Source organism: Mya arenaria, chromosome 1, assembly GCF_026914265.1.
Source record: "Mya arenaria isolate MELC-2E11 chromosome 1, ASM2691426v1".
Lineage (NCBI taxonomy): Eukaryota > Metazoa > Mollusca > Bivalvia > Myida > Myidae > Mya > Mya arenaria.
Window position 1 is genome coordinate 57,535,322 of NC_069122.1, and position 60,948 is coordinate 57,596,269.

Consider the following 60,948-nt stretch of genomic DNA (forward strand, 5'->3'; position numbering starts at 1 on the left):
AAATATCCTATATATTTTACCTCAAGTGCACCAAGAACTATCTTGCAAGCTTACACTGAAAAGAATGATTTTTCTAAATTAAAGATGTCAATGGCAACACGATATTTATATGAAAAACTACAGAAACAAGTTCAGTAGCCGAAAGTTTAAACATAAACCCCGTACAATGGCACAGGGTAAACGCCATAGACATAGAACACAAAAACAAACAATCACAAACCAGAAACATGGAACAGCACAAAAATCCACAAACAACACAGAACATCAAACGAAATATGTCTTCATAAAGTCTCTGCCAACTAGAAAATAGATGACAGACTTACGAAAGTCAGACGACATCGACGCAATCAGTTCCAGTTTATACTTTCTCATTGATAAGCTTTTGTCCCAATCGAGCTAAAAGAAATTATAATAAATAAATGGTATTTCGTGCCCACGTGAACAGTTAACAAACTAACATACGCTCAATTGAAGAGTAACAATGAATAAAAAAGCATCATAAAACAATAGCATTTACAATAAATATAAAGTACTGAAAATACAAGACCTTGTTTGTGGTATTTTCTGGGCAAATCAATTAAGCCGGACGTTCAGATTTATTATAAAAATGGTTTTATACAGTAACACGAAAATAGATGTATCACCATATCCTTAATACAGCAAAGAGAAATAAGCACATCTTGTCAGGCAAAAACACTTCAAACAACAGTTAACCATGATTTAAATTGGAAAGAAATTTGATTTGCTTTATGTACTTATATGATTAAGATTTACACAACGATGATTGATGAGCGCACCTGCACATTACATTTATCAACATCTAAGTTTACAATATCCAAACCCTTTGAAATTCAATGACCACAATCTACATAAAATCTCACTTTTCATTTAAAACCAACAGAAACTAATGGATTGTGATAATTTCGTTACCCAATATACAATCAAGATTATATTCTTGTAGACCGAAAGTGACCTGCAATATTGTGTTAGATTCGTTTCATTTTCAGCTTTTGTCTTTTCATCCAATAAGCTATGTTTATGCCACTACAATCAGAAAACAGCAATGAATGTCATGCAGATATACGATACTGTCATTCGCTCTTTGGTATTTAGTAAGTTTTCGAACTTTGGGGTACGTGTAAAAAGCCCATATTTCAAAGTGATGATGTTGATTAACCGAACGAAGATTACAGGGGACGAGGAATATAGGAAGGTGGTTTTCTTCAATTATGAATACGGAACAGACTTTTACCTGAATTGGGTTTGATAATCGGCATATATTTTGGGGTCTCGTAAGAAAAGTTGCCAGTTATTAACGATGGTCATTGGAAGATAACGTGTCAGAAAATCTGCCTGTATCCAGAAAAGTTATGTCACGTTATATGCATTGCAGAAGTCGTATTAATTTTAACCATTGTCTCAACACCGTTCAGATGGAAAACCGATGACATACAAGTAAACAGCAGGGATTACGGTATGAGAGTGGACAAGTGGTGTTTGTGTCCGTCTCTAACCCAGAATGTTTCGAGCCCTGTCCGGGTCACGTTCGTTTGTTCTTTCTGAAAGGTTCGACACTACTGGTAAACATCAAGGAACTAGCTTCATTATCAAAACAAACTTAGAAATTACAGACTTAGAACATAGAGGATATCAAATGAGTGATTATTTTGTATCGATTCATTAAATGAGTTCATTAAAAACGATAAAAACGAGGCGCTCTCGAGTTTTTTATCGTTTTGAAATGACGAGTTTCTGTAGCTTTTTGCATATATATTGATACAAAATAAACACGAATTTAAGATAGATAGATAGATAATTCATGCACAAGGACAATACCTCCGTGAATTGGAGCTACATACAGAAAAAGTGGAATCAGTGACTGTGACAATGTGTGAACTTGAGCATTGCTGGTGAACTGCCTATAATGAACATTTTGCAAGGAAGTAGACAGGCAATTTTGACTCAAGTACAGGATGCTGTACATTTCCTTGTGTTGATTTGGATTTAGTAGGCTATAGTTGTTTATAGATGCGTTCTTGTGAACCGATTTTTGCATAATCTGGTTCGCGCAAACATGTTGTCATTCAATTTCTAGACGAGGTATTTTCTGACGCTGTGATCAGGGAGGTGTTTGTTATGATTAAGCCCAGCATTCTTCACTATTCGTTTCATCAGTAATTGAGTTTGCTGACACCGACATAATTTCTATTGAAAATGTTTGTTTACATATTTGACAGCGCGTTTGAATACATTTTTCTGTGATGCGGTTACCTAATCTGCATAATTATTACACCAGTTATATATGAAAATAATTGCATGGGGTTATATCACTCCTGCGCTGTAAGTTATGTTATAAACAAATGATATATATCAGTGATATAATTGAATTGAATTTCTTGATCAGTTTCGTCAGGCTTACTTTGAGGGTAAATATCAAGGTTTTGGGTATCCTACTCATGAATAAGCTAGTTAATTGATAGCTCAATTAACAATAATGACACGTTTTGATGCCTAGTGACCCTTAGGAGTTTGATATCATGTAAAAGGTGTTTGCTTGCTGATTTTTATTATGCAAAAATGACCGTTAGAACGTTATACATAATGTTATTACAGTTCTTACATGTGTTCTTTATTTTCAAATGAAATCGAACATAGGCGGCATATTTCCTAATCTTTTAAAGCCTAAAAAGACACTGACTGTTATTTTTGCTCGGGAATTTCTTTTCCATTTTTTTGTTTCTGCAAACAAAAACATTTCCAATGATACAAAAATAATATGGGTTCTGCGGGCAACGAAACATGCACATATTTGTTGGGCGGATTCTTTAAACTAAAATAGGGTTAAAACGCGCTGTGTGTTTATAATACTTGAAAGTCGTTGGCATTTTACATTAATACTTTATTCGATTAACTAATGTAACACAGTACTTTAAAGTGATAATGTAGTTTTCACACAAGGAATTATTATGCTTTGTTCTTGTCAGTTCAAATGAATGCATTATGATAATAAATGAGCAATCACTATAAAAACAAATGTATTATATGGTTCACACATGCAAACTTATGCAGACATAAGATGCGAAATATCATAATATTTGCGAGGTTTTGAAATCTTGGAAAGTTTTGTACAACACACAATAAAACACAATCATTGATCAGTCTCATGGCCATAGCCGTAATGAGCGGAATGATATCTGATGAAATCGTCTCTTGGTAGCAACGTGTTGTTAAAGTGCACGTATCCAGCAATTTCCTTAAACCTGATTTTGCCGAAGTGCGGTAAAATATGTCCTCTCGCACTGTACGAGTATTTCGCGTACAACACGTATCCTGCAGTGACGAATACGTATGAAAGAATGACCAGAATTCCAAAGAGTTCCGGTTCCGGGGCGATAATAACTAGCGCAAATTTGAGCATGTCCATAAGCTGGTTTAGCGCAGTTTGTACACCAAACACAATCCCTCTCTCCGATTCAACAACGGTTTCTAGAAATAGCTGGGTAATTGTCAAGTCCGCTATCCATAATCCTATAACACAAAAATATTAACACATAAATTACACATTAAGGAAAAATACAATCGTTCTGTCAAATATGATATTAAAAAAATCATACGGTGTTAAAGTATTATAGCAAAAATGCCGAGCGCACATCGTTTAAAAGGTTTGCGTTAATATTGTATTTACCGCATCGAGCAGCAATGATTCCAAACATAAGCATCCCGACTGAAATATAATCCTCCCAAGTCTTTTCAGTTGTGTCTGTCACATTGTACATGGAGGTCGTAGACAGATTGAACAAAGGCGGTAGCGTTGTAGCATTTATTTCTGTTTCGTTTGTTATGATACCGGAGTCTTCCTGCTGTTTCGACTTGAAGTTTACATCAAAAGGCGACCCTGGCATCCAGACAGACACGACGCACAAAGTCAAGAATACATTTTGCATGAATAATGCAAATAAACCAGTTCTCTGCAACCCAATACATTTTCTCATATAGGGGTATATGATAGTACCCAAAATTCCAACCAAAGCCCCGGCTGCCATTAGTCCGCCCATTATTGACTCATTCACGCCTTGTGTGTATGCAAATCCTTGATGAAAAAACCCATACATATTAGTTAATGTAGCACATATTAACAAACAGGATGTCAAATGTAAACGCTTTGAAAAATATGTTAAGCACCCGGATAGATGGACGAAAACTGAGAGAAGCAATGTCTACTACCAAGTAAAGGTTACAAATACAATATATATCTTTTTCATCATGAGATTTATTGGTTTGTATTGCTTCTTTAGCTTTGCGAAGTTTGTTATTGACATATCATTTTAGGTCTATATATTTTGTAGCAAAAATCATTTTATTTTCTGCAATACGGCCACCGATTTTTTACGAAACAATTTATGATGAAAAACTTCTTACCAACAGTTACGTTATCAAATCCCAGCACAGTCATATACAACGTGGCCAGACCTAAGCCAGCGAAAGCCACATCGTACTTCATAAATGTTTTCCATCCTCGGCCAAGAATTAAAACACCCTCTAGCATTCCAGATGCACACCTGCTACATTTGTTCTCTTTGACTTCCTCTGAAGAGGTAACACAAGAAGACGTCCTTCTTATCAACAACCTTCACCTTGAGAATTGTTGTTTAAACTATGTTTAGAATTTCAAGTATTACGACGATTACCCGCCATATAATCTGATATACTTCGCGGAAAGGTTTTACAACATATATGAATATATAAAACAATAATAAACCTTTTTCCACAGCTTTGTCGCAGAAGTCTTTCTGTGCCCTTAACGCCGGAACAACACTATACACCTTCCAAAGAAGCCAATATTCCACAACCACAGAAACAAGATTCCAGCCACCGATGAACAAGGCACCAATTTCGGTCGATGCAAACGTCATAATCTGTGTTATTGAAGCACAATAACTATGTTCATATTGATTCATCTTGCAAATGGTATTTTAATATTGACTGGATTAAGTGTATTTTTATTCCAAATCGTTTACGTTATTACTCGATATTCTGAAGTTAGTTCTATCACAAAATAATAATGGCGTTAATTTGTGTTTAATTTGACATACCTGGCCGGTTGCAATAGGGGCAACGATATTGGTTATCAGATCGATGCTTTTCATAATTGCACTCGTTTCTGAAATGAAAAAGACATGGAAAATATTGGTATTCGAGTTATATTATGTAATTCAGCCATAGCAATGCCTTCAAATGCAGCATGTTAAAACATGAATTAAAATACAACCTACATTTTAAGCCAATAAGATGCAGAAAGGTAATCATCAAGTACAATGCTTAATCATTAAGAATTTCAACTTTCATAGGTGTTAAAAGGTCCGCCTATTGCCACTCATCCGATACACACTCCCTGCTTCAGAGTTTGCGTTGACAATGTGTCGGCCAAGAAGGTAGTATGCTAAGACATGTTAGCCATTTCATTCTTAACCATTAAAATGTTACTTAATGTCGTTTAACTATTACCCAATTTTAAACATTTACAAAGACTTACTGGCAAGAAGGTCAGTGTTAGTGCCGCATATTTCAACAATCCAGTCCTTCTCCACCGCAATCGTGTTACCAGTACTTGCAAGCTGAGCAATTACGGCAATGAAAATGATGACAGCATAACAAAGCGTCTCTAGCCCCCTGTCTGGCCATTCTGTCTCTATTTCTTCTTTATACACGATGACAAAGTAAACGACCACTGCGCACAAAGTAATGCTCAGATTCTGGATCACCAGACTGATCCGTGCAGCTGTAAAATGCAGATAAAGACAACAGACAACAAGGGCAAAATTCAGAGAAATAAACACACGTCAACAGCGCCATCAGTATTGATACACAAGAATCAATTACAGAAATACAATGGAAAATACAGGGACAAGCGCGGAACATGCGAAGAAATGGTTATCGAACTTATCAGAACTATTTTTTTTACTTTTCACTTTTAATAAGGATCGAGAGCGGAAGAGGACAATGTGGAATATATTTAGAAATTATGTTGAGGAGGTACGGATTTTCTCCATCGGTCAGGCCGGTTATCGATTTTGCTCGAGAAATTACGCGCTTAATCAAATCCACAGTTTGGTATAAATCAAATAAAACTGGTCATGTTAAAACGCAGACTATTTAGGTGGACGCCTTACATCATAGATGTTTCAATTAGATCTTCCCGATATTGTTTTCTAAACAGTGGTATACAATATGTGCGTTTGTATACACTTTTAAGGAAGTAAATGCTCTTCCATATAACTTACGTAGATTTAGTTTACTAGTATTCAATTGAATCGGTTTAATGTACATGTACATGTGTAATGTACATGTCATATAGAACATTTATCATTTATCATCAGTTTTGCCTTCACTTGTTTCCCAATCTTGTTAATTTCAGATCCCCAATACTCGCTTCACAATGCTACGCTACGTGCATCTTGGACATGGCGTTAGTGGTCACCTCGGATTTATCTTTGCATTAACCAATAGAATCGCTCGTTACAGGAAACGTCAGAGCGTAATAAAAAGAAGTCACGCCATGATATGTTTTTAATGAAAATGCGCGTTCCCACATGTTTAGTTTGTTATTGCTCGGTACAAATTCAATTTCATTTTACCCGAAAGTCGAGAAGTTTTATCCACCCAGTCACCGACAATCGGGCCAAGCAACAAAATGGCTGCGCCCATTGCAAATCCATAAATGGCGGTCAGAAGAAGCGAGTCAGGAGCTATAATGACCAGAAATAGACCAACTCCAAACTGCCACATGCGATCCCCCTAACAGGTAACATAAATTTGCGTTTAAATAATCATTATTGTTTATAATTTAAAGTGTTTAGGTTAAATGTTAAACGTTCTTAAATACGTATTGGTCATTTAGTTTTGCAAACAATTATATATTAGAATGGCAATAAAGAGGGGTTTTTATCATTTAAAGAGTAGTCACTTTAGTATAATAATATATTTGATTTCACTTTTTACTGTGATTTAAGAATTTGAAATATGTTCTGAACTAAACAAACTCGAAACATAAGACTAATCTTACCCATGCTGACAAGAAGTGACTGATGTACACATACCAAACAGCGACTGACTGCTCAGATGTGTCAAGAGCTTCTGGAAATGAATAATGTTTAGTAAATGGGACGTTTAGTATTCGTATAAGTTTAATAATACACATCTCAATTTTATTTTAAAAGGTCAATGTTTTACAAAAGGTGTATTACTTTAATCATTCATATTTTGCAAATTTATAAATAAGAATGCTGACTTTAATATATGATAAGAAACACATAACAAACGTATAATTAAGAAAGGCACATATATTTTAAGAAACGAGAACAGGATAACTTTCTTATAAACAACAAAGCAGATAATGCAAATAAGACAATAATGTCTGTTTGGACGCCCTTCCTCACCATGCTGGTCACTGTCAGACAGAAGGGGCTTCTTTTCGGGATCAGGATCATACTGCCTTTTCTTCTCGTCCACTGACAGTTCAAGTGATAGTGTCCTATGAGGTAGACAGGTTAATCATATGTATGTGATACCATAATACATCAAATTGAAGCTTTTCATATTTACGTTCCAGAATTGATGCTTTAAGACTTAAAACGTTACTAATTCTTAAAGAAAATGGAATTTTCGACAGCTTCCCAAACGAGTGCGATCTGTTCTATAGTGAGTAATCTTATATGAATGAATGAAGGCATTGATACTCAAATCAACTGAATTTGAGTCTAAGACTAAAAAACTTGTCAAAACTGTCAATCAGTTAGAGTGCAGCTTTTCTATACATCAAACTTATAACAGCCATGAATATCAAACATAAACGTTCATCATATGCCTTTTAATTCTGGCGGTTACTTTGATATTTTAAAATGACATGATTCTTTGAGAAATTCACCAAGTAAATCGAAATATTGCTACATGTTTATTAAAAACGTATTAATATTCCATCGTTAAATTGAAGGATTGTTTTTCATTTGGTTGACTTACTTTTAATACGTTATACGTTTGGTTCATACAGAATTTAGTAATGTGTTTAATTTGTGTGCATTCATGCTTCGTTCAAATGATACAGCATATAACTAGTAACATATAAGAATTCATTAACTGAACTAGCCACTACATGTATGTGTATACATACTCCATGCTTATTTTATGATTCTTTATTTGTCATACAGACAAAAATGTTGCTTGGCATTGTCATTCGTCACATAAACTGAATGAGAGTACATGTAGCTATATACTTCAATTAAGAGAGAAAATTAAACTATACTAGCTTATACAGAAGCAATATATACTCACGACATTATCACGAGTTGAGCTCTACTTTGAAATATATATCTATAGTCTTATATTTTATGTTTTCCAACCAGAATCACTTCTCCATTTTGCGCATTATTCAACACATCAACATCACTATCAAATACATTTGTCACGCGCAATTTTAATCACTTAATAGCCGCTCGATACGGGTACATTCTTAAGTGGTTTGAACTATAACGATAACGATATACATGATGTATGTCAACGATAAACAAACTTCTCTGTCCTAATAACTGTTTCTTAACTGGTTTCACCCGGAAAAAAAGGTCCGCTACATAATTATTCGTTTAACTATCTACACACATACGAATTTAATCACAGTACCTTGTTCAGCCATTTTCCACATAAACTTGTTTCATATAACGATTCTTTATTTTTATCTTAACATATTTTAAATGGTAGGGGCTAAATACTTGTCACTGGAGTTTCCTCTTATTATATTTACTTAAGATAAACGTACAACACACATGTAAACAAGCCAATGTTAAAGTTTACGTCATGTTTTTGTAATGTACGAGTAGTTAATGCCAAATTAATTCATAAAACATTCGGGTCATAGGTCACTGCTTATGCTGGTTACTTTCAAAACGAGTGAACCAGGCTAAATACAAAACGACAACGCCAGTTCGATAAATGCCACTACAGCTCTATTGAATGCAAATTATACTTAAGAGGGGGGCCGAGGTTGTATGTTTTATGCTGTAAGGACAGCACGCGGAAGATACAGAGGTGTTCTGAGTACACCACTATTCTAAGCACTACCCTGTTAATGTCAAGGGCCAGGCAAGGGAGCTACTTGTACCAATAGTATATTAAAGTATTTCGGTATGAGGCGGCCAGTGATTATATCCACGACCTCCGCTCTAAAGGCGAACTTCTAAACCACACATTTTTAAGTATTTGTTTATGATAATCACGATATACTGACATTTTGTTGAAAAACTGGGGCCATTGGTTTTAATGCAAATAAGTCTCGTTTGAGAAACTGGGGCCAGACGTTTGCATGCAAATAACTCACGTTTGAACATGCACCTGCATCAGTTGTTTGCCAGTGTTTTTAAATGCAAATGAATCACGAAAATGAAACGGAAGAAATAACAATAGTTTACACAAGGTGCGAACAGATGTCGATTCCTCAGGACGGCTCTAGATGCTTAAACTAGTGTCTGAACAATAGTTTACACAAGGTGCGAACAGATGTCGATTCCTCAGGACGGCTCTAGATGCTTAAACTAGTGTCTCAACAAGATGAAAAAGAAAATCAGGGACCTTGAACGACCGTAATCTTTATTGTTACCGATGTCCACTAATCGCTGGTATATCGGTCGGTTACGAAACATCGCGCTGAAGTACTGTTATCATTACAACCAATCGTCGAACAACGTTTGAACGGTTTCTGGATTTCGTTGAAAGGTTGATTTTCGGCAACTGGTTGCTCGAGCATTCGCTCATGCATTTGATACCTTTTTGCCGGTTTAACTAATCGTGAGCAGGAATTTTATGCCAGCTAGCGTTTGTCCAGAATGGCAGAGGTTCCTGGACTGGTGTTTAGTTGCTGCCGAGCAGTTTTTTGTCGATTTCTCTGCGACCTAGGTACAGATTATATAATGGTTGCCTGCCAGACGTTTAACATTGAATGAACATTAAAATACAAAAACTATAGTTTACCTACTAATCTCATAATTATCTTTTCATTCATTTTCCTTAAAAGAGAATCACTATCTAGAGCAGTTGGACCACAGCTAGAGATGAACTCGTTTTAAAGTGACAGTGGTTACACATTATAACGCCCCTTCCAAATTGAGTGTTTATATACAAATAACGATAATAAAATACAACTCATTTATGCATAACTGCGATATATTTCAGAAACGTTTCGAGCAGCTGCCATTTATTAACATAAGCGACCGATCAACATACGTAAAAGTCCCTAGAAGGCGTGGTATGCCAGTATTAAACCATATTCTATCACGGCGTACATTCGTGATGGGAATGATTGTGTAACTTGTGTATCCCTTTAAATTGATTTACGGTTATATCTAAATTAGCACGTATGTATTTTTCGTTAAAAGCACTGTTTTTAATGTTTACAGCGACTTAATATAAATATAATTTTCAGGGCAATATATATACAGTACTGTATCTTCAGCGTTGTTTGATGACATGCCAAAAAATAAACACTGATGGTATCTTAGGTATTCTGTTTTATTCTACAAATGAAGAGGGTTTACAAATTTGGGAGCGCATGACTTATTACATATACCGACATTTGTTAAGGCAAAGAAATGTATATTATTTAATAGTTGTATTTGTAAAGACTTTTTTTCTTGAAATTTCCATTGAAAGCAGTTAAGTCTGCAATGTGATTTTTGATTTTAAACTGAGGTAAATTAACAAAACTAATTCGGCCATCATTAAGTCGCCTATAAATGAAAATGAAGTACACCCGAACTTTAATTCATGTATTGCGCTTAGTTTGACTGTTATAAAACATTTATTGGGAACACATTCATTTTTTAAGAGACGGTAACCGAGTGCATCACAACGGGCCACAATATTTAAAATTTCTTTTTAAATTTCTTACAAATTACCATTGATTGCATATGTTTATGATGAATAGATGTTTACATTTGTAAAGACGCATGTACTTGAATAACACCATTCACTATAAAGTAGATAAGTGGAGGGTATTTATTCAGAACACTTTCGGATACATAAATAAGAGCATTTGCTATCTTAAGGTCAAGTACCTTAATCGTGCATTGGGTAAATGTATGTACATTTCGATGAATAGGTAGTGAACTATACTTAATCGTATTTATACCCGCTACTGATTGCAAAGGTAGTACATGTAAATGAGTGTTATCCCTCCAAGTAATTTAAAGAAACACGTAGGGTTGTAATCAATATATAGTCACGTTCGATGTTTAATTTCTATGAACCAAGTTGTCTTAATATGTTTAGCACTTTAAATTATCAGAAACATATATGTATTGCACGATTAAATGCAAGATTTTCATTCCCGCCAGCTCCCCTTTATCCACCGCCCTTAAATTTTATTGACTCAACGAAAAATGTTGAACTGGAGTCTGTATTTGTGTATCGGTCCGGTACTGTAGGGGAGCGGCGTTTATTGATACAAGCCGGTGTTGATGTAAACATTCACTGTTATAACGGAGAACTATAAGGCTTGTTGTGTTTGTGGTTCGTCTAGAAACACATGTACATGGGCCTTTGTACAATAAGAAAGAGCATGAATACATTTTCATGGGTCAAAACGGTCATCTAAATAAATAAAAAATGAAATGTTATCCCCCGACCCCATTAAAAAAAATCTATATATTTGGATAAATTTAGCAATTAATTTATATCGGCCTAGACTAGACGAAGTTAAACATTCTTTTTAAAGCTAAATCCTGTCTTATTTGTATCTTGTTTCTTTCTAAATATTCCGCATTCATAGGATGTTCGGGTCATCTATAGTTACAAACAGGGTTGGCCCAGTAAATTTACATTTTTCTGACCGTTCCAAGGCGGTACCTAACAATTCTTTATAAACATACCTAGTTTTTTTTATATATATAGTATGTATGCACTGTGCTGTTTGTAGAGTTTTGTGCTGTGCTTCCATGTTTCTTGTTTGTGATTTTATGTTCTATGTCTTTGGCATTTACCCAGTGCCATTAAACCGGGTTTATGTTTCAACTTTTTGCCGCTGCGCTTGTTTCTGTAGCTTTTCGGAAAAAATATTGGTCCTTGTTACTGTCATTGTTATTATTGAAATAACTGCGTAATTTATTTTGAGCACTTTAGCGCAATACCACTTTAAGTGGAGACTTATGAGATTTTAGCAATGTTGAAGTTACAGTTGCTGCCGATGATATTTGCTTACTAGAACTTCTGCTTTATGTTTTGGCTTCCAAACATTCAAAACATATCTTTGTAAGAGTTTGCTTCTAGATAATTGTATATGTATAGAACGCAGAACGCCTCCTCGACTTGCATGTGCACGTGTTAACTTCTTTATTTGTGCTACGCCATACACATGTATGCACTATGTACACGTTCTGAGCGTGTGAATGGTATCCTGAACACTTGTTATCATTGTTATCTAAGTTATGTTGTATCTGACGGCTGGTGCACTGTGGTCGGAAATGACTTGTGTACGCAATATTCGGCCAATCTACAAGTACGCGTATACTTAGGATGTCTCAATGGTTTGTTGGGCCAACTGCATCTTATACGGATATCTACGCGTACAAAAAGAGTGCACGTATTATTTCTCAACATCTCTTCCATCAGTTCTTGAACACGCCCAAGTCAAGGATAACACATCGCTAATACAAAATGCATATTATAATACTTGCAGTATAAAGTATACTTAAGCATACATCAAACAAGTCGGTGTTTATTTTTTATTAAACAATAATACATCAAAATAAATTATCCTTAAATGCACGAGTATATGACAAAGCAAAACTAGAGAAAACATCGGATAAACATAGGTCAATAGATAATGTTTTCAGATTGACGATAAAATACCTAATCTGATTTATCGTAAAACTATATTTACTTAAAAGGTGAATGAAATATATACCTTTATCGCAAGGAAACTTTCAGCAAACAAACAGTTATCGAGTGATACAGGATGATTTAAGGACAGTGCAAGTGACCGAAAAAATGGACAGGACAAAACTAAACAACAGCAAATTGAAATGCTCGACACATTGCGTGTTTAATGTCTGAAAACTTATATACAGAAGTTTATGTGTAGAACTTGACTCACTCAACTATAAAAATATTTTAAAATATTTTGACAACAATTTAAAGTTTGTATTTCCCTAAAGGCATACAAATATATAATTGTAAAACCAAACTATGGAAATAAACCAAAGGCCCAGTTGTAAAAAGTAATTTGAGTAAACTTTGTGTAGAGGCAAACGGCAAGGGGCCAAACGGCACTGAACGAGTGACACAAACGTACAAACAACACCTACATTACATGAACAAACAACACAACCACTTAACAACACAACCACGCACGCATCAAAAAAGCTTTAAACCGATGAATGATGGGATCACCGCCTTGAAATGGCGATTTAAATGGAACACGAGTCTACTGGAGATTTAAACTAGTTCATATGACCACAACCTCACAATTTTATAATGTCAAAAAGGGAAATTATGCTCGTTGTGACTTACAACTGCCATTTAGATGTATGTGCAACAATGAAACTTATAATACTATAGCAAGATATACATTTTGAAAAAAAACATAAGTTATTAGTTACGATCTTTAAAATGAAATGTACATTGACGAACAAATTGAACAAGTAAAAAGAAACAAGTAAAAACGATACGGACGGTCGAACAACTTTAATATAGGTCTTACAGTGAAATATAATATTACCATAGACTCACTAATTATGAATGAAATGTATAATATAAGTGAGTAATCTGATGGACAAATTTTTACTTTGTAAATCGACTAAAGTTCTGATATTAGTTTCTTAAACGATTCAAATAGTTCAGGTACAATAGAGGTCAACGAATTGTCAAGCCATTTAGAAGTTAAATTTTCGTAAACGCCTTCTGATGTCCATCGGAGTGGGGGGGGGGATATATCTAGTGACAATTGCAAACTCGGTTGTCTTTATTCCATTACTGGAGCAAGTATGTTTGTCGAAATCCTCGAGATCACATATTTTCGATGAATAATAAATTGAGAGATGCTCTGTCAAATAATTTGTCCATTTAAACATTGTTCTACTTGGTCGTGTTGTGGCACTCATTATGTCGGGGAACAACAATTCTTATCTAACCTCATTACCAAAGGTATGTAATTACTGAAAGAGAACAGTTCGGCCGACAAAGTGAGTTGTCTCCCTTATATGTAAATATCAGGACCATCCATTTTCTCTTGATAAGGTGGAGGTATAAGCAACTCGTTTTCATCGGCCTCGTTGCTATACTCCTCAGCAATCAACCATACTTTTTGCTCCTCTGTTGGCAGCTTCCTGTATCCACAAGAATGTGACCAACGCCAACCATACCTTATAATAAAATATAACAATTGTTAATATTGCTAATAAACGGAATAAGACATGAATACATGCAGCTAACGTATTCACACACTTAATTTATAGTAAGATGCATTAGTCACCCGATATGAATTTGTGATTTTTAGGAATCCATCGCAGTATTAGTATTCTACATATTCTAAAACCATAGCAGCTATCGTAAGAAAGTTGTCCTTTATGAAATTCCCAACAAGTACCTCTTCGTAAGCATAACTAACGTAATCAGGAAACACAGGAGAACTGCAGAGCCAAGGCAGAGCAAAATAGCCATTCGGTCTGAAAAGAACAAATAAATACATTTTAATATAATAAATGTTTAGAACCTTCGAGTTTTGTATTCAGTCATAGAAAATAAACATCATATTTGCGTATAATTAATAAAGCGGAAAAAAAAATCATTATTTCTACTAATCCGACCGACCCTTTTTCCTCCCGAAGTAATTTCCTAAATAAAATAATCTAATCTATTTCAGTGAACATGTTCGAATTTGCCCATTTCATATATATTTTTTTCTACAATAGTAATGAGTCATGATATAGGTCCTGGGGTACAGAATCCCAGTTCTCAAAACAAAAGGAAACAAAAGTTTTGCCTTTTTACTTTCCCCTTTTTGTTTTGGAGATATTAGCAGAAACAAATATTATTATTTTGCCTAATCAGTTCACTTACGGTAATGAGGAACCACTTTATCAATAGGTGTACTTCTGTCGCCTGGAAGAGAAATGCATGTCGCTGTTAAGTTCATTTAAATTTAAAACCTATATTTCCTTTACATTTATAGCAGTGAAAGAACAGTGCTTAGATGTTCAGAACGAAACAAAATGCCTGACTTATTCATAGGCGAATTAAGTGGTTTAGGGAAAGCTTGTCTAGATCCCAGCCCCCAATGGTTAACCCCGGGGAGACGAACGAAGCACTTGGTACGCTCTGGACATACACATATATGTTTCTTCTTTATGCGTTACAGACTGGAGGTTTTTAGATGGAATATAAATTCATAAGCTTACTTATGCAGGTGACATTGTCGTCCGCGAGATTCATTTGGGCTGGACAGTTACATCGAACAGTTTCGTTCACCTTGACGCAAAAGTGGGAGCATCCGCCGTTGTCGGTACTACACACGTCGGGAGTTGTAGTTGGTGGCGTTGTTGCAATTGCTAACAGAAAAAAGCGATTTTTGCTTTCAAAAAACAACAACATTGGAACAAGAATCGGCTGCACTAAGCATGAAAAAATGAGAAAATAATAGCCGGTATTCATAAAACATCTTAAGTAAATTACTAACTTGAGACATTTTCCTGATTAAACTGCCATGCATAAACTTATTACTATCTTAAATATTAGTACTTCGATTGTGTTTATTTGATTTATAGGTACCAGCTTATAAACATATCGAACCGTTTGTTATACCCTTGTGCTGAGTTCGTCCCATTGCCACTTTCGTATTTACATGTATACGTATATTCAAAAGGTTCTTGCAAAACATATGTGAATAATCTCCTAACAAGTGTCGGAAGTAATGCTGAGTAAGACATAGCATGTTGTTATAAAGGTGAATACTATTCTAATAAGAAAATATGAAAGTGCTCAGGTAACCTTACCTTTGCAAGTTAGCTGGTTCGAGTCAAGAGTAAACCCGAGAGGACAAGAGCAGTGGAAGGAGCCTATAGTGTTTCTACAAGCATGCGAGCATCCTCCATTTTTAACGGAACACTCATTTTCGTCTGTGAAATAAAAAAAAAGGTTATGATTAAAATCTGGTAAAAACTAGTGGGGAATTATCGATGGTTAACAATAAACTCGCGTTGTAGTTTTCAAATGTCAGGAAAAGCTATATTTCCTTAGAGTACAGATATTTTGTTTGAATGGTAGTCTATAAGAAAATAACAAAAACAAGTTATGTTACTTACTATCTACTTACTACTGTGTAACTATCAAAAACCAAGGCACATACCAGCACATTTTGGGCTGACATATCCACTTGGACAAATGCATTTGTCCGGGGCAACACATGATCCTCCGTTCTGGCAGAAATTTGATCCGAAACAAACGGCTGGAAAAATAAATCAGAATTTTAGCGTTTTACTGTTGTGCGCTTGTTTTTATAGGGTTTCTTCCTACGCACTCGGACTTTTAAGCATTCTGCGGATCACTTTAATTCTACGGAACCCTGCAAATGGTAACGAATACTATTCTAATAAGAAAATATGAAAGTGCTCAGGTAACCTTACCTTTGCAAGTTAGCTGGTTCGAGTCAAGAGTAAACCCGGGATGACAAGAGCAGTGGAAGGAGCCTATAGTGTTTCTACAAGCATGCGAGCATCCTCCATTTTTAACGGAACACTCATTTTCGTCTGTGAAATAAAAAAAAAAGGTTATGATTAAAATCTGGTAAAAACTAGTGGGGAATTATCGATGGTAAACAATAAACTCGCGTTGTAGTTTTCAAATGTCAGGAAAAGCTATATTTCCTTAGAGTACAGATATTTTGTTTGAATGGTAGTCTATAAGAAAATAACAAAAACAAGTTATGTTACTTACTATCTACTTACTACTGTGTAACTATCAAAAACCAAGGCACATACCAGCACATTTTGGGCTGACATATCCACTTGGACAAATGCATTTGTCCCTGGCAACACATGATCCTCCGTTCTGGCAGGAATTTGATCCGAAACAAACGGCTGGAAAAATAAATCACTTTTACTGTTGTGCGCTTGTTTTTATAGGGTTTCTTCCTACGCACTCGGACCTTTAAGCATTCTGCGGATCACTTTAATTCTACGGAACCCTGCAAATGGTAACGACCTCACAAAGGTGTATTTTCTCTTGTTTGCACAAAAACAGTCCACAAATATCCTACCTAGTGCAGAACTGTGTGGATATGAGAAAAGGGGAACAACTCAGTTTGGACTAACTTGAAAGAAACAAGCACTTGTACATTCATTTGTGTGTTTTTACTGAAAGGAATACATAAATGCAAAGTTACTAACTATAAAATAAAACACCGAACAATAAACAAACTACGTGACGATATTGAAACACATTTACCTTTACATTCATCCCATGAGTTTGAGCGCTGGTACCCCTCGCAGCACACAGTTCGGTGACATGTGCGTGACACAGTTTTTGTACCTGGGCTTTGTAAAGGAACTAGGAAGTGAGATGATTGAAATGAATTACAATGTGATAAAATGTTCTAGAAAAAAATATTGTTCAGTTATTTGTCAAATTTTAATTTTAGAAATTGACTACCATATTTCAAGAACGTCAGGAACCAGCGTTTTTTTCTGATGTAAATAAATCTGTTAACGGCTGTTCTTTTGCATTTTCATTTTCATTTAATGCTTTGGCAAAATAGTTTATATGTTGACATACTGTTCCTCTTTGCATCGGAACAACTTCGTTACATCCCAGCACCATCCCACGGTAACCTCTGTGGTGGTCTCCGTGCTAAGACAGGCGTATGGCTCGTTGTTCGTGCACGCTGTACAGCTTAAAAATGATGTGTATGTAACATTTCGAGAAATAAGCAATGCACATAGTTTTAATAAGAGTTTTATTTCATTTGCTATGATTCAGCCTTCGGAATGTTTTGATAATTGATATTTAAATTTGAAGCCTACGCAGAGGTAAGAAAGAAACATTCCGAACTGGATCACTGTGAATATATTCTGAATAGTAAAAGTAGTATGAAAAGTTCGTAATTGTGCACACACTACCGTCCTTTGACGATGTTTGGGTTTGCAGATACATAGCAAATGTCAAAATGATTAAAATGTAACATGGAACGTTCATTATTATGCTTAGCTTATATCTAATAGTGATAAGGTAGAGGTTATTAAGTGAAGTTAAATCATTCGAAGTAAAAACAAATTATTCAAAACTAAATATCTAGTTGTATTGAGAATAAATTTTGTTTTTACCTGTGCAATAAAGCCAAAGTTATAAAAATAATAAACACTGTTCCCTCCATATTGATACTTCAGATATTCCAGTATCGAATGTTAAAGAAACTGCGCAGAACGCTCAATTATAGATGCATCTTGGAATTTCCACAGAAACTTCCGACGTTAATTTCAAAATTGCATGTCTTTATAAATAGACACAAAGCAGACGTGTCCTTTACAGCAGAAATAACTCGAGCAAAGCTTATATTCATTCTCGTACTACCGTCTAACACAATGATAAGTAATGAATTACATGTCTCACCGGTTGTTATCAAAGAACAAAATAATGTATCCTGTTCATAAGCTTAGTTTATATTTCGGTATTGACAACAAAATCGTACAGTTTGATAAGGTGTGTGCTACTTCACAGTGAATCGCATTTTGAGAAGACAAATAAAAAACAGTCAGAAGTATATCTTTACAATAGGTTGTTTTCGATGGAAAATGGCCGAGGAGTTCCGACTGTAAGGGACAATGGCTAAGAACTTCGATGTTGTATATATTTCTTAATATAATCGACTAAATGCACATATTGATTGACGTATTATTTATTGTTTAACCATATGCAAGGACATGCCTCATTTTCACCTAAGCTCTATCAAACCGCGCGTCTGCATTGAAAGTTTTGTGTATAGGATTTTCGCTGGGTTCCCAGTCATGGACCGATTCCAAAAATTGAGCTGTGGTTTACCATGCTGTATACGTAATTCATGCAACGTGGCACCGAGGTTTTTTGGTACTTAATAGTGCGATACTAGAAAGCCAAAGTAATTCAAGGCCACACCGAATTAATTTAGTGTTTAACTGATTTTGGTCGGCAAAAATAAAGAAACGAGCGGGCAATCTTTCTCATTTTGATTTAAAAGAAAAACACAATTTGACGACTGATTGTTTCCTAGATTATGAATAATCTGAATAATTGATAAATGTATTGACTGGATGTACAATGTGTATTAATTATCAAAGTTTATAAAAAGAATAGTGTGACATGTGGACTTGGCTACTTAGTATATGTTTATATGCCACTTTATTTAAATGTAAACTTATGCACGTGTTTTTGTCGTCCGCAATATTCATCATGGTCGGACAGCTACATGCATTGAATCGGTTCACCCAGGTGTAATAAAGAGAGCAACCACCGTTATCACAATATTCTGGGGCTGTTACTTCCCGTGTGGTTGCTGGGTGGCATAAGAAATTGGTGATAACAGGAAAACGTTGTTACAGTAATTAAGTAAACCTCACCATTGCAAGTCAGCTGGTTTGAATCAAGAGTAAACCCGGGAGGACACGAGAATATTACAGTGTGATCGCACGTATGTGAGCACCGTGTGCTGTTATCGAAACATTCAGTTCCGTCTATAGATAGCTATATAGAGATAGGTAACAGTAGATTCCTTGCTTAGTCCGTCATATGGCTTATTCTTTGTGAAACAGTACGATGGCTATTGTTTTGGTCGCCAGTTTAAGTCAGTATTTACTCATTGATTTTCTTTTGCCTTTATTTTGGATGAATCCATATTCCGGACAATTGATGTTAAAGTAAAAATGATCATTATTTGTAGCTGTAGATTGTATAAATAGAATGGTCATTGTTTGATTTGTTGTTTAACTCTATACAAGTTTATAGGTCTGCTATAAAAAAAAATAGTTTTTTTTGTACTAAGTGCAAAAACGATTTAAAATGAAAAAGGTTTAACTAAATATGTCCTTCATAATGGTTCGTGCTGAACGTCTAAAAACAACTGCGCAAATTGTGCAATACTTTGAGATGAAGTGTCTTTAAATATAGAAGGTATTTTAATACACCGGCAGCACAAGGTGTCGTTTATACGCTTCTCGCATGTCCTTTGTATTTAACGACTGACTGACTTATCAATGAATTTAAATAATACGTTTGTATAATATGACACATATACTGTTGAGATCTAGACATGGATGAGGTACATCCAATATGAGGCATTTGAAAGCCGTCTTCGCCTTTATTTCATTGAGTTGAGGCTCAAACGGGGAGAATGGAAGAATGCCAATGACTTAGATGGCAATATTTATAGTCGTTTTATTGCACAAATAAATTGTCATTTAAAAAGAATACTGGAAATTATATTTATAGCTAAAACAGCACACTCTTGTTGTCAAAATGTGTAATGTCAAAAGCTATAATGGAATAAAATCCTAGTGTTAAGTTTTATTTTAGTCTGAACTCAGACATGATGCCGTGCGTAGCATTGATGTAGGAAGTTTGCGAAAATAGGGCAATATTCAATGAAGAATTTAAGAATCGTTGATTCTTGGTCGTAATCAGTTGTACTTTAAATCAAATAGAGTGAGCATGTAAGAAAATATTTATTTGAATTTACAATTTGAAATATTAATTCGGTTTCTGACACTTGGTCCATATGCATCCCATTCATTACAATTACCAAAGCGACGATCTACTGCAAACTAAGATACACCTTGTACATACTATAAATAATGTACATAGAATCTTAACCTAATAATTTAAAGCGTTAACACTTTCGACTGAAGGTCATGTTACCCTTTAAAAGCACAGGTGCTATAACAATATGTATAAATAGAGCATACTGCCACCTTAATTTAGACTGGGCTTCCAGAAGTTAGTTTGATCCAAACTCGTGATCAAAGATGAATGCCTTTGTTCGTTCAACGCAAAGCATGACCCCGTTACGAGATCGCGTTTTTAAATAATTATATTTTATATATCATATAAAGCTATTGGGAATGCACTTTGAGTTGGACTCAAATGATTTACATGTACCAACCTAGTCATAAGAGTGGGTTTCGGGAGATTTGGATTTCAGACGGCGCTTATCTATATCAGCAAAAGAGTTCTTTATTTGATTGTATATAAATAAGGTAAATACCAAATTAAACGTTTTGAGGTCTCAACAAGTACGTGTTTACATACCGAATACGACGTGACACAGAACGGCAGAACAGTGTCTTTACATATCGTATAATCTCACTATTACTAAACTAATTTTGTAAAACAGAACTCGCCAGACTTCAACGTAGATTGTGGTCAGTTAACCAGTATTTATTTAGACTTATACCATAACACAAAGCACATATAACATGCAAGTTAATACAAAAATACAATATAAGATCGAATCTATTTAGACATACACGTGCACGAATTAAGAAGTAAGCAAAATGTTGTTTGTTTCTAAGTCTCTCTTCTTTATATCATTAATGATTAATCGGTGCAAAATAGTAGTAATGTAAACATGTATAAAATAAGTAAACAAACAGTAAGTATCCTTTAACAAAGGTTGTTGTTATATTCATTAAGTTTTGGTAAATGAGCGTTTGTTAACTTGTGGATTTTCACCACATGTACGAATATTCTGTATATCATTGATGAATTATGGGTGCATAATACCAGGGTGTAACCCTTAAATGGAAAACTGTTAAACTGTTAAGCTCGAAATTATTTAAACATACTCTTGCAAGATGTAAGCATTTTTCTAAGTCTCTCTTCTGTTAATCATTAATGATTCATCGGCTCATAATACCAGTAATGTAAACATGTATAAAATAAGCAAACAAACAGTAAGTATCCTTTAACAAAAAATGTTATTTTATTTTTTTAAGTTTTGGTAAATGAGCGCTTGTTAACTTGTGGATTTTCACCACATGTACGAATATTCTATATGTCATTGATGAATTATGGGTGCAAAATACCAGGGTGTAACCCTTAAATGGAAAACTGTTAAACTGATTTTGATGATAACATTCATTTTACTGATTGCTTGCATTTATAATGTAAATAACACGGTATTACTGGTACAAAACATCAAAAGCAAAGAAACTTGGAACATTGAGCAAAGAAATATGTTGCTGAGATGGAATAACCCACACCAACGCCAATGAGAAGTATGGTTTACATTGTATAAGAGATCGAATGGCTAAAGTGAAAACATTCTAGTCACAAATCCTTTTTTCCTCATTCATCTTTGGCAATCTTACAGTGCTAAATGAAAGACATAGACTACCTATAGACGGACCCAATTATTTAAAATGAACAATAAATGAAATGATAAACAACAGATGTGGTGAGCATGGGCGTCGATATGAGTTGGACGAACGCTGCAGTGCCATATACCTCGAGAGTGTAGACTATGCCATGCACAAGTAATCTAATAGTGTGCCACTTCTTTATAACCCACAGAACCACGAATAGAAAGAATCCCCTCTAGCGTGACTCCGTGACAATGAGACCATTAAAATTATGCCAAAATCATTCTTAATCGCTGAGAAACAAACACATTAAAATTTGATGATTCGAATAAGTGTCATAGTTTGTTGAAGTCTTTTCAATACAAACATATATACATTCTGTGATAACATTTGCAATATGACAATTAAAATGTAATTCAAGACAAAGTAAGAGTTATAAGTGATTATAGCAACACCACAATACTATTACAGCAAACGGATGATGTACCAATATAATGATAACAATATATATATATATACACGATACAAAAATAGAAACGAATGCTCATCTTGGTATAAAAAAAATATTAAAGAGGGGAATGAGAATACTAACAAGCACTATCATGCATAATTAACAAATGATAGTTCAATATCTAATATCACCGCGGTCAAACCGGAGATGAACTGATAAGCTTTCATTTATAGCTTAACATATAATAGCAATTTACTTTAAGCTGAAATGCATTACTTGCATTCAATAAAACGTCATATTATTCAGAATAGTATTTCAGGTTTTGGCACAAATTCTTAACGATATGATAGTTAATAATATGAAAGACAGCGTATAACCTATATCAGACATGTTGTAGTGAGTGTGAAAATATACTTTATCTAACAAATGTTATTTAGGGTTTCACATCGAGGGGTGAAAGCGAATAGGTTCTATCTGCTTCTTTATTTAATGTCACTTAGAACCTTTTCGCATTCACCCCTCGACATTCTGTAGAACAAAGATGCACTATTACTCCCAACTTAGATTTGACACATTTAATACACTTGTTCTTATTTACCCAAAAGGATGAACACACGTTGAAAAGAATGCTTCTTATGAAGGATACCGAGTTTAATTTCGAAAAAATGCGCAGAAAACACGGTATTTCTACCTTATGAGACCTTTGTAAATCGCAGTAAATCTTTTAGCATTCACCAATCAATTAATATTTTTGCGTTTTCAGCTATTAAATACACAGTTATAATATTGTTAATTGTAATTAATATTTTGCAGAAATGCACTATTTACTAAGTAGTTGAGGGTGTATCACTCAAAGTTAATGTTTGTTTTCCATGTGTATGTATTGATTTTGAGAAAAGTAGGTTTATTCTTTCAGCGAAAAGTTGATTTTGATAGGACAAAAAGAACAAACCTTTCATTTAAACGCAGTGATGTTGTGTGAACTGTCCTAACTCAGACATCCTTAAAAGAGTTAAAATAAAATCGAATATAATATATATGCCTGATCATCGGCAGAAAAGTCCTGTTTGTTTGCCTGCTTGTGTGGAAACATCGCTGTCAACTATATGTACATTAGTTCCTGTCTCTTACCCTCTGGTTGGACAAATTACAGCTAAATGCAAAACGATAAGAATAATTTTGCTAACACAGTAATATTTTCGCTTTTACATGTAAATATCTTTTTCATCCATTTTTTCTTTATAAGGTGGAGGTTTCTGCAAGTTAATGTTTTTGAACTCATCACCATATTCCTGGCTTGAAGTAACAACCACAAATAGTTTCTGTTCATTAGCAGTCGGTCGCTGGTTTCCAAGAAAGGCGCCACGTCGCCTAACACACCTAACAGTAGAATATATTTGGTTATGATATTGCAAATTTCATTATGCATTAAGCCAACATAAAAGCAAGCATTTTAATTATTACCCGTAATAACACTTTGAAGCCTTAAATGATAAAACAAGCGTATATATAGCTTTTGTATTTTGCACACATGTTTATCATTATTAAGAAAAAATATGAGAGCCTGAGTATGTTTGAATACAAATCTGAAGAACGAACCATTTCCTTGCCAGCAGACCCGTGGCTACCATTAAACACACAGCCAAACAAGTGCAAAGTCCGTAATAAAAGCCCAAAACATCTGGAAAATTAAAAATAAACTAATTTGAACAAGTGTTTTAAATTGATGACTTTTATTCAGGCCTGCAACATTACAAAGATACACTATTTACTCTCAGAAATAATTCCTATTCACGTGAGGTTATGGATTTTAAAGGGTCATGGAAATGTCTATTATGTAGCATTACATTAACCACACGTCACACTTTTCGGTAAGTCTTCTATCTTTAGGCAGAAGTGTATTTGAGGTTGTATATGCTCAGCATATAATTGTGTGAATATTTAATGTTGTCAAAGGTATTCAAACAAATTAAGACTAGTTATGTTACACAATATGTATGCGAAAAACTACAGAAACAAGCTCATACCTATGCACGTGACATTGTCGTCAGCGAGTTTCTTAAGGATTGGACAAGTACATTGAACGGTTTCGTTCATCCCGATACAGGAGTGGGAGCAACCTCCGTTGTCATTTCCACACACTGCCGACGTTCTAACTTGCGGTATGGTTGCTTCGGCTACAGAAAACAATATACAATATACTATGCGCATACAATAAACACATGAAATAATAACCGTACCATTAAATTTGGAAAATGACCATTAATCAGTTGACAATGTACAGTAAAGTGCCGCCCTAGGAAATACTCAACAAACATAGTTGGGACATAGCAAGTTGTGCTATTATAGAAAGCAATGCATAACGGAAACATTTCTTTAAAGCTACACTCTCACAGATTGAACGTTTTGACAACATTTTAATTTTTTGTCTTGGAACAAGCAGTTTTTTTCCGTAAATATCTCAAAATCAGTGATAAAAGACTGCTGACAAAAGGTAAGATCGCAGATTTTTATATTTCCTCTCCAAAATTGATGTTTTATGCATTTTTCTTAAACCGTTAGTAACAGTTTAAGCCATAGCACATTAAACTTGGAATGGAAATATGAAAATCTGCGATCTGATCTTTTTTCAACAGTCTTTCATCACTGGTTTGCAGATATTTACGCAAAACTTTGCTAATTCCAAGACAAAAAATAAAAAGTTGCAAAAACGGTAAATCTGTGAGAGTGCAGCTTTAATATAAATTAAATGTTTTCAGGTTACGTTACCTTTGCAAGTCAGCTTGTCCGACTCAATGGTAAACCCTGGAGGACAAGAGCAGTGGTGCGCACCCTCGGTATTATTACATGTATGCGAGCAGCCTCCATTCTTAACGGAACATTCATTGTCGTCTATAAATAAATATATAAAAAGATTTCCTTCTGATAGAAATGTTGATGACATGTGACTCTTTTATATGTCAATGGTATGATCACACCTTGAACTCGTCTATATTTAAATTAAATATTTTCTAAATAATTTTACCTTTGCAAGTCAGTTTGTGCGAGTCCAGGGTAAACCCGTGAGGACAAGAGCAGTGGTAGGAACCCTCTGTATTGTAACACGTATGCGAACAGCCTCCGTTCTTAACGGAACATTCATTGTCGTCTATAAATAAACAAGAGATGTTTGTCAAGCATAATGTCCCCTGAGCGCCATGTTGACAGGAATAATTGGACAATTAATCGAAATATGCATGGACCGAAATGACAGCTGATTTGTCATTGACATTGGATGCCTTTAAGGAAGTTTTAAGATTATGATCATTTAAAACGTGAGTATAGTAGGTACAGTTTTTAATCATGTTCAGATGATGACTTATATTTACAGATAAACATGTTTCCTCATAAAAGCAAGGTATAAGTAATAATGACGTTAATTTTAATGACAAATATACTGGTTACGCCCACCCTCCACTTAAAGTTTGAGAACCAAAACTCTACCCATTGTCTTGTTATCATTCGGACAAACTTTCGCGTTCAAGGTATCCGTGGCCTTGACCTTTGTTCAGAGAAAAATGCTGATTACATATGACTTCTTAAAATGTCAATGGTATGACCACACCATGAACTCGTCATTATTTAAATAAAAAAAATACCTTTGCAAGTCAGTTTGTGCGAGTCAAGGGTAAACGCGGGAGGACAAGAGCAGTGGTAGGAGCCCTCGGTATTGTTACACGTATGCGAGCAGCCTCCATTCTTAACGGAACACTCATTGTTGTCTATCAATAAAGAAGAGATGTTTGTCAAGCATTATGTGCCCTGAGCGCCATGTTGACAGGTATTTTTGGACAATTGATCGAAATATGCATGGACCGAAATGACAGCTGATTTGTCATTGACATTGGATGCCTTTAAGAAAGTTTTAAGATTATGATCATTCAAAAAGTGAGTATAGTAGGTACAGTTTTTAATCATGTTCAGATGATGACTTATAGTTACAGATAAACAAGTTTCCTCATAAAAGCAGGGAATAAGTAAAATTGACGTAAATTTTAATGACCAATATACTGGTCACATCCACCCTCTACTTAAAGTTTGAGGACCAAAAATCCACCTATTGTCTAGTTATCATTCGGACAAGCTTTCGCGTTAAAAGTCACTGTGACCTTGACCTTTGATTAAAGAGAAAAATGCTGATTACATATGACTCTTTAAAATGTCAATGGTATGACACACCATGAACTCGTCTTTATTTAAAAAAAAATAAAACATTTTACCTTTGCAAGTCAGTTTGTGCGGGTCGATTGTAAAACCGGGAGGACAAGAGCAGTGGTAGGAACCCTCGGTATTGTTACACGTATGCGAGCAGCCTCCATTCTTAACGGAACACTCATTGTTGTCTATATATAAACAAGAGATGTTTGTCAAGCATATTGTCCCCTGAGCGCCATGTTGACATGAATATTTGGACAATTGATCGAAATATGCATGGACCGAAATGACAGCTGATTTGTCATTGACATTGGATGCCTTTAAGAAAGTTTTAGGATTATGATCATTTAAAAAGTGAGGATAGTAGGTACAGTTTTTAATCATGTTCAGATGATGACTTATATTTACAGAAAAACATGTTTCCTCATAAAAGCAGGGAATAAGTAAAAATGACGTAAATTTTAATGACCAATATACTGGTCACACCCACCCTCCACTTAAAGTTTGAGGACCAAAAATCTACCCATTGTCTAGTTATCATTCGGACAAGCTTTCGCGTTCAAGGTATCTGTGGCCTTGACCTTTAATTAAAAAGAAAAATGCTGATTACATATGACTCCTTAAAATGTCAATGGTATGACAACACCATGAACTCGTCTTTATTTAAAGTAAAAATGAAAAATAAAACCTTTGCAGGTCAGTTTGTGCGGGTTAAGGGTAAAACCGGGAGGACAAGAGCAGTGGTAGGAACCCTCTGTATTGATACACGTATGTGAGCAGCCTCCATTCTTAACAGAACACTCATTGTCGTCTATTAATAAACAAGAGATGTTTGTCAAACATTATGCCCCCAGAGCGCAATGTTGACAGGAATATTTGTGCAATTGATTGAAATATGCATGTACTGAAATGACAGCTGATTTGTCATTGAAATTGGATGCCTTTAAGGAAGTTTTCAGATTATGATCATTCAAAAAGTGAGGATAGTAGGTACAGTTTTTAATCATGTTCAGATGATGACTTATATTTACAGATAAACATGTTTCTTCATAAAAGCAGGGAATAAGTAAAATTGACGTAAATTTTAATGGCCAATATACTGGTCACTCCCACCCTCCACTTAAAGTTTGAGGGCAGAAATTCTACCCATTTTCTAGTTAACATTCGGACAAGCTTTTCGCGTTCAAGGTCACTGTATCCTTGACCTGTGTTTAAAGAGAAAAATGCTGATTACATATGACTCTTTAAAATGTCAATGGTATGATCACACCATAAACTCGTCTTCAATTAAATTATTATTTTTTTAAACAATTTTACCTTTGCAAGTCAGTTTGTGCAAGTCAAGGGTAAATCCGAGAGGACAAACGCAGTGGTAGGAACCCTCTGTATTGTTACACGTATGCGAGCAGCCTCCATTCTTAACAGAACACTCATTGTCGTCTATAAATAAACAAGAGATGTTTGTCAAGCATAATGTGCCTTGAGCGCAATATTCACAGGAATATTTGGACAATTGATTGAAATATGCGTGGACCGAAATGACACCTGATATGTCATTGAATTGGATGCCTTTAAGGGAGTTTTAAGATTATGATCATTTAAAAAGTGAGTATAGTAGGTACAGTTTTTAATCATGTTCAGATGATGACTTATATTTACAGAAAAACATGTTTCCTCATAAAAGCAAGTTTGAGGACCAAAAATCTACCCATTGTCTATTGATCATTTAGACAAGCTTTTCGCTTTCAATGTAACTATGACCTTGACCTTTGATTCTATGACCTCGAAATCTTCTAGTCTCCCGCCTACCAAAATGTCAAGTTTGAGGGTCATGGGTGCAGGCATTATTGAGTTATCACTCGGAGAACCTTTACACTTTCAAGGTCACTGTGACCTTGACATTTGACCCGATGACGTCTAAACTCATCAGGGGCCATCAACTGTTCAAACGCAGAGTCCATGCAAGTTTGATAACCATTGGTCCAGGCATTGTTGAGTTAGCACTCGGACGAGCTTTGACAATTTTTTTGCATTCAAGGTCACTGTGACCTTGAACTTTGACCCGATAAACCCTTAAATCCATTGAGGTCATCTGCTGGTCAGGACCAACCTTCCTGTCAAGTTCGATGACAATAGGTCCATGAATCGTCGAGTTATCACTGGGACAAAATTTGGTCTCTTGACGGACGGACGGACCGACCGACCGACATTCTGACCGACCGACCATGTATAAAGCAATATACCTCTTTTCTTCGAAGGGGGGAGGGCTCATAATGAATACTAGTATATTAAAGATTACCGTAAAAGAAATATGCTTTGTAATATTTCAATGGTATGATCATACCATGAATTCGTCTTTATTGAAATATTTTTTTCGAATTATCTTACCTTTGCAAGTCAGCTGGTCCGAGCCAAGAGAGAAGCCGGGATTACATGAGCAATAATGGGAGCCTTCAGTGTTTACACACTTTTGTGCGCAGCCTCCGTTGTTAACGGAACATTCCTTTACGTCTGGAAATAGACGAAAGCTCATTCCAGATGCACTTATAACAAGTTCCCAATGACAATATTGTACACCTTTTCAATCTAATATGATGATATGCATTTCACAGGCTTTAAAATAGTTTTAGTCAGGGACATCGCATACGTTAAGCAGATTATTAAATATAACCATCAGGTTGTTTTTTTACCAACAAGTCACACTTGTATTTCTTTCTTTTGTTTGATTTACGATTATTCTGGATAAAGTAGTTTTAATACAAGAATTGACGTCATGAACAGATAACGAAAATTATTATGTCATCTTAACGGGTGACGTCACCATTAAAAGAAAGCAAAATGCATCAAACGTTTAGTGTCTATGTTGTGTTTCTTACTAGATATCATCTCAATATTTACTCTGTCTATAAACGGACTTTTAATCGATCGAATATTTATTTCGTTTTCAATTTTTCATTTTCGTCTGTAAAAAAATAAAAATAGGTTGTGTTTGAAATATGGAAAAAAAACTAGTGGAAAATAAGCGATGTTTAACAATTAACACGCTTTGTAGCTTCCAAATGTCAGGATAAGCGATACTTCTTTATGAAAGCGTTTAGATAACCTTACCTTTACAGGTGAGCTCGTTCGAGTCAAGAGTAAACCCGGGAGGACAAGAGCAATGGTACGAGCCTTTAGTGTTTACACATGTATGCGAGCATCCTCCTTTTTTAACAGAACACTCATTTTCGTCTGCAAAAATACAAAAAAAGGTTATGATTAAAATATGGTAACAGCAAGTAGAAAATGAGTGATGTTAAACAATTAACATGCTTTGTAGCTTCCAAATATCAGGAAAAACGTTTTTCCTTCCAGTACAGATATATGTTTGAATGGCAGTCTATGAGAATATAATAAAAACAAGTTGTGTTAAAAAACTAACTATCAAAAGCCAAGGCACATACCATCACATTTTGGGCTGATATATCCACTGGGGCAAATGCATTTGTTCGGAGCAACACATGATCCCCCGTTCTGGCATGAATTTGATCCGAAACAAACGGCTGGAAAAATAAATAAGAAATTGAGCGTTTTGCTGCTGTGCGCATGTTTTTATAGGGTTTCTTCCTACGCATTCGGGTTTTTAAGCATTCTGAGAATCACTTAAATTCTACGGTTCTTTGCGAATGGTAACGACCTCACAAAGGTGTGTTTCCTCTTGTCTGCACAAAAACAGTTTACAATATCCTACCTAGAATATAAATCAGTTTAGACTAACTTGAAAGAAAAAGGCACTTGCACATTGATGTGTGTTTCACTGAAATCAATATATGTATTCAAAGTCACTAAAAACAGAGAAGCATCGAACATTAAACAAACTACGTAAATATATATAAACAAATTTACCTTTACATTCTTCCCATGAGTTTGAGCGTTGGTACCCCTCGCAGCAAACATGTCGGTGGCATGTGCTTGACACAGTTTTTGTAATTGTGCTTTGTTAAAGAACAAGGAAGTGACAAAATAAGTTTAAGCATTATATTTTTACAACGATTGGCAAGTAAGCTATGTTAACTTTAAACTAAGGCCCTCTTATTGGTAATATCTTAAGGAGAAAACCAGCGTCACCAGAGAAAACCCAGTTGTCCGGCTTGGTGAGTACTTTTCAAACACACATGTGCACAGGTTGGGAATCGAGCCACTGCGCTCACCCGACAATCACCATTGTGAGATGTTTAAGATTGATAACAAATTTGTGCTAAAGTGTTCTAGAAATCTAATTGTTTAATTATTTGTTAAATTACAATGTGATAAATTGAGAGCCATATTTCAAAAAAGTCAGGAAAAGACAGTTTTTTTCTGAGGTGAATAGATTTGTAGATGTCTGCAGCCAATTGTATAAACGTGGATAAGTCCTAACCAGCGGTTATCTTTTGGTTATCTCCCTGGTTTGGTCAAGTTATCCGTAAACCGATTGTATAAAAAATAAGTTATCCTAACCAGCGCGTGATTCGGCTAACTTTTGGACAATATTTAACCGACCACTGGGAGTATGGTTAACTGACTTATCCAAAACAAAGATGGCGGACCAGACATAAACAAGCTCGATTCCAAACTTAATTCAACGATTTTACAGACACATGGACTCTGCCTAAATAAAAAACAAATGGTATAACATCGATATCCATGACAGTGATGAATTTAGAGGTAAGAAAAAAACAATTTCTTATTTGTGACCCAATTTATGCATAAAACTTATCCAAGGAATCTTGAAACAAAAACAGTGACAACAAGCTGCATTTTGAGAACGATATTCACCTTGTTATTGTGTGCATATTATTCCATAATCTTACACTAGTCACGATTCTGGGTCGAGACCAACAATTGCTTGCAGGTCTCGCCCTTACTGTGTATAGATACACCCTCGCTTTAAACATATTTTGTTTCATTTCCACATATTTACAATCAAACTAAACCGCGTGTAAACATTGAGAAGTTGACAGCTATGACGTCATTTTCAAGGAATCTTACCCATTCTAAAGTCTATTTCTCCAACTTTCTTTCAATACACCCTGGTTGAGGCACACAGGAGGATAATTGCTACTGTTCAGTAGTATGTAATTATATTATTGGTTTATACTAATTTATTTTAGCTCGATTGAGACGAAAGCTGATAGCTTATAAGATCACTCTCGAGTCCGTTTCCTGGGCAGAAACCAGTACTGTGTCCTTTTTGAGAGGCCATGAGAAAGTACCCCTAGTGGGGATCGAACCCACAACCTCTTGGATGAGAGGCGGACACCTGTACCACTAGACCACTCTCACCACACATAAAGAAGTGTGTGTGCGTGTGTGTGTGGGTGCGTGCGTGCGTGCGTGCTTGCGTGCGTGATATAAATGACTAAATGTAAGCTATTTGTGATTTGAGACCTAACTGTATCCTGCAAATAACATGTTATAGATAAAAAGACAGATACATTATTTATCTCTTATTGTATATAATAAATGTATGTTTCAGTTGAGTGGTTTTACCATCCAAAGTCAGAAGAACCAGTGTTGATAAGTTCTACACATATATATGTCTGCTACAGCAGGGAATGGAACCAACACCAGATCTAATACTTCACGAGCAGTAAGGATATACATAGCATTATCAGGTTAGATTGTTAACAAAACTATATTGTGAAATTGAAAACATATTTCAGTAAATATAGCAGTATACTCAGTACAGTCATTTGAATAAAAGAAAATACATTTATATTTATATATAATAATTGGCTTCTTCATAATTCAACCTTCATTGATAACAATGAACATAAATATCATAAAATAAAGTGAGAGCAATACTTAATAGGAATTATTAAGAATGCCTACCCTATCACATGTTATGGGTAATATGTTGAATATCTGTTTGTAAGTCTGTTTGACTGCCTGATGTCAAATTGTCTTGAATACTCCACTTAAGGGAAAGTTTTACAGGAACATTCAAATGTAAAGCATGGATTTTTATACTTCTGCTTTATTGCTTATTAAATAGTTTAAATTTGAACATTTGAGTACTATAGAGACCAAATTGCATTCTGTTGCATTAAAATCATGTTTTGACATTCCAGTTCTTGTAACTTATATAGTTTAGTTTTCATGGTGTTTTAAAGGGGCGTTCCCTTCATTGGCAAAATATCATTCATCTACCTTTAAAATATGTTCAAATGCCTATTTAAACGCACATACACGATTGTTATGATTTAAAATATTCATTTTACTATTCTTCAGAGTGTAGCGGTACTAGCCACTTGATGACCAAGTTCATCTGACAGACTCCTGTTTTAGGAAACACCACAAACAGGAACTTAAAAGTTCATGAGAGGAATAGAAAACGTTTCAAATTGCTGCTCCCAGAGGGCTTAATTGTCAACGTCCTATCTTGTATTGATAGGGTTAAATAAAAAATGATTATTGTTAATTATTATATTATCCATCAAATTTGATATCTTAGATCTTTTTCTTGCAATTCAAATTATCATACTAATGGGGAGTGTTATATAAAAGAAATAATAAATACCACTTGTCATGTTGAAACAATGTTTAGTTTGATTATTGTTTTTAATTGGAATGTACCAAAATAGTCATTTTATATTTAAATTTCACTCTTAATGATTTTCTTTGTAAACTATTCATTTGACAGTTAATGGCTGAATTGGAAAATAAACAACAGTATTTGACATTAATTATATTGACACAGGACTGCATTTACTGTAAAAATAGTTTTTACAAAAGATGTTTGTCAAACATTATGGCCCCCCCCCCCCTTGAGCGCCATGTTGTCAGGATTATATTGACAATTGTATGAAATATGCATGGACCGAAATGACAGCTGATTTGTCACTGACATTGGATGCCGTTGAGGCAGTTTTAAGATTATGACCATTCAATGTTTGAGGATAGAGTGTGTTTTGACCATGACCTTTGACTCTACGACCTCAAAACCCATAGGAGTCATCAGCTGGTCACCAAAAATATAAATGTAAAGTTTAAGGACCATGGATGCAGGCATTGACAAGTAATCACACAGACAAGCTTTTTTCGTTCAAGGTCACTGTAACCTTGACCTTTAACCCGATGACCCCTAAAATCATAAGGGGTCATCTACAGGTCAGACACAACTCCAAGACAAGTTTGAGGGCCATGGGTGCAGGCATTGTCGAATTTGAAACATTTTCACATTCAAAGTCACTGTGAACTTGATCTTTGACCCAATGACTCCTAAGATCAATAAGGGTTATCTCCTGGTCAGGCCCAGCTTCCATGTCAAGTTTGATGATCATAGATTCAGGCATTGTTGAGATTTCACTGGGAGAAGATTTGTTAACTTTTATGCGTTAAAGGTTACTGTGACCTTGACCTTGACCAGATGACCCCCAAAGTCAATAGGGACAAGCTTTGGTCTACTGACGGACCGACCGACATGTGCAAAGCAATATACCCCTCTTCTTCGAAGGGGCGGGGGGATAGTAACGAACATTTTGTATAAATGATGAATGGTTGGTTTTAAAAAAAATCTTATAACAAATATGATAAAATAAATACATTATTGCTAGAGTGTGGTTTTATTGACTTGTTGTTTGTAAAATAAATTTGCATGTCTCTTCAACACTAACATTAAAGATTTTATTAATCTTAAATACATGTGTGTGTTGTTACACACTGACTTTGAATTTATTTACATAGTTTTATGAAAATAAAGAAAATAAATTATATTTCATATCTGTTGATTTTGTGGTCCTGGTAAGTGGAAATGAATTCACGCAATGGTTTATCTAAGGCCATATAGAGAATAAGTTATTAATAATACATTGTATTATGCTGAGAGGGTTAAATTGTAAACTAATAATTTCTCTGTACTGATACTGATACCAAAAGTCACTTATAATATAAATGAGTTTAAATTTGAATAATAATACTAATTTGAATAACATATAAAACTAAACGTTTTAATGTCAACTTTGAATAACATATAATGTCAACATATAAAAACAAGATAAATATATTAAATTAGTATCAAAAGGAATGGTCCCATACAAAACTCATTTGATTTTTTCAAGGACAAAGTTGAAACTGACTATACATTCCGTAGATGGCATCTTCTACAAAAAACACACACTTAAATGGACGAAGCCATTGCATTTTAATGAAAGTGACACTTTTTATTTCGGGTTAGCAAATACAATTTATTGGCCACTGGTATTCACTTAAAACTTGTTACGGTATATTAAAGAAGATTATATGAATGATGTTTGCATGCTCATGCATTTTTATTTGATGCAATATCAACAATATTGTGCACATTAAAAGTTAAATACCCCTGTTTCCGGAATGAGCTTATCCGTTGAGATGTTGCATGTGTAATATTTATCAAACTATTTTTGACAGAAGGAGCGTATACATTGTTGACAGTTTTTTCAGGTATTTGGTTGAATATTTACCATTTTAATATGCTGGGCAGATTTAATGAAGTTTGTCATTAAATCTGCCGATGCACAAAATTCTATAAAGAGGAAATATGCACTTGAAATAGGTAAGTGCGATTTTATTAAATTGGTACTAAGTTTACTGTACCATGATAACATATATTAGATTTTCATTTGTCATTTTCATTTTCAAAGGTACACCATAAGCCCTATATATTGGTGTATATTAAAGTAATAGGTACATGTTTACGCTACTTAATGGATATTGGATGTGTAATGGATTTGATGGGTATTTTTTTTTCATTAAAATTCAACAACCTTTTCGTAATGTCGTTGTATATGCCAAACAAGTCTATGATGTTAACAGAAAAATGCGGTAAACACGCACTGACCGGAACCTTGTTTACCAGTGCATTGTGGGTATTTTTATGAAGTTTTGGCTAGGTTAAAGTTGTCCAAGTTGGTTAACTTAGCCGCCGCATTTTCTGCCTTTATACAAACGGATAAACGGTTTGGATAAAATGGCCAACTTGGTTAAACTTAACCGCTGGACAACTTTAACCAGCGGTTAAATCTAACCAACTTTTATACAATTGGCTGCTGTTCTTTTTCATTTAATACTTTGACAAACTAGTTTAATTGTTGACATACTGTTCCTCTTTGCATTGGAAAAGATTCCAAAACTCCCAGCACAAGGTGTAGGTCACATATGTAGTCGTCTCTTGTTTATAACAGGTGTAGGCCTCGTTTTGTGTGCAAGATGTCACGCTTAAAAGATGTGTATATAACATTACAATATAAAAGTAATGCACAAAATCTAAATTAGAATCATATTTCAATCGCAATAAATCAGTCTTCAGAATGTTTTGATTATGATATTTTAAATGTTAATATGAACTGGAAACCTACACATATGTAAAAAAGAAACGTTCCGAACTGGATTATTGTGAGCAAATTTTGACAATATAAGTATTTGGAAAAGTTCGTAATTGTGCATATTATACTGTCTTTTGACGATGTTTGGGTTTCAGATACATAACAATGTCAAAAGGTTTAAAATATACCCCTAAACAGTTATCATTGCGATGCGCTAGCAGTATATTAAATATTGGCCGACACAGTGTAGAGTTTTGATCATTGATTAAAGTGAAGTAAAATTAGTCAAAGTAAAGTCCAAACATTAAAAGTAAGTTAAATCTAGCTGTATTGAAAATAAACTTTGTTTTTACCTTTGCAATAAAGCCAATATTGAAATAACAATCACTGTTCCCTTCATATTGATACTTCAGATATCAAAGTCTCGACTGTTCAAAATGACTGCGCAGAACGCTCAATTATAGAATCATCGTGGAATTTCCATAGAAACTTCCGACGTTAATTTCAAAATTGCATGTCTTTATGAATATACACAAAGCAGACGTGTCCTTTGCAACAGAAGTAACTCGAGTAAAGCTAATATGCATTCTCTTCTGCGTTCTACCGTGATAAATTATGTAAGATATGGGTTACAGTGCATGACGGTTTTTACCAAATAACAAAATAATGTATCCTGTACATAAGCTTAGATTATATTTCGGTATTGACAAAAAACGGACAGTTTTATTAGGGATGTGCTATTCCAGAGTGATTTAACAGACGCATTTTTAGAAGACAAATGAAAAAATATCATGAGAATATTATTACAATAACATACATAGTATGACTTCTTTCATGTTACAGTCATTGTATTCAGCAATTTATCAGAACATAAAAGGAATAGTTCGTAAATTTTGAATGATAGTATTAATCAATTGTAATGTTTGATTTATTTGTATATCTTAGTTAAAATAATTACACTAAAGTGTATTATTCCATAAATAATTAAGAAACCCAAGAGCAAAGTCATTAAGTTTAACTGCTAAATCAAAATTATTATGCGATCTACTTGCAGCCCAGTTAAAGGTAAATATTTCTGACATTGTAAACCGTTCATCGGATACACCCGAGGTTGTTTTTCGATGGTAAATAACCGAGGAGTTTCGAATGTTAAGGACAATGGCAAAGGACATCAATGTCGTTTATGTCTCTATATAATCGACGGAATGCACATATTGATTGAGGTTTTTTTTGGTTTTATAATAATCAAGGACATGGCACATTTCCAACATTGCTCATTCAAACTGCGCATCTTTGAATATTTTTTGTGCGTATTGACTTACGCTAAAGTATTGTTAAATTCTGGTCGTAATAAGTTGTACTTTGAAACAATTAGAGTGAAAATGTAAGACAATGTTTATTTGAATTTTAAATTTGAAATGTTCGTTCGGTTTCTGACACTTGCTTAGTCCATAATTAAATTTCCAGATCTTACTACTGTTTTTCCGTAAATTCTTTGATGGACCGCATGGTACATCTGCGCCCATTCTTTACAATTACAAAAGCGAAAGATCGCCTGCAAAATCAGATACACCTTATATACTATAAATAATGTACATAGAAATGTTAACGTAATTATCTAAAGCTACCGTTTAAACGCACATGTGCTTTAGTGCTTTAACAATGTCCATAAATAAAAGCATACTGCCAACTCAGTTCAGACTGGGATCCCAGAAATTAGGTCTATCCAAACTCGTGATCAAAGAGGAATGCCTTTGTTCGTTCAACGCAAAGCATGACCCTGTTATGAGAGCGAGCTTTAAATAACCATATATATCATATAAGGCTATTGGGGAATGCACTTTAAATCAAAAGATTTACATGTACCAATCTAGTCATAAGAGTGGGTTTCGGGAGATTTGGATTTCACACGGCGCTTATCTATATCAGCAAAAGAGGGACTTTATTTGAATGTATATAAATAAGGTAAATACCAAATTAAACGTTTTGAGGTCTAAACAAGTACGTGTTTACATACCGATCACGACGTGACACAGAACGACGGATCGTGTAATCGTACTATTACCAAACTAATTTTGCAATGCATCGTAACAAATCTCAACATCGTATGACTTTTCTCCCGAAGATTCGGAGAAACAGAACTCGCCAGACTTCACCGTAGATTGTGGTCAGTTAACCAGTATTTATTTACACTTATACAATTACACAAAACACATATTGCATGCAAGTGGATACAAAAACATACAAGATCGAAAATATTTAGACATGCTCTTGCAAGAATTACGATGTAAGCATTTTTTCTAAGTCTGTCTTCTGTATATCATTAATTATTTATCGGTGCATAATACCAGTAATGTAAACATTTATAAGTAAACAAACAGTAAGTATCCTTAAACAAAAGTTCTTGTTGTTATTTTATTAGTTAGGTTTTGATAAATGAGCGTTTATTAACTTATGGATTTTCACCACATGTACGAATATTCTGTAGATCATTGATGATTTATATGTGCATAATACCAGGGTGTGACCCTGTAATGCAAAACTATTATACCGATTTGGACAATAATATTCATTTTACTGAAGAATTGCATTTATAATGTAAATAACTCGGTATTACTCTTACGAAACATCAAAAGCAAGGAAACATGAAATTATAACATTTAGCAAAATATACAACGCCAATGTACATTGAATCAGAGATCGAATGGTTAAAGTGAAAACGTTCTAGTCACAAAACATCTCTTTTTTCTCGTTCATCTCGGCAATCTTACAGTGCTAAATGAAAGACATAGACTACCTATAGACGAACTCAATAATTTAAAATGGCAAGAGTCGAGACGATGCCATGCACAAGTAATGTAATAGAATGTGCCATTTCTTTATAACCCACAATATCACGAATGGAGATTAAAAGTATCTTCCATGGCCGAGAGTGTAAGATAGGTTCATTCCGACCCGAGCGTAGGGTGTTTTGCGGAAACGAGGTTTACCGAGGTAATTGCAATGTGGTGACCATTAAAAGAAGTTGCATACGGGCATTTTATCTTCGCCCTTTGGAAGATAAGAATTTCTAGCATGGTTAAATTAATGGATCTACCTATCTGAGGTGGGAGAATATAAGTATCTTCCACGGCCGAGAGTGTAAGATAGATTTATCCCGACCTGAGCGTAGGGTGTTTTGCGGAAACGAAGTTTACCGAGTTTCCGCAAAACACCCTGCATGAGGGTCGGGATGAACCTATCTTACACGAGCGGCTATGGTAGATGCCTTTTCTCCCACCTCAGTGAATCAAAATTAAGTAAAAATGATTTTTTTTCTGGAACTCTTTTGTGCTTAGTAAAAATAATTGCGCATGGATATGCGATAATTCGTGGTTTTCATGGATATGCGCGCAGCGATTCAGATGATGTTATAAGTCAAATCGGTCTTTAAATAGTTCTAAGAAGAGTGAAGCATTATTTCTTGAAATATGCGTGATAACTGTTTTATGGTGACATTTGAAGCGATAAATAATTAATTAGCGTTTTAATATTACCACAAGAAAATGTTTCCATAATGCTACAGGCGACAGTCTTTAACAAGGGAGGTAATTACAATGTGGAGACCATTAAAAAGAAGTTGCATACGGGCATTTTATCTTCGCCCGTGGGCAAGATAAGAATTTCTAGCACAGCTGAATTATTGGATCTACTTATCTGAGGTGGGAGAAAATAACCTCAATAGCGTACTAATGAGAGTAATAGCTCAATATAGTTGTGCAAAAACCTTTCTTTATCGTTGAGAAACAAATACATAAAAGATAATGATTCCAAAAAGTGTCATAGTTTATTAAAGTATCAACAATACAAACATATATACATGTTATGGTAACACATACAACATGACAATAAGAAAGTAATGCCGCACAAAGTGAGAGTTTTAAGAGATTATAGTAACTACATAGTACTATTACAGCTAACGGATGATGTACCTTTATTGTGATAACAAAATATATATATTTAATACAAAACCAGAAACGAATGCTTTTTTTGTTATAAAAAATGTATTAAAAAGAGGAATAAGATTACTGTAAATTAACGCGCAATCAAGAGATGTGTTTTAGAATCTTGCAGCGACACAGCGAAAAGGTCATTTAGAAAAAAGAACAAAAATTATTCTTTTTTTTCAGTTTAAACGCTGAGACGTTCTGTGAACTGTCCTAACTCAGATATTCTTAAAGGATGTATAATAAGGTCAAATATATACACCGGATGGCACAAAAGTCATGTTTGTTTGCCAGCTTGTCGGAAGACATCGCTGTCTAAAGTCAACTACATGAACATTAATTAGTTCCTGTCGCTTACCCTCTGATAGGACAAATTACAGTTAAATGCAATAAGATAAGAATAATTCGGCTAACGCATCAATATTTTCTCTTTTAGATATGTAGATCATTTTCATCCATTGTTTCTTTATAAGGTGGCGGTTTCTGCAAGTTATTGTTTTTGAACTCATCGCCATATTCCTGGCTTGAAGTTACAAATAGTTTCTGTTCATCAGCAGTCGGCCGTTGGTTTCCACGCGATCCGCCACAACGCCTGACACACCTACCAGTTGAAGATATTTGGTTATGATTTTGCAAATTTCATTAAACATTAGGCCAATATAAATGCGAGCATTTTAGTCAGTCACTGATATATTTAAAATGACTTGTGTCGACAAATATTTGATAGACCATGTACTTAAAGCCCAACATTCTAAAGTTGTCATATCAATAACATTCACTTAAAATATTGAAAGAGTAAAAAAAACATCTACGGTTTTCTTCTAGTAATTGCACTTTGAAGCCATAAAGGTTTAAACAAGCTTATACACAATTAATAAATTTTGCACAAATGTAAATCATTATTTAGATCAATTAAGAGAGCCTGAGTATGTTTGATTACAAATCAGATGAACGTACCATTTCCTTGCCAGCAGAACCGTGGTTACCACTAAACACACAGCCAAAAAAGAGCAAAGTCCGTAATAAAAGCCCATAACATCTGGAAAATTAAATAAAAAACACTTTAATTTGAACAAATGTTTTTAATTGATGCCTTTAATTCAGGCCCACAACATTGCAATTATTCATACCCAGAGATAATTTCCATTCACTTGTGGTAATAAATTTTAGAGAGTCTTTGAAATGTCTCTTAAGTAGGATTTCATTACACACATGTCACCCTTTTCGCGAAGTCTTCCATCTTTAGGCAGAAGTGTTTTAATGATGTGTATGCTTAGCATATAATTGTGTGAATATTTAATTTTATCAAAGGCATTTAAACAAATTAAGACTAGTTATGCTACGCAACTCATACCTATGCATGTGACATTGTCGTCAGCGAGTTTCTTAAGGAATGGACAAGTACATTGAACGGTTTCGTTCATCCCGATACAGGAGTGGGAGCAACCTCCGTTTTCATTTCCACAATCTGCTGGCGTTGTAACTTGCGGTGTGGTTGCTGTGGTTGCTTCGGCTACAAAAAATAATATACAATATACTATGCGCATACGATAAACACATGAAATAATAACCGTACTAGTATGATTGGAAAATTAATCACAATTAATTACCATTAATCAGTTGATATGTACAGTATAGTGAAGCTCTAGGAAAGACGTCACACACCATAGTTTGAACATAGCAATTTGTACTATTATAGAGAGCAATACATAACGGAGACATTTCTTTTATATCAATTAAGTGTTTTCAGGTCACCTAACCTTTGCAAGTCAGCTGGTCCGAGTCCAGGGTAAACCCGGGAGGACAAGAGCAGTGGTGAGCACCCTCGGTATTGTTACACGTGTGCGAGCAGCCTCCATTCTTTACGGAACACTCATTGTGGTCTATAAATAAATGAATATATAAAAGATTCCCTTATGAGAAAAATTGATGACAGATGACTCTTTAATATGTAAATGGTATGATCACACCAAAAAGTCTTTATTGAAATTAAAAAAAATTCTAATTATCTTACCCCTGCAAGTCAGCTGGTCCGAGTTCAGAGAGAAGCCGGGGTGACACGAGCAATAATGGGAGCCTTCAGTGTTAACACACGTATGTGCGCAGCCTCCGTTGTTAACGGAACATTCCTTTACGTCTGTAAAATAAACAAAAGCTTATGTTAAATTCACTTAGAGCAAGTTCCCGATGTCAGTATTGAAGACCTTTTCAGTAAGTTGTTTTTTAAAGAAGTATGTAAATATTCATTTCACCGGATCTGAAGTCACTATTATGAACTCGTTGAATCATTTTTGATTATATGATAGCGACAAATGACAAATCCTCTCTCTTTCTCTCTCTCTCTCTCTCTCTCTCTCTCTCTCTCTCTCTCTCTTTCTTTCTCTCCCCCCCCTCTCTCTCCCTCTCTCTCATTAACATTACCTTTGCATGTCAGCTGGATTGAGTCCAGAATGAACCCTGGCGGGCACGAGCAATGATGGGAACCTTTGGTGTTCACGCAGATGTGAGTGCAGCCTCCGTTCTTATCGGAACACTCATTTTCATCTATATTTAATAATAATTATGTTAGATACAATAGCTGTTGGTGTCAAAAATAGTAAGCTACAACATGTTTTTATTTTTGTGTAAAAAATGATGGAAAGATACTATGAAATAAATATTAAAAACAGTGAGTCTGAAATAGTTCGTAACAGGAAAATAAAAATCAAATCATACTAAAGTTATTGTAGAATTTTTAGTAAATGAGATAGATAAGAAAATAACCATACCAATCGTATGAGTTGATACGAACCCCACTCACTACAGTTAAACTAACTATTTAAGCGTCAAATATAAAAGAAAGAAATATAAGATCGAATTCAATAATGATTTCCTTCATTATCCATCAAGTATTTCTCGAAGCAACGGTACATACCTTCGCATTTCGGGCGTACATATCCACTTGGACAAACGCATTGATTTGGGGCAACACAGGACCCGCCGTTCGGACAGGTATATGACCCAAAGCAAACAGCTGTAATAGAACAATTTTAAACGTAATGCAAAAACGTTAGAAGAAAATATCAGGAACGAGTCTACAATTTACTGTGACCTTGTTTAATAGTTCACTGTTAACAGGTTTTAGCCAAACAAAACAGCAAGAAAGGACAAGAAGACAGCGATGCGAAATTATAAGACCACATCTTTACCTTTACATTTTCCCGAAGAGCTCTCTCGACTATATCCATCACAACAAACTGATCGGTGGCATGTACTGGACACAGTTTTCGTTGTCTCGCTGTGTACAATAAATACTTGAATTATCAATCGAGGTATGTTTGAGAACTATTTTATGTTTGTACATTTGGTGTCTGAAAATGTTAACGAAAGGGGGGTTCTTAATTATGTAAAATTCTCCTGTAGATTAAACTTGTTTATTTTATGTTCTTCAAGAATGAATTCCCTTATCAAAAACTTCCTTGTTACTAAACGTAAGCGGCATCGTTTATTATACTATAAATTTTTGAGTTAATATTTGTACTTGTTTGTACAATTTCGACAGAATAGGTTAATAATCATGACATACTGCTCCTCTTTGCATCGGAATAATAGCCAAAATTTCCAGCACCAGCCTACTGTCACCTCGGTAACGGTCTTCTGTTCACTGCAGGAGTACGGCTGGTGTTCAGTACAAGTTCTGCAGCTGAAAGTTATGCATAGACCTATTAAAGTAACAGATCAAAAAAGTTCATAGTCAAAGATGCATTGCTTGTTTAATTTGGTTTAACTTCACGTGACTAGTTACGAAATTGTATGGACCGGTGTGTCCTTATAATAACTTAAGGTTATGATATACATTGATGTAGTAAATAAACATGACATTTTTTCTATTATCCAATGTGAATAATTTCATGCCATGTTTTGTGTTTATACAAACACTGAATCAAATACTCGTATATGAGTGTATGAAACACATACCATAGTACAGGATTTTCAATTATTTGCATGTCTGTTTGAGACAAACTGTTTTACAAACGTCCATGTCTCACTGACTGGGTAAGTCACAGTTTAATTCTACCGCTTCACTTAATTAACATCAATAACGGCTGACTGCTGATTTAGTAAATAAATATTTGGAAACCCTAAGAAATATACTGCCCTCTCAATATACAAAATATAATGTTGACCACAAATGAACATTTGGGCTCATACTGTGGACTCTAAATTAGGTGCAATAAAAATTACCTGTGAATTAAAGCCAACAGTAAAATAATTAACACTATTCCCCTCATGGTGATACGTTTAAGTTTTCTGTAGAAAGGAATGTTTAAATTACCTGCGCGGATAGAGTAAATATATACTCACATTATGGAATTTCCAAAAAAACATTCAGTGGTAATTTTCGAAATTGCAGGTCTTTAAAATTAGATTGTATGCAAGCGGCAACTCTCGCTGGTAACCCAGCGAGGATTTGGAGGCGTGGCTTAAAATACAAACTACCTGTCAGCAATATGCACAGTTGTTAAAAATAGCCCAAGAATGAGTAAGTCACAGCAGCTAGCAGACGGCTTTTCTTCTCATGCATACTCAATTACGTTTCATATAATATGTCTTTGTAGTTGCACATATCTTCCTTTTTCACTTCAATTGTATATGTTAGAGTTGGATTTATTTTACCTTGTCATATATCTATCATAATTTGGTATCTTTCTTTTTGCCCCCCCCCCCCACACACCCAGAATTTTGAACGCTTTCCTCTCTTTTCTGACACTAAATCGTATTTGTTTTACTCCATTTTCACTTTGATTACTATCATTTTCCATTTTGAGAACATTAACTGACAAAACTAAAGAGATAAATCTAGGTACAAAACCCATATATAAATATACCAAATTTTGAATGGGTTCAGCCAGGGTATCTAGTTTGGTCTGCCAATTCAGATAGTGTTTTATAATTGATAATTAAATGTCACTGGCTGGATTGAGAAAGCTGATCTGGTTTGTGTATTGATAACTGAAAAAACAATGCCACCAAGGGAGGGAACTCAAACTTAGTTTAATAGACATGAACATTTGCAGATCATGGAACTAAATACTTCCTTTGTATTGAATAATTATATTGGGCAGAAAAAAATGGCACAAAATAAACAAGACAAAAACAGATATATAGTTAACATGACTGAAGAACAAAAGGGAATAAATTCCGGGATAACTACTTTTCAAAGCTGGGATATAACGATTATAAAATAATCAAGCAATTAAGATTTCTATCGCATAGCCTGCCCCGGCAAAGGTGTTTGTTATTTGTAAAAGAAGTGTTCAGACATGTTTTGTCCTAGTTTATGGACAGCCACCTAAGCTTCGGCTGGTTTCCAAGTTACGTAATAATTTCAAACTCGTGATAAAATATGGTTTCCCATCTTAAACATGTATAATTAATGCAACGTGGCACTTTTTCGACACTATATGATGTAATGTGACTTTTAAATGTTAATGTTTTTGCGTTGTTACATATCGAATGATATATACTATTTTCTGAAATCGAAGTCACCGTGTCTGCATTTTAAAGCGTGAATAATCCTTGTTTGTTTTGGCATGCGAACATCGTTTAAATGTATGATAAGGTGTATCCAATGCACAAGTTTGCTTGTTTGGGATGATTGGTGACCTATATCATTCAGATAATAAAAATGTAAACTAATATTACAAACAAGCGTATAATGCGGCATGTAAAACTGAAAAAATTGTCACATCACGTCCGATTTATTTTGAATAAAGAACAACACAGAGTAACTGCAAAAACATTATCTATAATTATGTTCCGGTCATTTAATATATACTTGGCATCAAAATTTAACATTACCGGGCCAATGGCATGTTTAATCAAAGATCGCTTCCCTGAAAGTGGCCATTATCAGAGTGACTGAGTGGCATTTGAGTGATAACTTATACACTGGTTATTCGGGCTAATAATATATATAACCATAAAATACAAAAAATGACAGAAAACCTTCCATGTGTCAAAATCAAACGCTTATCGATTTATCACTTTTTGAACTATATCCAGTGTCCGTTCCCACACAGTGTTAAAGTTTGTCGGTATATAGTTACTTTAATGATATATCAATATGAATTATGTAATGGTCATTAATGCATTACCCTAGTGTTAAACGGCATTCGTTAATACAATCTGTATGATCCTGATTACAAATGTTGATCCCTGATTGACTGAGAAAGTATTGGCAAGTTAGGAATTTTGGTCATTAAAATCCTTTCATGCAATTTACTTGAAACGAATAATCAGGGCAATCTGAAAAAGAAGTTAGACCCGGCTATGATCCGCAATGTAAATATGACCCCTCATAGACATACAGCGTATTGGTAATGTCTTGACAATATGTTATACAATTCACATAATACTTCATCCAATTGTTCAAGGCCATTCGAAAGGCATATCATATCCCCTGATTTTGATTGTTTAGTGAAAGTTTTAAGACAAGTCGGGACTTTCTGTCATGTATCTCAAAACCGTTCATGCAATTATCTTGATAATGTAACATTTTGCAAGTTATTACCCTAATTTCAACATGACATTGATGGATAATTCCTATCAACCACACTCAAAGGTACAAACCTATGGTATTACTCGACAGACTCGTGAACAATTTCTTGGATTAGCTGAAATTCACCCCTCGCTGATTTAAATAAGAAGTATGCCGCAAATATGATTAAGAGGATAATGTTGTTAAATTCAGATTGAAGATTGAATTTTATTTCACGAGCGGTCACAGAAAAAGAATATTTTTCTGTAACCGCGAGTATAAATAAAGTATTTAGTTACAACCAAATTGACTTTTTTCATCTTCACACGTTTAAATGAAACAAATGGCAGTCTTTGCCGCTTACAGAGCGTCTTATTTTATTACCGGAGTTTGATAAGGTGATTAGTTTTCTAAAACCTCAACTTAATGTAGGAAACGGACTCAAAAAGGGGTCCATATCAGACAGAAAAGTGTGTCAACTTTTTTGGAGAGTTCAAGGTGTTTGAGGACTGACAACTCGGTCTATGTTATAAGGAGTTCAAAATGGTTAAGGGACAGAAAAGTGTGTTCACTTCATTAGAAGATAAAAGGGTTCTAGAACAGATTTTGCGTCTATTTCTGGGGGGGGGGGGGGGGGGGATCAGAGTGTTAAAGGACAGGAATTGTGTCCACTTTATGAGGAGTTCAAAGGTTTGTAGGATAGAAAAGTTTGTGCACTTATTGGGAGTTCAAATTGTTCTAGGACGGTTTCAACTTTATTTGGAGGTCAAACAGATTTAAGACAAAAATAACTCCACTTTCAGGGGAGTTCATAAGGTTCTAGAAAAGAAACTGTGTCAATTTCATGAGAAGTTTCACGAAGGCATACTCGAAACTGCATGCAACAATGTCGTAATTAAGATCGACTGACATATTTCTTTATTAGCCTTCTTTTAGGCTAGAAGTAAGGCTTTTAATGACATATTGCTATAAAATGGTATTATGATATTTAATGTTTAACAGATGGAAATTCCTATCAATAAATGCTCATCTATGCGTGCAAATAATAGTAGAATAATCAAGCATCGATGTATATATTGCTTAACTATTATGTTATGTGCAAGAAAATGTTTATTTAAAGCTGATAATTATGTTCAATATTTTAGCCACACTTTCATTTTGGCTCGTAACTTTGTTTATATCCACAATTAAAGAAACAAACCCCTCGTTGTATTAAGCATATTAAACGCTTATTATAACATTGTCAAAAAGCAAATCAAAACAAAAATATATAATAATGGAAAACATACATATTGAATTGCTAACATATAAAGTTTTTATTCGCACCTTCCTATATGAATAAAATGTTATTTATATGATCAAGCTTCTAATATTTATTTTTGCGATGTTATATGAACAGAACAGAAAATGTGAGACTAATTTATTATTCGGGTTATTTTGGTGAGATGAGAATCTTTTTCAAAAAAGATAAATATCAGTTATTTATTTTCAGTACACTAATTGTTGAAGTTTCTGCCCATCTTGTCTTTGTAAGAATAAGTAAATTTATTTTTTATCTCAATGTAGGAAAAAAAGTAATAAAATACACCAAAACATGCACCTTTTTAACTAGAAACTTACATGGCTTGGTGATGTTTTAAGGTGCCCGATTTAAACTAATGCAATGCATCTACCGTTACCCGAATTCATTGACAAGACGAAACAAAACTGTTGTATATTTAAATGTTTAATGTCATATGAAAGTAAGCACGTGGACGTTAGTATTGATAAACACATGTAACACAAACATTGTTTCAAAAATACATAGATTTATTGATTACGTCAAAATTCATCTCAGGGGACATCACTGCGTTTGAAACTCAGTGTCTTTCAACGTGAACTGTTGTGTGCTACCAATGTGAGTCGCTAGCTTGAAGGACAAAAGTTTGTGAAATTTCATATTTAATGCGTGAAGCGAAGTAATTTCATACATATCTCAACATCTATGATAACTGGTATCTATTGATGAAAGTGCGTAGTTCATCATCGGCATTTTTGTCAAAACACATAAGTTAGTTATATGAATTATCCGTTTTCGGATTGGATAATTTTCGGATATAATTTCGTCTAGAGTAAACTAATTGTACATGTTTAAAAGCCCAACTATTTATCATTTATTGGATAAGAATCTGATCTCTTTATAACTCAGACCTTTAAAGCTCATGAATGTGACTAGTCATTCTAAAATGCCATCCTGGCTTCCTTTTATATTAAAGGAAAGAAGCCTGGACGGCATTTTAGAATGACTTGATTGGGTTTTACGGTCAGTAGTTCGGAAAATAGCCACAAAATGGGTGTACAGAGAATCTATTTTATGTTTCTTGCATACATACATGCATTTCTAAGTGTTTACCAGTTGTTTACTGTGGCCTGGAAATTTCGTGATACCTAAAGTAAACCTGGGAGGAAAAGTGCGCCCGGTGTGGGGCTCGAACCCACGACCGCCGGAACACTAGCATGGCGCTCTAACCACCTGAGCTAACTGGGCGGCTGGTTCTTACCCACAAACACTACACTCCTCCCCCCATTAACCTTTTTAGGCCGACAGAGGCACTCCTGCCGTTTACCGCTGCCACCAGTAAAGTTAACCTGGGAGGAAAAGTGCGCCCGGTGTGGGGCTCGAACCCGCGACCGCCGGAACACTAGCATGGCGCTCTAACCAACCGAGCTAACCGGGCGGCTGGTTCTTACCCACACACACTACATACCTGTGAATCTATGCCCAATTCAGAATAATATTTTAATGTATCATGATATTTAATTAAAAAAGTGATGATTTAGAAGAGCAGAAACAGAACAATGTACATGGCCAAAAGGTTAATACAAAATGAATGCAAACCTCAATACGGCGCTATCAATCAAGAACTATTTGATGTTCACTTCAAATTAATGCAAGTCATGACGTTGGTATAAATAACATTGCACGTGCAATTTGGTGGAATATCTAAAAACCAAAATTGCACTTCAAATTTAATTTCGGTTTGCAAGAAAGAACATCATTCACATGTACGTGGGCTGGATGAAAAAATCCGACCTCGAGGCACCCTGTGTGGCTGGTAACTTGGCAAGCCTCATGACCGGCTTCTTCACGTGCCTTTGGGTCAGATTTTTCCATCTGTTCCACATACCTGTGAAAAATACTTCTGTTCCCGGTAACGTCAAAACTCTTAACTGTAATGCTTAATTTCCATTTCAATTTAACAAACAGTAAAACATTACTTTCAAATGCACATAAAAATGAATTAGCCCTGCCAATAATACTGTTAAAGTACATTCAAACAATTTATTCAACAAGTGTTAATTGTTTACACCATGTAGGCAGACAACGCGAAAACTTTTTCTTCTTCACAGGACATTGCGACAGGTAAACACTGAAAGTTTACCTGTCGCACCAAATTTTTACCTGTCGCAATGTTACAAACAGTATTCAGTTACATCAGCCTAAACCTTGATTTTAAGCCTCTTTTTTAAATAAGTTTTGTAATTTCCCATTATAACAGGTTTAAATCATTTTGGTTAGATTTGTCTTACAGTACCATAATAAATTACAAAAAAAAAGCCAAACATAATGTAAAAAAATCAATATTCGGATCTTATAAATGTCATAATTTTTTTCTTCCCTTGCCTCCCAAAAAAAACTCATCTGGTTCGTCTACCCATGGAACAGCTAGATCTTACTCTTTTTATTCATCTTTAAATTAAAGATACAATACGGTTAAAAAATGTAACGAATTGTACTACTAGTCAAACTCAGGCACACCATTTATGCAAAAACGAAAGTAGAGTTCTTGTTATTGGCAATGTTAAACAGAGCGGAAAGAAAGTCAGCTCGGTATATTAATCATCATATTTAAATTAACACGATTGCCGGGAACCACTACATACGGAATTTTGTATTTTCCGAACATTTCCGTAAAATAAAAGTATAAGAGTACGAGCTGAAATCGGAACCTTACGCCTTTTATCGGCTTTTACGGAAACATGTCGAAACGGGGTTTACAAATAGTGAAACACGGTTTAACACGCTGAATAATCATGATATAAAAATAACTCTGAACATTTATTTAGAAACTGAAAGTAAATTTTCCGAAAATTAAACGGTGCTGACTTTAATTTTTCACCGGACATTGTGACCGACCAAAACAAAAGTTTCGTCGGTCAAAATTGAAATATACCGGACATGTCCGACTGTCCGACGGACATTTGCATTGTCTGTGTAGGTAAACTTCAAAACAAGAAGGCACTGGCTGACACCTGGCTATCTTATCATGCTTAATATAAGATTTTAATTTTAATTTAGCCAAAGAGTCAATAAAGTGTTTGATATAAGTTTTTCTTTGAGTAGCTTCTGGTATCATGAAATTTGGGATCAATGGCCCACTTAAAATTTCTGGTTTATTAGCACTGAGTATGAATGCACTAGTCTGCCAATACCAAAATTCTAAAAAAGACTCATGAGCGTCTATTTATATGGAAAGAACCAGCCACTGATAAAGCTTAATGCTTGTGTTCGGGTGGTCATGGGTTTGAACCCCACACCAGGCACTCTTAGACACTCTTAGACTCCCTGAACAACATCAGTAATACTGTATCGGGAAGCCATTAATTTTGTTGTCAACTTTATTTATTGATACCATAACTGTCATATTAAATGTGCAGGATCAGTGTCCTTTTAAGCATTGGAAAATAGACCCACAAATAGACTGTTGGCGCCCCTTGGCATGCACGTTTAATAAAACTTTTACAGTAGTTAGGGCATATTGTGTAAAATCTTAATAAGAAGGGCAAAGCTTGCTAGCCTTTTTAGTCATTAAGAATTTAGACAATATGTTCGAACTGACGTAGATGGTAATATGTTATCTGCAGGAGGGAAACCAAAGTATGACATCATGTCCAAGTTGTAGAACAGGGCCAGTATTCAATATTGAACTTATCCTTAGATATGCCTTAGTGATTCCATTTAGCCTATTGGTCTGCTATATATACAGGCCAATCAAAACACTTGGTCTCTAATCTTTAATATGAATTCAATATAAGTTGTTTATTCTTATCTTAACGATTAAGCATTGTACTTATTTGATACTTATTGGTAATCTCATTTGCTGGAAATGTAGGTGTTGATAATCTAAGTATTTTTAGACTAGAATATAACTTTAAAGTAAGGTGTATGAAAGAATGTATGCCCTGACCAGGGATTGAACCCCATACCCCTTGCTACACCAGCATACACCACAACTGCTTTGCTAATGAGCTAGCCTATCAGATAGGCTGTTGGATGTGCCTTATACAGCTGGTACAACAAATACTTACACTTCTTTTACCTGTCTGAGTTTCAGGTCCACAAAAAGATGCTGTCCACAAGGAACATCCCTCCCTTTATTGTCAGTTTTTGTGCTGATTCATCAAAGATGGCTTCAAGAGTGTCAACAGTGGCAAAGTGTGCAAATCCTATCAGACTACTGACTACAAATAACTTATTACCTCCTTCATCCAGTTTATGGTTCAGGTCAAAACTGTGTTCAAGGCATGAATATCAGAAATGTAAACACAATATTTCTCTTGTGTCATCATCATCATGTTTAGTGAATCAAAGACGTACAATGGCAGGACATTCTCATTGGCAGAATATTCGCCGTACAAAAACTGCTACGGATGCAAAGTTTGGAAAAGAAGTTTCTCGGCTTAATGGGATTTTGAAACAAGCTATACTTGGTAATTACATACTGCAATACATTGCTTAGAAAACTTTGAAATGAAAACTTCAACATTGCTCTAAAAAGTCTTTATTTAGGGATGCAAACCAATGGCCAAATTGATTTTAGAATATTTGGTATTTTGTTCGATCGATATTCGATTACCAAAATGAATCTTTTAGAAGTTGTAATAAACTATTATAAAAGCTTAAGTAATAGCTGGGGCCTTTTCACCATTCTTTGTTTTAGCTTGTACCCAATAACCCTGATTTTTTTCCCAAATGAGCCTTCTGAAATTCCCCTTTTTCAGAAAAAATGGCAACAAATACATTTTGAAAAAAAAAGAAGGCAAAATCATTTTTTTTCAATTCAAGTTAACAATGTGAAATAAGTTTGGTAAAGATCTTTGATTCCTTGTTGAATAGCATTGTGCATAACAGAGGGTTGTTCTGTAGGACTTGCATCCTTGTTCTGGGATTGACCTTTACTAAATATGACAATGGAAAAACCAAATCAAACTTTGGCAACCAAGACATCACATTGGTGTAAAGGCGGGTTCCTTAAAATTTCAACGCGTATGGTTATTTAAATGTACAGAAAATAGTTTAAACCTGTTTGATATCACCGTGGTGACACTTTGTAGTACCCGAATAAATATCCCTAATTAACATAATGATACATGTGTAGTGAATTGTCACCAATTTCATGTCTCTCGAATTAGGGGTTAATCGTCGTTAAAACAAAACAGGCAAACTTTATACACAACATCACAGCATCAATGTTGAATATAGGATCATGAGTCTCATGGTACATGCACAATCATCATCATCATCATCATCAACACCACCACCACCACCACCACCATCATCAACACCACCACCACCACCACCATCATCATCATCTTCATCGCCACCACCACCACCACCATCATCGTCATCGTCATCATCATCATTATTAATTCTTCAAATCTTTAAGCAGAATTTGAGGTGCTGTTACAGTATAAAGCTTCTGCAATAACCTAAGCAGCAATAGAGGCTTGTTTCAATAAATTAAGTAATGTGCTTGAATGGTGTGATATTTTTAAACTGTCTGTGGATTATGCATAAGCCAGAAGGCCGGAAGTTGGTAAACTTTTTTGAGCACTTGAGAAGTTTGGTAATCTTGTATGTTGGTTTGACTTGCACAATGTGTGGGCCTTAAAGTTGTCTCTCTGCCTGTGATTTCTCCAAAGGCACAATTAGCCTGTACTTTAATACTTTCAAAGAATATGTCATGTAGACTGTCTTTTTATTTTGCTATATTCTGTTAAATGTGGTCTTCTTTGTTTATCAGATGGTGGACCAGAGGAAAAGGGCAACAAAAAGATGACCGATGTCATTGAACAGATGAAGAAAGCGGGTGTGCCAAAACAAAATATCAAGAGCATGATTGATAACATAGTGAGTAACATGATAGATAACATATAGTAAGTAAACAGCTGATATCAAGAACAAGATTGTAACTGTTGTAAACAGCTGATATCAAGAACCAGATTGTAAGTGTTGTAAACAGCTGATATCAAGAACAAGATTGTAAGTGTTGTAAACAGCTGATATCAAGAACCAGATTGTAAGTGTTGTAAACAGCTGATATCAAGAACCAGATTGTAACTGTTGTAAACAGCTGATATTAAGAACCAGATTGTAAGTGTTGTAAACAGCTGATATCAAGAACAAGATTGTAACTGTTGTAAACAGCTGATATCAAGAACCAGATTGTAAGTGTTGTAAACAGCTGATAACAAGAACAAGATTGTAACTGTTGTAAACAGCTGATATCAGGATCAAGATTGTAAGTGTTGTAAACAGCTGATATCAAGAACCAGATTGTAAGTGTTGTAAACAGCTGATATCAAGAACCAGATTGTAAGTGTTGTAAACAGCTGATATCAAGAACCAGATTGTAAGTGTTGTAAACAGCTGATATCAAGAACCAGATTGTAACTGTTGTAAACAGCTGATATCAAGAACCAGATTGTAACTGTTGTAAACAGCTGATATCAAGAACCAGATTGTAACTGTTGTAAACAGCTGATATCAAGAACCAGATTGTAACTGTTGTAAACAGCTGATATCAAGAACAAGATTGTAACTGTTGTAAACAGCTGATATCAAGAACCAGATTGTAAGTGTTGTAAACAGCTGATATCAAGAACAAGATTGTAAGTGTTGTAAACAGCTGATATTAAGAACCAGATTGTAACTGTTGTAAACAGCTGATATTAAGAACAAGATTGTAACTGTTGTAAACAGCTGATATCAAGAACAAGATTGTTACTGTTGTAAACAGCTGATATCAAGAACAAGAATGTAACTGTTGTAAACAGCTGATATCAAGAACCAGATTGTAACTGTTGTAAACAGCTGATATTAAGAACAAGATTGTAACTGTTGTAAACAGCTGATATCAAGAACAAGATTGTAACTGTTGTAAACAGCTGATATCAAGAACAAGAATGTAACTGTTGTAAACAGCTGATATCAAGAACCAGATTGTAACTGTTGTAAACAGCTGATATCAAGAACAAGATTGTAACTGTTGTAAACAGCTGATATCAAGAACCAGATTGTAACTGTTGTAAACAGCTGATATCAAGAACCAGATTGTAACTGTTGTAAACAGCTGATATCAAGAACAAGATTGTAACTGTTGTAAACAGCTGATATTAAGACCTTTATTGCAAGAGCATGATTGAAAATGTAGTTAGTAAACAGCAGATATCAATTGCTTGATTTGGAAAATTGTAGACAGCTTATATCAAGAGCATGATTGGAAATTTATATAGATTCTTGACATTCACATATTTTATCAATCCTGTATGGTAATCAGTCTGATAACATTGACAAGGCGGCATATATTCTTGTGTGCTGTCTTGTAATAGTTCTTAGCTAATATAGATTGTGGGCAGAGCATTATTATAAGTGCAATTAATTGAGATAATGGTAATTTGAAAGTGGAAACACCATGTTTAACATTAACTGTTTTTCCTAGATGTAGATTACTAGCAGAGATAGAACGTTATTACTTTTAAGCATTTTATTAGGTGGTGTGTAAGTTTATTCATACTCTCACCTGGGCCTTGCCCATTCGGCAAGTTCTCTGTTAAGATTGTAAGTCATTTTAGGTTTTTGGAGCAAAGTGCACAAACAGAATGTAACCCTGCTTAGAGCTACCCTGGCTTTTTTACGTGCACCAGTGTATTGCACTGTCACACGGGACCCCCATGTTACCATTAGACCATGGATCCACCACATTTTGTTAGTATTTCAGCCAATGTCATTACTTCTTTTCCTTACACCTTTCTTTTCTAATGTTACTTCTCAATTCTCAAGCAGTGCAGCCACCCTTATCTGGCTGTGTCATTGGCACTTTGATTTTGTTTTTGACAAGTTTGCCTCATCCCTGAAGTAAATGCTTTATTTTTCAGAGATTACTTAACAAATGTTTCTTTACCTGTTTAACAGTGCAACAAATCTATGCAGACTGCATATATCGAGATTACTGGACCAAGGGGAGCCATTATTTTAGTAGAACTTCAAACTGCCAATGTCAAACATGATGAATTTGAATTGAGACATCTGTTGAAGAAAACTCTGTAAGTTCCATATTAGTAAAATTTTCTTCTTTACTGGCTTAGTTATACATTATATTTTGTACAAAGGTTATTTTTCTTAGAAGTTAGGTAGTATTTTTTAAACTAGATGTGTACATGTATGTGCAGCTAATCATACCTGATGTATAGCTAATAGCCTAATTGCACATGTGTGTGTAGCTTATTGTTCATATACCTAATTGTACTTGTCAAGTAGCTTATTGTACATGTACACACAGCTCATTGTACATGTAGGTGAAGCTTATTGTACATGTATTTGTACATGTAGCTTATTGTTTATGTATGGGCAGCTAATTGTACATGTGCATCGCATTGTACAAGTAGCTATATGTACATGCAGCTAATTGTACATGTGCATCTAGCTAATTGTACATGTATGTTTTGCTAATTGTACATGTACAATGTAGGTGTAGCTAATTTTATGTGTAGGAGTCATTTTTGAAATTTCAATTGTACTTTTTTGTTACAAGCATAAATTTCTTATGATCATGATATCCTCCCTTTTTGTTTCTTAAATACCCAAAATGAACACATACATTTACCTGGATGAAGATGTGCACATTCAGTAGCTCACAAGATTGCAGGTTTAAAACTTACTTTGAAATTGTTTTTCAACTCTAACATTCTCGTACCCCAGAGTAATGATGCAATGTGTGCCATAATTTATCATTATGAATTCTCTGATGAATGAAAGTGCTCTATAGTAATTAATGACATTATCTTTTGTTTTTAAATATTTTTCAGGGGTAAAGTTTCACAGACTATGATGTATTTGAGCGCTTTTGAACAGAAGGGTGCAGTATCAGTGCCTGTAACAGAGGACATGCAGGTAGATTTACACTCCTCATACGATTAATTTGATGAATAATTATCCTGGCATTGATATTCGTATGAACGTAACACCAGCTTTGTGCCAAAGCTTTAGTGTGGTACAGTTAGTGTGACATCTACTAATTAAGTGGCGTCATTGACATAATTATAATATATTTAAAGGCTTTGAAACATTTTTTAGATAGATTAATACTCTTTAAATGAGTGTTTTAGCATTTTGAATCATTAAATGATCAAGGCTTTAACTCCGCCGTAATTCATGAGTTTCATAACAAGTGTATCATCTGTAGCCTTTCTATGGACTTCACACAACGAAGAAAATTGCCTTCATCAGCGAGTTAACATACGGTTTTACAAATAATATGGAAGAGTTTGTTCATAATTCACAAAGCATTCATACACATACATTTGCTTGGATTTCACTTCAACAGTCCAATTAAATTTCAGTTATAAATAATTCTCATCAGAAAAGAAACTGTTTGAAGTGTTGAAACAGATTACAAAATGACCTAGCCATCGTGCTTTGTTTAACTGATTGACAAGAATATTTTGCGGTTAAATCATGTCTATTTCTCCTGGAATTTTACTTGGTTTAGGTGTACATATTAATATGACCTAATATCTGCTCTTTAATTGCATCTTTTGTAGGTGAGCAACATGGACCCGTACCTTGAAATTGCTATTGAAGTTGGAGCGGAAGATGTGATCATCACTAAGGATGAAAATAATGATCAGATAATTATAAAAGTGAGTTTGTTTGGTTTTAAACTGATTTTTTTCCATATATCAAACATGATTAATGAATGAACTTGTATGACTTTTTAAATATTTGTGGAACTACAGGCATTTAGGTTATGCCATTTCACGTATGTGACAACCATACATTACCTTTAAAATTTCAGTTCAAACCCAATTGATTTAAACAATGAAAAAGGTATGTCGCTCCGAAGAAAATTCACTCACTTTGAAGTTTGGCATGGTCAGTTTTTCAAGGAATCCATGTTGTATCAGGCCGGACGACAGCCTAGTTCCGGTCCGGCAAAAAATATATTCTGAGATATTTTTATTGATTTTTTTCTCGGAGTGCAGTTATTGGACTGAATATACTTTAAACAACTATAAATGATGTGCATTACTCAGACTTAAACAAAAAAAATCAATCTTAAATATCGAGAGGGCATCCTGGCCCACATCCTGTTACTTAGCATTTAGTTAGAATGTACATATAAGTCAACTCGTCCCTTTTTTTTATGTAAAACACATCTGATTAGTGCTACATACATAAACACACCAAAAACTAGCTCAAACTGATAGTCTGTGTCAGGTTTATAGTCTGTGTCAGGTTTTCCAGTTTCATTGAATGTCATCCAAGCACCTGTTCGTCTGTAATTTTAGGGCGTAAGGGCCAATCAAGTCTGTTTTCAAATTGTTTTTACTGAAGCTGGACTTTGATGGCATTTTAAGCATCAAATTGTGCAGTTCTACACATCTATACATTTCAAGTTCTCGCATTCAAATTTTTCACCAAATTTTGAAATTTTGCAGGTTCGCAGGAATGCAGAAGACTAAATGTTATCTTATTTTAAAATAGGCTTTGAAACCAGGAAAGGCATATTCTTATCAACCTGACAAGATAAATGCATTTAATAGTGATAATTTTATTTAATTTTAATTTAAAAAAGAAAGCCATACATTTCTTACCCAAAGTGACAATTTTTAAACAAAGGAGTTTGGTCCCCTAAGGTTATACCCTACTTATTGATTTCTCTTTACATTTAAATACAGACAGGCAATAATTCAGTTTGGAAAAAATGCTGTTTCTTTAGCAGGATAATCAAGAGAGTACAATTATTGCTATATTGTTCACAAAACAGTGAATTGATGCATACAGTGATATACTCTATTCATTTCAGTTCCACTGTGATCCAAAACATTTGCCCAGGGTTACATCTGAGGTTCAGGAAACACATGGACTAAATGTGACAAACACTGAAGTAGAGTTCACTCCCCTGAGATATTGTGTTCTTGAACATGAAGAAGACTTTAAAGCAGTGGACACTATTATACAAAAAGTTGAAAACTACACGGGGGTGGTGAGAGTGATTGATAATATCACTGTACCCGAGGAATAGATCAACATATTTCAATAAGATGTGCTTTGAGTTGTTTATGTTTTTGTTATTGTATGTCACATTTTTTATACTACTAAGGAAATCTGACACTTTCTATATGAACATACCTATTTTCAATTAGTTAAATTTATTTAATTATACAACGATTGTGAAACAAGCTATTGCAACTTATATTAATCACTCTCGTTGGCACGCTGTTGCACGAGAGTGTGGCCTTGTGTTGTGGACACTGGGGGAAACCGAAGTACCAGGAGAAAACCCTCTTGTCCGGCTTGGTTACCACTAACCAAACTCACATGCGCCCAGGCCGGGAAACGAACCAGGATCGCCTTGGTGAGAAGCGAGTGCGCTAACCACTGCGCTAACCGGACAACCGGTTTAATCTTAAAGCAATTGAGGGCAAATTATGTTTTCATCTTCTATGGGTAAACCACATAATTGTATTGATTGTGCAGAACTGTGTTACGCCTCACTTAAAATTTAACTAGTGAATAAAGAAGTTTCAATCATGAGTATGTGCATTTGTTTGGATGAAAGAACAGTTCCCCTTGTTTCTACTTAATTTTGTCAGAAAATGTACTAGTCAGGTGCGTAGCTAGGGCCAGTTTTGACTAAGCAGATCGATGCCTTGAGGGCATATTAAACTCTTCACACAACTGCGTTTTTGCGTACAGTCAGCTACACGCCTGCTAGTAATACACTTATAGACAAAAAAAATTCTTGATACACTGGGGTTGGGGGGCAGGGTCAATGTTTAATTTGATAAAAATGAATTCATACATACATACAGTAAAGAATATATTCTACATGTACAAGTTATTCTTATATTGAAGAATTTGAATCATTGGATTCGGTGCAAAAAACTTAATTTAAATTACTCGTAATCTAAAAATTCTGATTATTGAAGTCAATTGTTCATTTTTTGATGATAAGCAAATTCATATAGATAGTGTCCAAGTTCCTTTAGTATTTGTTACACAATAAAATTGTCATAGTATTTGACAACAGAGTGTATGTTCATTTTCATCTTGAAATCATGGTCTGTATCAATCCAAATTCATTAAAAGAAAGATTTTTTTGGAAGCACAAAAACACGCAGAGTTTGCATAACAAGTCTCGCTATAATTCAAAGAGTTCAATAACAGTTTGAAGTGCAAACACTGTGAATGCCCCTAGCCCCACCCCGGTAAAAGTTTGCAAAGGCATTACTGTTTGCGTTGGTGAAGGCATCACCAAATTATAGGCAGAAAATAATAGAAGTATTAAGCCCATTATGATGACTTATTGTATATGATTTATAAAAATAAAAGCGTTGAACGGCTGTAAGCCAGACAAGCATGTCTTTACTTTTTAAGCTCACCTGAATGCTCAGAGTGAGCTATTTCCATGGCTCACCATCTGTCCTCTGTCGATAATTGCTTAAAACGCCATCTCAACGGCCTGGCAAATTTAGATGAAACTTCACAAGGATGATCTTGCACTGTTTATTGTTAAATGACCCCTATTTATTTTGGGGGTCATCAGGTCAAAGTTCAAGGTCACAGTGACCTTGAAGGCAAACTCGACAATTTCTGGACCTATGGTTATCAAACTTGACATGGACGTTGGGCCTGACCAGAGATGATCCCTCTTGATTTTGGGTCAAGGTCACAGTGACCTTTTAACACAAAAAAGTTAAAGCTTTTCCCAGTGATATCTCAACAAAGCCTGGACTTATGATCATCAAACTTGACTAGGAGGTTGGTCCTGACCTGTAGAAGACCCTT

At 34.8% G+C, this 60,948-nt stretch overlaps 5 protein-coding genes across 8 annotated transcripts; 1 reads left to right on the forward strand and 4 right to left on the reverse strand.

Annotated features, from left to right (window-relative positions):
- Positions 1 to 2,878: 2,878 nt before the first annotated feature.
- LOC128207247 (solute carrier family 40 member 1-like) lies at positions 2,879 to 8,684 on the reverse strand. The gene is made up of 10 exons (XM_052910106.1): positions 8,329 to 8,684; positions 7,437 to 7,531; positions 7,064 to 7,134; positions 6,636 to 6,795; positions 5,534 to 5,779; positions 5,094 to 5,161; positions 4,760 to 4,916; positions 4,420 to 4,587; positions 3,686 to 4,090; positions 2,879 to 3,528 (listed from the first exon to the last, which is right to left on the reverse strand). Exons 1-10 carry the CDS (start codon positions 8,331 to 8,333, stop codon positions 3,149 to 3,151), a joined length of 1,755 nt encoding a protein of 584 aa, XP_052766066.1. The 5' UTR covers positions 8,334 to 8,684; the 3' UTR covers positions 2,879 to 3,148.
- Positions 8,685 to 12,750: 4,066 nt separating this feature from the next.
- On the reverse strand, positions 12,751 to 18,532 carry LOC128240295 (fibrillin-3-like). Of its 2 annotated transcripts, XM_052956891.1 has the most exons (11): positions 18,357 to 18,530; positions 17,809 to 17,925; positions 17,482 to 17,570; positions 17,016 to 17,114; positions 16,662 to 16,784; positions 16,385 to 16,483; positions 16,032 to 16,154; positions 15,438 to 15,587; positions 15,100 to 15,141; positions 14,627 to 14,705; positions 12,751 to 14,402 (listed from the first exon to the last, which is right to left on the reverse strand). In XM_052956891.1, exons 1-11 carry the CDS (start codon positions 18,404 to 18,406, stop codon positions 14,237 to 14,239), a joined length of 1,137 nt encoding a protein of 378 aa, XP_052812851.1. In that variant the 5' UTR covers positions 18,407 to 18,530; the 3' UTR covers positions 12,751 to 14,236. The 2 variants fall into 2 exon arrangements, with proteins under 2 accessions (XP_052812851.1, XP_052812858.1); XM_052956898.1 differs by lacking the exons at positions 16,662 to 16,784; positions 17,016 to 17,114 and having other exon boundaries at positions 18,357 to 18,532.
- Positions 18,533 to 21,413: 2,881 nt separating this feature from the next.
- On the reverse strand, positions 21,414 to 36,898 carry LOC128240282 (signal peptide, CUB and EGF-like domain-containing protein 2). Of its 3 annotated transcripts, XM_052956859.1 has the most exons (15): positions 36,683 to 36,897; positions 36,105 to 36,221; positions 30,892 to 30,980; positions 30,450 to 30,548; positions 30,115 to 30,237; positions 29,395 to 29,517; positions 28,324 to 28,446; positions 27,695 to 27,817; positions 27,072 to 27,194; positions 26,451 to 26,573; positions 25,838 to 25,960; positions 25,582 to 25,704; positions 24,840 to 24,989; positions 24,412 to 24,493; positions 21,414 to 24,192 (listed from the first exon to the last, which is right to left on the reverse strand). In XM_052956859.1, exons 1-15 carry the CDS (start codon positions 36,727 to 36,729, stop codon positions 24,018 to 24,020), a joined length of 1,743 nt encoding a protein of 580 aa, XP_052812819.1. In that variant the 5' UTR covers positions 36,730 to 36,897; the 3' UTR covers positions 21,414 to 24,017. The 3 variants fall into 3 exon arrangements, with proteins under 3 accessions (XP_052812819.1, XP_052812840.1, XP_052812829.1); XM_052956880.1 differs by lacking the exon at positions 26,451 to 26,573 and having other exon boundaries at positions 36,683 to 36,898; XM_052956869.1 differs by lacking the exon at positions 27,695 to 27,817.
- Positions 36,899 to 40,136: 3,238 nt separating this feature from the next.
- LOC128240308 (multiple epidermal growth factor-like domains protein 6) lies at positions 40,137 to 44,652 on the reverse strand. Its single transcript, XM_052956904.1, has 10 exons — positions 44,540 to 44,652; positions 43,881 to 43,997; positions 43,504 to 43,592; positions 43,230 to 43,328; positions 42,737 to 42,859; positions 42,330 to 42,452; positions 42,076 to 42,198; positions 41,670 to 41,828; positions 41,273 to 41,354; positions 40,137 to 40,916 (listed from the first exon to the last, which is right to left on the reverse strand). Exons 1-10 carry the CDS (start codon positions 44,584 to 44,586, stop codon positions 40,748 to 40,750), a joined length of 1,131 nt encoding a protein of 376 aa, XP_052812864.1. The 5' UTR covers positions 44,587 to 44,652; the 3' UTR covers positions 40,137 to 40,747.
- Positions 44,653 to 48,715: 4,063 nt separating this feature from the next.
- LOC128240315 (probable transcriptional regulatory protein THEYE_A1868) lies at positions 48,716 to 59,694 on the forward strand. The gene is made up of 7 exons (XM_052956908.1): positions 48,716 to 48,732; positions 52,211 to 52,586; positions 53,900 to 54,006; positions 56,071 to 56,201; positions 56,964 to 57,048; positions 57,699 to 57,797; positions 58,964 to 59,694. The coding sequence occupies exons 2-7, from the start codon at positions 52,223 to 52,225 to the stop codon at positions 59,180 to 59,182; spliced, it is 1,005 nt and encodes a 334-aa protein (XP_052812868.1). The 5' UTR covers positions 48,716 to 48,732; positions 52,211 to 52,222; the 3' UTR covers positions 59,183 to 59,694.
- Positions 59,695 to 60,948: the final 1,254 nt, after the last annotated feature.

Bases quoted from the DNA above. Each gene is read 5' to 3' on its own strand.
- LOC128207247 (XM_052910106.1), bottom strand. The intron at 4,917-5,093 runs GTATGTCAAATT...TCAATAACACAG, and splicing joins CCCCTATTGCAACCGGCCAG to ATTATGACGTTTGCATCGAC. The intron at 4,091-4,419 runs GTAAGAAGTTTT...TTTTTCATCAAG, and splicing joins ATTTGATAACGTAACTGTTG to GATTTGCATACACACAAGGC.
- LOC128240295 (XM_052956891.1), bottom strand. From the start codon at position 18,406: ATGGAGGGAACAGTGTTTATTATTTTTATAACTTTGGCTTTATTGCAC. The intron at 17,115-17,481 runs GTAAATGTGTTT...TTATTTTTCCAG, and splicing joins CTCATGGGATGAATGTAAAG to CCGTTTGTTTCGGATCAAAT. The intron at 16,484-16,661 runs GTAAGGTTACCT...TTATTTTTCCAG, and splicing joins GAACCAGCTAACTTGCAAAG to CCGTTTGTTTCGGATCAAAT.
- LOC128240282 (XM_052956859.1), bottom strand. From the start codon at position 36,729: ATGAAGGGAACAGTGATTGTTATTTCAATATTGGCTTTATTGCAAAG. The intron at 36,222-36,682 runs GTAAAAACAAAG...ACATCTTTTAAG, and splicing joins ATATTGGCTTTATTGCAAAG to CGTGACATCTTGCACACAAA. The intron at 27,195-27,694 runs GTTTTATTTTTC...GTTTATATATAG, and splicing joins GCACAAACTGACCTGCAAAG to ACAACAATGAGTGTTCCGTT.
- LOC128240308 (XM_052956904.1), bottom strand. From the start codon at position 44,586: ATGAGGGGAATAGTGTTAATTATTTTACTGTTGGCTTTAATTCACAG. The intron at 42,453-42,736 runs GTAATGTTAATG...TTTATTTTACAG, and splicing joins AATCCAGCTGACATGCAAAG to ACGTAAAGGAATGTTCCGTT. The intron at 41,355-41,669 runs GTATGAGTTGCG...TTAATTTTCCAG, and splicing joins CGACAATGTCACATGCATAG to ATGTTATGGGCTTTTATTAC.
- LOC128240315 (XM_052956908.1), top strand. From the start codon at position 52,223: ATGCTGTCCACAAGGAACATCCCTCCCTTTATTGTCAGTTTTTGTGCT. The intron at 52,587-53,899 runs GTAATTACATAC...TTTGTTTATCAG, and splicing joins TTTGAAACAAGCTATACTTG to ATGGTGGACCAGAGGAAAAG. The intron at 57,049-57,698 runs GTAGATTTACAC...CATCTTTTGTAG, and splicing joins CTGTAACAGAGGACATGCAG to GTGAGCAACATGGACCCGTA.